This window comes from Uranotaenia lowii, chromosome 3 (assembly GCF_029784155.1).
Source record: "Uranotaenia lowii strain MFRU-FL chromosome 3, ASM2978415v1, whole genome shotgun sequence".
Classification (NCBI taxonomy): domain Eukaryota; kingdom Metazoa; phylum Arthropoda; class Insecta; order Diptera; family Culicidae; genus Uranotaenia; species Uranotaenia lowii.
The window spans coordinates 8086367-8158455 of NC_073693.1; the positions used below are offsets into that span (position 1 = coordinate 8086367).

General features: G+C 34.8%; 3 protein-coding genes across 4 annotated transcripts; 2 read left to right on the forward strand and 1 right to left on the reverse strand.

The window, feature by feature from the left end:
* The first annotated feature begins 13389 nt into the window (after window positions 1–13389).
* LOC129755975 (uncharacterized) lies at window positions 13390–18476 on the forward strand. 2 transcript variants are annotated; one of them, XM_055752711.1, is made up of 3 exons: window positions 13390–13632; window positions 13710–13952; window positions 17502–18476. In XM_055752711.1, exons 1-3 carry the CDS (start codon window positions 13437–13439, stop codon window positions 17651–17653), a joined length of 591 nt encoding a protein of 196 aa, XP_055608686.1. In that variant the 5' UTR covers window positions 13390–13436; the 3' UTR covers window positions 17654–18476. The 2 variants fall into 2 exon arrangements, with proteins under 2 accessions (XP_055608686.1, XP_055608687.1); XM_055752712.1 differs by lacking the exons at window positions 13390–13632; window positions 13710–13952 and adding exons at window positions 14956–15466; window positions 15532–15777 and having other exon boundaries at window positions 17502–18455.
* Window positions 18477–28174: 9698 nt separating this feature from the next.
* Window positions 28175–36850, reverse strand: LOC129757333 (pupal cuticle protein-like). Its single transcript, XM_055754521.1, has 2 exons — window positions 36764–36850; window positions 28175–28837 (listed from the first exon to the last, which is right to left on the reverse strand). The coding sequence occupies exons 1-2, from the start codon at window positions 36776–36778 to the stop codon at window positions 28394–28396; spliced, it is 459 nt and encodes a 152-aa protein (XP_055610496.1). The 5' UTR covers window positions 36779–36850; the 3' UTR covers window positions 28175–28393.
* Window positions 29065–29855, forward strand: LOC129757332 (uncharacterized). The gene is made up of 3 exons (XM_055754520.1): window positions 29065–29271; window positions 29336–29581; window positions 29659–29855. The coding sequence occupies exons 1-3, from the start codon at window positions 29130–29132 to the stop codon at window positions 29781–29783; spliced, it is 513 nt and encodes a 170-aa protein (XP_055610495.1). The 5' UTR covers window positions 29065–29129; the 3' UTR covers window positions 29784–29855.
* Window positions 36851–72089: the final 35239 nt, after the last annotated feature.

Below are 72089 nucleotides of genomic sequence, written 5' to 3' on the forward strand. Positions count from 1 at the left end.
TGCAAATGAGGATTGTTTCTAGAGTTTCGGCTAGGCAGTTTCCTAGAGAAGATTTTCGTTTTCTTGGTCAACCCCAAAGCGATGGCCGAATAATCGGTTAGGTTACTCCTATGTGTGTATAAATAAATGATCGTTTGGGCGTCGCAGGGTCACTTTGGAGTACCAGTTTGAGTTCGATTCCGCACTGTAGGAAGCGATCTGTCATGCTGACGAAGCAAAAACAGTAATGACCAGCCTCTTTGAAAAGTAGAATTACTAAAAACTACCTCAATTAGATCAAAACGTAAGATTTCCAATAAAAAAAAATGAAAGTTAAGGAAGCCATTGAAGCTGAACTTGTCGAAATGAGCCTAGACCAGTGGTCGGCAACCTTTTGAGTCAGAAGAGCCAAAAACTTAAAATTATAAAATTTTCAGAGTTTGAAAGAGCCACATTAATGATCTATTGTTTTTCTTTTTAACACAAAAAAATTGCTGCCCACTTATTTTTCTCTTTTTTTTCTCTAATCGTCATGGTGTTGACCTTTTTTCGGATTACAGTTTGATTTTGATTTGTATTTGAAATTCAGGCATCTATTCACTATTAAACTATTTATTTATAGAGTAAGCTTTCAAGATTTTTTCTGTACGTATCCAGGCCGGGCAAATCCGGGCATAAGGTTTCTAAATTTTAAACTTAAAACCGTGTAATATCCGGACAAATCCAGCCAATATTTACGTATTTTCCATTAAAAGGCAAGAGCAAAGCTGAAAAATAAGCACATGAAAAATGTTTTTTACCAAGGCACATCATTGGCGTGAAAAACTTATCTCACAATTAAAAAATAAATGAATGCGAATTTATTTCGCTAAAACAAGTTGAAAATTTGTAATTTCATAAAAATTGTGAATAATCCTGGAAAACCTCGGGCCATATTCCTCGATATCTGGGCAACCGGACGGGATCGGGCATTTGCTTTTTTTTTTTAAATCTGAGCAAGCTCGATTAAAACCGGGCAATCTGGAATGCGAATAAGGCAGCTATATTCAAATACATAAAGATTATCATTTTCAATTCAATCAATATGATAGGATTGGGGAGAATGCGTTTGTTATTCGGCAGTTCAGTCAAAAAATTTCGAAAACGATTTTTCGATTATTCCGACGTTTCGATGCTGTTTAGCATCATCTTCAGGGAATTAATCGGGTCGTATCACGTAAAAATTGATTGCTTATGTGAAGCTCTTTGTCCACTTTTTTGCCCCATTTCCCTATTGTTTTTTGTGTTGCACTGTGAATGATGTTTAAATTTTTAAAATTCTTACGATCAACAAGGTCAAGAATTTTAAAAATGTAAACTTCATTCACAGTGCAACACAAAAAAACAATAGGGAAATAGGGCAAAAAAAGTGGGCAGAAAGCTTCACATAAGCAATCAATTTTTATGTGATACGATCCGATTAATTCCCTGAAGATGATGCTAAACAGCATCGAAACGTCGGAATAATCGAAAAATCGTTTTCGAAATTTTTTGACTGAACTGCCGAATAACAAACGCATCAAATTATCCAGTCGACCTCTCCTTAGTTCCATTGAGGAGATTTTTTCTATATTTTTATGTTGTTACGCGTCTTAGTTGTAAATATTTTTCGAGATGGATAATTAATTCTTCTACGATTTTGGAACTGATAAATTTTCATAGAGGAAAAAAAGTGATAGCGAGTGCTGAAGAAATAAAATTTTATGTGAGTTACGTTGTTTGATAACAATACAGAGGCTGTCCAAGAACTACCTTTTTGTAAATGATAAATTTTAATTTCCTGTTAGCCACAGCTTAACGTTTGTGTATAATTGATTCAAAAATATACACACGTGTTGGAAAAAAAATTGTTCTTGTTGCTTTAAACAACAGTTATTCTTTGCATTTACGTTTAATGATAAAAAATAAATTTTGATTAGTATGCTGATGCTACAAAAACAGTGAAAAGCGAAAAATTTGGCTTCAAAAATGCTATTTTGCCATTTAGTCCTTACCGCGGATGCCATTTTAAAATTTTATCCTGGACTTTCGTAAATCCTTGAGCCAGGTTACAAGGCGCGCAGTTATCACTTTAGCACAATTTGATTAATATTTTATTATAAAGTATTAATACTAGCGCAGTGAGCTAAAGAGCCGCAGCTTTGTATCCAAAGAGCCGCATGCGGCTCGCGAGCCGCAGGTTGCCGACCTATGGCCTAGACAAGATGGCCGATTGCCTACTCCGGCTGATGGTTCGGATCTGGGACACCTAACGGCTACCTGAGGAGTGGAAGAAGGGAGTAATGTGCCCCAATTGGGCTCTGAGAACTACCAAGCGATCACTTTCCTCAATGCCGCCTACAAAGTGCTATTCCGAATGCTACTCCGCCACCTAAAGCCTCAAGCAAACTTACAATAGGTATATTTGATTACTTCTTCATCCCTGTTTGAAGACCATCCCCGAATCTTCGTACTAGTCACCGTATTTCTCAGATGAATTAGAATCTGAACTGCGACAACCTAGATGCTTTTTTCGAACCTCGAGCTTAGGAGTTTAGTTATCAAGTCGTAAACTCATTGTCCGAACGGTCGAATCCTTCTCCAACCAGTTTCTTGCCACCTCTGCACAGTGGTTTAAAACTCGAAATACGTGATCATGGGTTTTTTGAAGTCTTAAATATCAAAATAGCTTTATGGTATGTTCTACAATGTTTCATCATATTGAAATGCGCGTATTTTGTTGTAATTTTTTTCCCGATCAATTCATCTAAAAGTGAGATAATTTTTATATTTTTTGTATTTATCATTTTATCACTATGATGTCTTCAAAAAAGTTGTAGATCATCAAATGTTGAAAAACTTTGTTGAAAACGTCAAAGCTCTATCTTTTTAAACAACATGTTGATCGGTATGTACTGTACCGGTCAGGAAATTGCATCTATGTTTTGTTTGTTATGTGTCTAGTTTTATGTTCACTTGACACTGTAATTCATTTGATCGAAAACACCACTATCTGTATACGTACCTTAGGATAAGCATAACTCTCTCGCAACATGAATACTTTCTTCGAGAAAGTCAGAAATAATAGTGTAGTTAGCCATTTTAGAATTAAGTAGAATAGAATATAACGTTGAATTAGAAGCACGGAATTTCACTTCATTCCTAATAAATTCAATAAGTCCTAATAAGCGACATTTATCAAGTGAATCCGAAATCGGGCTAAGTTAAGTGGTGGCAAAATAGTTGCATCAAGTTGCACCGTGATATCCATACAAAGTACACCGAAGAGCAAACAAAATTTCTCTTACAACGGGTGTTATCAACTGTGTGGAAGAATAGGCGACTTACCTTGACATTCTTGCTGCTGGTGGATGCCGTCGACGAGAGACGGGAAGAAATACCCCGAAATCTGAACCCCCCCATCGACCGAGCCCGAACAATGTTTAAAGACATTTTTTCAAAAACTAACCTCAAAAAACGAAAAATTCGTTTAACTTTTTTCGAAGCGTGTTTTGAGACTAACTAAATTGTAAAACTACACAACTTCATTGAAAATGTCAAGTCACTATTTTGAAGTTTAATGGTACTTTTTGGGTGATTTATTCAAAAATTACATGTTTTCATTGTTCAATATCTCTGAAAGTTGCAAACATACCAAAACAAAAATATATAAATTAGAAAGGGCAATCTTTCATCTTTAATGAACATATAGTTTCATTTGTATGCATGAGGTTTTACTACCAAAGTACCTTAACTGAAAGATGCCAGTTTTAAAGTTTTAGTATAGCCAATTCCTCGATCAGCCAACTATGCCACTCTCGCGTTAAAGCGAGAACTTATGCAAGCGAGAACTAATGCTTACAAATGAAACTATATGTTCATTAAAGTTGAAAGATTACCCTTTCTAATGTATATATTTTTGTTTTGGTATGTTTGCAACTTTCAGATATATTGAACAATAAAAACATGTAATTTTTTGAAGAAATCACCCAAAAAGTACCATAAAACTTCAAAATAGTGACTTGACATTTTCAATGAAGTTGTGTAGTTTTGCAATTGTCACAACTCTTTCATACAAAGTTAGTCTCAAAACTCGCTTCGATAAAAGTTAAACGAATTTTTCGTTTTTTGAGGTTAGTTTTTGAAAAAATGTCTTTAAACATGTTGTTTCAAAAGATGGAGCTTTGACGTCTTCAACAAAGTTTTTCAAAATTTGCTGATCTACAAGACATCATAGTGATAAAATGACAAATACAAAAAATAGAAAAAATTTCTCACTTTTAGGTGAATTGATCGGGAAAAAAATTACAACAAAATACGCGCATTTCAAAATGATGAAACATTGTAGAACATACCATAAAGATATTTTGACATTTAAGCCGTCAAAAAGCCCAAGATCACGTTTTTCGAGTTTTAAACCACTGTGCTCTGGTGTGCCTCAAGGGAGCCAACGAGGACCAATACTATTTTTGTTTTACTTCAACGACGTGCTGTTGCTTCTCGATGGACCAAGTTCCGTCGATAGATTTGCGGTGAACCCCTAATAGCCCCTACGGTCGGCAAACTTGCGCAAAAACAATTTTCAGCGAAATTTGGGAGAACTAAAGAAAACTCATCGGATAAAGTTCGGTACCATTTCATAAGTACAGTTTTGTTCACCAATCACTTACTGGTTCCACCTTTGAGTAACAACGATAGCGGTAGGTTGAGGTTTATAACGGATGGTTAATTATGGTCATCGCCACAAAATAAATTATTGATAAAATTATGTCAATTTTCTATACTGGCATCATTCTAATTTTTCCACCCAGTTTCCCGACTATTACAGTCATGTTTCTTTGAGTGTATATGGTTCCAAAGTTCACGTAGAGCACCTGTATCCGTGGTCCAAACAGCCGGTTTAGACCCAAATTCCGACCCGAGCAACCGCACTGGTGATCCATTATACCAGTTTCAACTCAACTTTTTTCAGAGCTGGTATAAGGATTGATCCAAAACTGATGAGATTTGGATCCAAATTGACGCAGTTTTAAACCGTTTGACAGTTAATGGAACACGAGTGCAGTTGCCAGTTTTTTTCATTGGATCGGATCTAATTTCTTTGGTTCAATTCTTGTATAAATTAGACCCAAGAATAGATCACGAAAACAGATGAGTGGTTCCATTCAGGGGGATGGCATCATTATTATTTGTCATTTAATTTGACAGCCATCAAAGTAACGGGCCCACGGTTTTGTAGGCCCATAACAAACCTGACATTTGGCTGCCAAGGAACCGGACTAAATGTCAAATCCTAGAGAAAATGAATGATTGCACACTAACACAACAATCATTCTTGTTAATCTTTGGTTGAAAATTTGACTTTTTCACTCATAAAAATCTTGGTGTTTGAACCAAAAAAAATAATTTGATTCAAAAAAATATTGTTTTGAATCAAACTTTTTTTTATTTGATACAAAGTATTATGAGCAAGGCTGGTAAATGTTAAATCTTGTAGATTTGATAACCACGCGAGCTGAGAAGACAACTTGAGATAAGATTGCTATTAAAACGATTCGAGGAGACAGAGGGTCGAGCTTAAATATCTTATCAAAGTGAAAATCAAGGGGACTGAGAGAGCAATTTGAGATATGATGCGAATTGAGAGAACAGCTTGAGATTAGGGAATTTTGTTGAGAGGACAGCTTTAATATCTGATCAAATAAATGGTCAACCGGGTTGAGACACCTTGAGGTAATAGAGAACAATGAGACGAGTCTAGGGGACAACCTGAACAAATTGTTTTAATTTAAAAAAAAAAAAGGGTTTTCGAGTCGATAAAAAGGAAGAAAAATAGAATATTTATTATATTTATAATTATTAAAAAAAATTATAAAAATTAAATCGCAAATCAAACGAGTTGCTAGGACAGTTTGAGATGAGAGTAACAGGGATGAAAGTACAGAAACTGCTAGGATCAATTTCGAATTAGGGTAAATGATCTTGAGCGGAACCAATTGGCTCAATTCGACGCAACTCGGAACAGTTGACCAAGCGGTATGGATAGGGTTTATATCCGAACGATTTTTTTTTTAGTCCAGCGGATAGATCTTGGTTTCTGCTTTCTAATGATGATTTGTAGAATATTTTAGAGTAAATCCTGATTACTCTAGAGCTGTTTTACTGAAGAAAGAATTCTGATCTTGAGCGGAACTAAAATATGATCTTGAGCGGAACCAATTTGTACTGTCAACATCTTTGACAGCAATCATTCCAAATCTTTGTGTAACTGTGAAAACTTCAATTAAATTTCATCTTTAAAGATTTTAAAGTTCAAAAATTGATGTTTTTACGTAAATAACAAAAACTTAGCCTTCCAAAGTTGTTCTCAAAATATCCGTTCAAATTTATTTCTTACTTCGAAAAAGATTCACTTTGATTCAGTTGAATCAGATTCACTGTATCTTATTTTGAAAGAATCGATTCTCTAGACTCAAATTTTAGTTATTTTATCTCAAAAAATAGGTTTGTTAGTGTATTTAAGAGATTATTTGAATGTGCGTGTTTAGGGTCATATTGCCCCGAACAACTTTTGAAGGTTACGACAAAGTCAGTAATACAAAAGAAGATGCCTTAAATTACAGATTTTGCAAATAAATCGGTACATCGCTCTAAATCAAAGTGTTTTGAGAAAAAATCTGATTTTTTGTACTTTTATCTCAAAACTCCTTGGTGGATTTCGGTGATGCTAATTCCTTTAATTGCATTGAAAATTTTGGATAAATTGCCTCTTTTTTATATTTTAGTTGGGAAAACTCAGTTAACATTGAAATTTTTATCAAACTTTTCTTATTCAATGTTAGAAATCTTAATAATTTTGAAAATCTATTTAAAATTCAAAAATCCTCTAAAATCTGTGAATATTTCAAATTTCTGTGTTCAGTGACACAGATTCTGTGATAAAAATTTGCTCAAAATTCTGTGAAATTTTAGATTTTTTTTTATTTCAGCATTCTTGCTCGAAACAACTTATTCATAGAACAAAGTTTGTAATAAATTCCAGTTTATTATGAATCACGATAAAATTAATTCATATTTAAAAAATATGGAAAGCATTTAGCTCAATAGATAAAACACTTAATTCCCAAATCGATTTCCATGAGTTCCAGCTCAAGTCTTAACATCAAACAGTAGGGAATCGGATAGGTTTTCAATACTAGGCCACCAATTGAATCGTTAAGTATTATAAAATAGCTAACCAGATGTGCTTTGCAACACATTTTAGAACTGAAGGAATTTGTGTTTAAAATAATTTGAATTTTTGTTTATTGGTATATCGTTTTCAATTGGAATTTCAACATCAAGAACAAACTCTTTAACCGAAAGCTGCTTCTTGGAGATCGAATAGTAATGGCAATGAAGTTTGATTCTTATTCTGGAATAATGATTTTACTTTATAAGCTTCATTGGTTCTCGAATTATGCCAAAAAATATGTATGAAAGCCTTCCTCCACCTTACCGTCGTCCTTCTAAAAAAAGAATCGAAAAACATTTCTCATGCCTGGTTTGGTACGCTGTGACACCAATTAAATAAATGTTTAGTTTTATTCGAACTAAATTTTATATTTTTTCTGTCCCTAAAGCTGATATAATTAGAGAAATAAAAGGGTGTTGCTTACATTCAGGGGTAAAACCAGCGTGTGAGACATAAGGCATAAGGCAGCGCACCTAGCGGTTTTTTTCGGAAGCTAGTAGTTCCGCTCAAGATCAAAGATGGTTCCGCTCAAGATCATATTTTACTTTTAAAAACTAAGCGATTTATTGATATTTGGATGGAAAACTTGATACAAAAACCCGAATAATGCTTTTTTAAGAATATTTCTACCATTTTGATCATTGAGAATCAGTTTATAGCGGCCAAGGGTTACATAAATTGACGTTAAAAGTCAGCGTAGATTGATGAAAATTGCAGCAGAAATGCGTATGTTTTTAAATCCTCTAATAACATTATTTTAGTTAATAAATTTTAGCAAAAATGTCAAGGCTTAAATGAAAAGATCTTGAAAAAGTGTTTTTTCCACATTTCGATAAAATTCATAAACAATCATTGCCTATATCTTAGGAAAAGTAAATGGTTCCGCTCAAGATCAGATTTCGACTAGTTCCGCTCAAGATCATTTACCCTAAGAATATCTTGAAAATGAGAAAAGGCACATCGAGAGAATAGCCCAGCATTTCACCGATTTGAGCCAAACAGGCTATGTGAAAAAATTGAAATTAAAAATGAATTTCAAGGTAAGTTGAGGATACAGCTTCAAATTTTTACGTGAATAAGATGAAAAATAGATATCAGAGAACGGTAATATCTTTGGTAGCGATCAGGATAACTGACCAAATGATGTTTTCTGTTCATGAGTTCGACTTTATACAAAAGTGAAACAAACCAGAGAGAAAAAGGTCTGTACCCAATACATATCGTTAACATTATGGTTGTCCATTTCTCCCCGAGCGGCTTGAAAAATGCAACTCAGTGAACTTTTCATTCTAAAACACTTGCCCTGCTTTGTTAAGATGCCGAGCGTACACCCAATCAAATAGTAGAGAACGCTTCGACAGGGTGAGAGCAAGAGAAAAAAATCATCTCATTAAGTGTAGGGGAGCAGCGCTAAAGCAACTCAGTAGGCCTGGTTTTCCCAACAAGAAAAGGAAGAAGAAGAAGAAGAAGAAGCAATATCTTTTTTTTTTTTTGTTTTGATTATAGTCATTTTAACATCTTCATGTCATTCGCGACTTATATCAACGATGAAGTTTACGGACAAGTCATTGAAAAACTTATCCGGTACAACTTTGATCGATGTTTACTCTTGGGCTCGAACTCACGGACATCGGCTCAGGAGACAACAGACTTGCCAACTGAGCTATATCACAAGCCCATCTTAATATGTCAAAACCATTGATTGTTTGTTTTGATACTGAGCGATAGCCTTTCTTATAACTTTTCTATTTCTTTCTGAGATTTTCGAATATCGTTTCGTGCTGTTTGTTTGCCTACTGTGGTAGGAAGAGAAGGAAAAAAAATGCACTTCAGTTGTGTGTTTCGGGATTTCTCCTGCTCACACAGTAGTGTTGCTATTGGGGCACCGGTTATGCTCGGCACTTGGCTTTAACTGTACTCGGAAACGAGTGTAGAGCATTTCGGAATGAAGTGTGGTGCTCTACAAATCGTAGAAGATAACGGTGCGATTTACACAGCACACTGTCGGATTTGAGAAGTGCGGATCAACCATGGTTAACATTATGTAAGATGATAAAATTTGCCGCCGACCGTGGCCTAGAGAATAGCGTTCAAGTCTTCCAAGCCAGAGGTCATGAGATCGAATCCCGGTCACGGCATACATAGTGCATTTTCTGTGGGTCGGTGGTTTTAGCATTTGTAAGATGCTAGCCATCTCATCCTTGAAAGATGTACGCCTTAGAGTTAAGTAAATTAGATCTCTTCAAAGAAACATGAAATTTCACTGAGATCCTATATGTGTGTGATCGTTCTAAAAAAAAAATTGGTGCGAAGTGTACAATCTGTGAGGGAAAAATTAACCCAAACATGATGATATGTTTATGGGGATGATTTCTGTTAACGACGATTCTGTCAATATCATGAATAATGTTTCAAATTAAACAGCAATTTAAGGTTTCCTGATGATTTACACAATTTTATACTACGTTTTATACAATTTGAGTTTCAAGATAGTTTGCATTTTTGAAGTAGTTGTCGCTGTAATTTCTTATATTCTAATTGCCGAATACAACTATTATTTAATTTTATTCTTAATTAAATTGATTTATTTTCTGTATATCCTTCTTCTCATCCCTACATTCCTTCTCACCTCTATTCTCAATTAAACTTTTCACTCGTCGACTTTTGGTTTTTTTTTTGTTTAGAGCAAAATGTTATTTACCAAATATCCTCAAGTTTTATTCTATATTCCACATCTTTATTCTCCAGCCTACAATTTTTATTTAATTTCTGCTTATCCTTCATCTCATCTCTACATTCCTTCTCAACTCTATTCTCAATAGAATCTTTAATTTACAGACTTTTGTTTTTTATATCCCAAATATCCCTCAACTAAATTCTACATTCCTGAAAATTTGCGCTTCCAAACCCATTCCACCTTTTTCCACCGGAAAGCCATATCATAACAAACATAATAGAACAATTCCGTCTTATTCAACCGGAAGCCAAATCAAAACAATCAGCAGCAGCAGCCTTAAATATTTGCGCTTTCAATTCCAATTCCGTCTTATTCCACCGGAAGGCGAATTCAAGACTATCAGCAGCAGCAGCCTTAAATATCTGCGCTTCTTACGGCAATTCCGTCTTTATTCACCGGAAGGCCAAATCAAAACAATCAGCAGCAGCAACCTTGAATATCTGCGCTTTCCACGTCAATTCCCTCTTATTCCACCGGAAGGCCAAACCAAAACAATCAGCAGCAGCAGCCTTAAATATCTGCGCTTCTTACGGCAATTCCGTCTTATCCCGACGGAAGGCCAAATCAAAACAATCAGCAGCAGCAGCCTTAAATATCTGCGCTTCTAACGGCAATTCCGTCTTTATCAACCGGAAAGCCAAATTAAAACAATCAGCAGCAGCCTTAAATATCTGCGCTTCTAAAGGGCAATTTCGTCTTTATCAACCGGAAGGCCAAATCAAAACAATCAGCAGCAGCCTTAAATATCTGCGCTTTCAATGCCAATTCCGTCTTATTCCACCCGAAGGCCAAATCAAAACAATCAGCAGCAGCAGCCTTAAATATTTGCGCTTTCAATTCCAATTCCGTCTTATTCCACCAGAAGGCGACATCAAGACAATCAGCAGCAGCAACCTCAAATATCTGCGCTTCTAACGGCAATTCCGTCTTTATCCACCGGAAGGCCAAATCAAAACAATCAGCAGCAGCAGCCTTGAATATCTGCGCTTCTTACGGCAATTTCGTCTTATTCCGACGGAAGGCCAAACCAAAACAATCAGCAGCAGCAGCCTTAAATATCTGCGCTTCTTACGGCAATTCCGTCTTATTCCACCGGAAGGCCAAATCAAAACAATCAGCAGCAGCAGCCTTAAATATCTGCGCTTCTTACGGCAATTCCATTTTATCCTGAGAGAAGGCCAAATCAAAACAATCAGCAGCAGCGGCCTTAAATATCTGCGCTTCTAACGGCAATTCCGTCTTTATCAATCGGAAGGCCAAATCAAAACAATCAGCAGCAGCAGCCTTAAATATCGGCGCTTCTATAGGCAGTTCCGTCTTATTCTACCGGAAGGCCAAATCAAAACAAACACCAGCAGCAGCCTTAAATATCTGCGCTTCTTACGGCAATTCCGTCTTATTCCACCGGAAGGCCAAATCAAAACAATCAGCAGCAGCAGCCTTAAATATCTGCGCTTCTTACGGCAATTCCGTCTTATCCCGACGGAAGACCAAATCAAAACAATCAGCAGCAGCAGCCTTAAATATCTGCGCATCTTACGGCAATTTCGTCTTATCCCGATGGTAGGCCAAATCAAAACAATCAGCAGCAGCAGCCTCAAATATCTGCGCTTCTAACGGCAATTCCGTCTTTATCAACCGGAAGGCCAAATCAAAACAATCAGCAGCAGCTGCCTTAAATATCTGCGCTTCTATAGGCAGTTCCGTCTCATTCTACCGGAAGGCCAAATTAAAACAAACACCAGCAGCAGCCTTAAATATTTGCGCTTCTTACGGCAATTCCCTCTTATTCCACCGGAAGGCCCAATCAAAACAATCAGCAGGAGCGGCCTTAAATATTGGCGCTTTTATAGGCAGTTCCGTCTTATTCTACCGGAAGGCCAAATCAAAACAAACACCAGCAGCAGCCTTAAATATCTGCGCAATTTGTACCTATTCTACCAACCACGCCATTGTCGTGATTTTTCGAATCTCAATTCAGAGATTCATTTAAACACGTCTGTCGCTCACAAGAATAGATCAATGATTCACTTTGTTTTGTTTGTTTGTCAAGTGTTACCAAAATAGCAATCGTTGTCATAGAAGTTTATTTATTTTATTTATTTTCAGTGTTGCCGAATACTACTATTATTTTATTTTATTCTTAATTAAAATGATTTATTTTCTGTATATCCTTCATCTCATCCCTACAGTGATCAAACTGGCAAGTGGAAATTGGAATGTTACGTTGGGTTAGATTCTGAGTTGGGTGTTCTAGAACAAAAAAGAACTAGTTTAAAATGAAATCGATATTCCACATTCCACATAATCAGTGTTGCCAATCACCATATTTCTCTGTGGAAATCGAACATTTTGTGTGCTATGACAACTTCATGTGTTCATTATTCACAATTTTTCAAAAATTTGATAAAAGAAAACGATATAATAACAGGTTTTTCACAGTTTTTTTTTGTTACAGCTTCAAGCTTTTCAAAGATTTGGAGGCCGGAATTGGATATCGTCGTTATGGCTTCGATTCAGAGGAGGGATGAAAAAGAGATTGAAGTTTTGGTAAGTTTATTTTGCATTTCCGTACAAACGATTGAAGGAAACTGAAAATTTTTGTTTTCAGAACAGGTGCGGTGCCCAGCAGTGATGCGACAAATAAAGTCCAAGATGTGCTAGAGAAAACCTTGTCAAGGTCAAACATCGCTGATTATTTTAAACCTAAGATTTAAGATTTTAGGATTCGTCAATCAATGAAGTTATTAAGTCTGTTTGGTCTCATGAGAGACAACAGATGAATGGCAGAAAATCCCTGATACTGGGTACTCACTGAAGAAAACTTTCAAACACATCTTCGCAATCTGAACTGATGTTGAAGTTTAGCTCATTAATTTTTTTTTTTTGTAATTTTTCTTTCTTAACAAAATAATCAGTAATCAATATACCTACAAGGGTTATTCCAGGGAAAATCTATCACGTATCTGGAAATAAGTTGGCGATGTCTATGTTGTAACAAGAAATGATTCAAATTTTACTCACCTCACTCAAGAAATCATTTTGACCGGGTAAGTGTTCACTTTCTGTGGGTAGATGATTTTAGCATTTGTAAGATGCTAAATAAGCATTTGTAAGTTACAGAATGTTATTTTATGTTTTTCAACATCTGTCTATTGAAGAGGATCTTTTTATGATAAGAAACCTTATCACCAATTCAACACTAAATAAGCGTACATCTTTCGAGGATATAATGGCTGATTTTGATCCTCGAAAGATGTACGCTTAGTGTTGAATCGGTGATAAGGTCTCTTATTATAAAAAGATCCTTTTCTATAGACAGATGTTGAAAAACATAAAATAATATTCTGTAACTCATCACCATTCATCAAATGTAGAATAAGTATAAGCAATATTTATTCCAAGCAATACCTCCCTAAGTTTTTATTATGAGCTGATCTGGTTACTCGGAATCGCACATCGATAAGCATGATGATCCAAATCATCATTTTCCTTTGGCATTCGTTTACTATCATCGGTGCCGTAAGGATGGAGAAAGCTTTCGAACGTTACGTCAAAGTAGAAATAATCGCACTAGGAGTTTTACTTTTCGTGCGTGCAATCTTGGCCATAGATTACATCTTTACTGAGCCCGAAGAAAGTGCCATAAACGACTGGGAATTTTGTGAGATTAGCATTTTTTTAAGATTTTTTCGAACGTTGCTAAAAACTTTAACTCGTTTTTCATTCACATTCGGCTAGATGGTGACTTCCGGTTCCTGAAGGCAGTTTATATACCCATCGAGGTACTGTACATTCTGGGGGTTCCGATACTTTTCTTCGGAATGCACCGTAGGGATGAACGCTTTTTTTACGTTCTGATAGCGGCTGGTTCGGTCGATTTCGGTGCGATGGTTCTACGAGAAATTACTATGTATTGGAGAAATTCAACCAGTTACGGGCAAGTCACGTGGCTCCTCTCCCACGCGGTGCTAGCTATTTCATGTAAGTTTCCTGTTCAATTTTAAATTGGAGGTAGTCCATTCACCAATGGATGATATGATTTTTCCATTGAAGAAACTTTATCAGGTTAAAATCAATCTAAAGTTTTAAAAGTATCTTCTTAATAACAATATTTATTAAACAGCTTTTGCTACGAAGCTGCGATATGTGAAATTATTCATTGGTATTAAACAGCATTATCCAAACATACTTTTTAAAGTTGTAAGGTTTTTATCCAAAGATATGGCACGTTCATTACTCTAGGTTCAAGGGTTCAATAGATGATTTCATGGGGTATACCAATTTGTTGAAACCCCCAAATTGGCTGGAGAATGCACCTGGGGCCTCCGACAATGATACATTCGTAAACACGATATAACTTCGAACGGCTGGTCACTTTAGGCATGTGCTCCTGTGAAGCAGAACTTTCCCCGGTTTTTAAGATGCTGAATGTATCTTTTCATCCACATTCTTAATCAGGCTTAATCATCCGCACTTTTCTGGTGTCTACTACCTCAAATTTTCCTTAAGAAGAGTTATTTCCTGATTATGATACTTAACATTTACGGCAACTCTACCGACCATTGATCCTCCCTAGTTGAAAATTTTTTAAATTTTTTGTTTGTTCAGAAGCATGAAATTCCTTCCCAGTTGATGGTTATCGTAAAATGCCTTAACGATCATCGGTTCGATCATAATCGACAGTCTTCATGGTGTAACAAAGTTGGCAAAAAGAAGACGAGGGTTGGAGAGGGCGAAACGAAGCCGAAATTTTGACAGCTGGCTACTGGCTGGCCAAAAAACGTTTAATCGAGGCAGTTGGATGGCAACATTGTCTTATTAGTGGTCTGATATGTGACGCCAGCTGTCATTTTTTTTACAATAATAGCAGAACGTGTGATTTGACTGTTTAAAAGACCTTCTTAGATACAAAGTTTCACGAAAACATGCACCAAGTTCAACTTGTTGTCATTTTTTTTATTTTTTTCATTTATTACATTTTTATAAATTTTGTCATTTTTGTCATTTTTGTCATTAAATAGATTAAAATAAAGTTTCAAAACAAATTAAACGCTTAATATGCTCTCAAAATCTAGCGTCGTCCAATAACATCCAGAGATCAAGTAAAAAGGAAATCAAATCTTTTGATTTGCAAGCATGCATTGTTATCAACTCCGGTACATTTTGGCTTTAATGTATTTCCACAGATGAAGTATGTAGTAAACAAATCTTCGTCATCATTCAACCTCCTTCCTTTCAAATGCACCAAGTATGATTTCGAACTGATTCATCATAGCTCAACCCTTATCAGTATGCAAAACAAACAGCTACTATTCCTAGTTATTGATTCACTAGCATCTGTCCAGTTAAGATGGAGAAAGCATTCCGTCGTTACGTTCACTTCGAAATTGCGGCCGTGGGAGTTTTACTCCTGTTTCGATCCCTTCTGATACTGTACCTCAACCTGGAGGATCCAGCAGCATCCGAAGCAGAAGCCGTTGATCTTTGGAACTACAGTGAGCCAATTCGTATAAAATTCGACTTTTTTCCAAGTTATAACCTGCTTAAATCTATCTATTAGTTGGTGACTTTCGGGGTTTTTGGTTCGTGGCGATCCCCGGTGAGTTGCTGTACGTCCTGGCAGTGCTGTCACTGTTCTATGGGATGTATCGCAAGGATGAACGATTTTGCTATCCTCTCCTGGTGGCCGGATTTGTCGACTTCAGCTTGCTAGTTTTTGGGGAAATATGCATCATTTTCTACGACGAATATATACACTGGAAGACAATTTGGTTTCTGGAGCCGAATATGCTGATGCCTATTATGTGTAAGTTAGGAGCTTGATTAAATATTTAAGAAAATAAAAGTCGCCAGAAAAGACAAAAATGACAAAAATGACAAAAATAACAAAAATAACAAAAATGACAAAAATGACAAAAATGACAAAAATGACAAAAATGACAAAAATGACAAAAATGACAAAAATGACAAAAATGACAAAAATGACAAAAATTACAAAAATGACAAAAATGACAAAAATGACAAAAATGACAAAAATGACAAAAATGACAAAAATGACAAAAATGACAAAAATGACAAAAATGACAAAAATGACAAAAATGACAAAAATGACAAAAATGACAAAAATGACAAAAATGACAAAAATGACAGAAATGACAAAAATGACAAAAATGACAAAAATGACAAAAATGACAAAAATGACAAAAATGACAAAAATGACAAAAAAGACAAAAATGACAAAAATGACAAAAATGACAAAAATGACAAAAATGACAAAAATGACAAAAATGACAAAAATGACAAAAATGACAAAAATGACAAAAATGACAAAAATGACAAAAATGACAAAAATGACAAAAATGACAGAAATGACAAAAATGACAAAAATGACAAAAATGACAAAAATGACAAAAATGACAAAAATGACAAAAATGACAAAAATGACAAAAATGACAAAAATGACAAAAATGACAAAAATGACAAAAATGACAAAAATGACAAAAATGACAATAATGACAATAATGACAAAAATGACAAAAATGACAAAAATGACAAAAATGACAAAAATGACAAAAATGACAAAAATGACAAAAATGACAAAAATGACAAAAATGACAAAAATGACAAAAATGACAAAAAATGACAAAGTCAAAAATGACAATAATTACAAAACTAAACAGTGTCAAAAATATAAATAAGAGTGTATAAAATCTGATAACCAATGTTTTATACTGAAGGGTTGAACTTTTTTGTAAGGACTCTACATGTTTAGAAAATTGAAAAAAAAAAAGAAATCAACACTTTCGTTTCTCGTCTACCCGGAGAGCTCACGTTACTTCGGTGTAAAGAAATTCGGCAGTTAGTTAAAGAATTATAGCTCACATGTCAAATTCCTTAATGCTAGAGGAAAATGTCTTAAAAATCCCTTTGGAAAACCTTTGGATACACCTTAAAATGCAGTTATCAATTTAAATAGGTCATAGAAGCATTATTATTCACTTTTACAAAGAACATTTTAAGAAATAATATTGGCTTTGGTAGAAAATAATAATAGGTAATATTCTTAATTCGCAAAACCCAATTTTCATATTTTTGGTCTTACATGCCAATTGCTTCAGTCAGAAGAAATTAAAAACAAATTGTAGAAGACAATTTTGACGATTTTCAATCATTCATATTTTTAAAAAGCAAAACTCATAGTGGCACTATTTTTGTTTCACCCACTGTAGCTCATGAGTATTGCTGCTCGCACGACCATTTATTCTGATGAAAAAAAAATACCAACGATCCAGATATGGATTATTTGGCCAAAATCTGGAAGGAGTAGTCAGTAAGTCAAATAATCAACTTGACAAGGTGATTTTCGCTTTCTTCTAAGAGTTATAGTGCTAGCGGAAATTATGAATGGAACGACGAACAATATCGTAAACGGGAATAGCTGAAATTTTTTTATGACTTCTCTTTGAATATTTTACCGACTTCTATTGCGCTCGTTATAATCAATTTATGTAATCTTAATTTTAATTCCAGACGAGCTGATTCACTGCATCATGACGATCATCGCACTGAGCCGGTTGTACACCAAAGAACGTCACGCCCGGAAACAGTTTGTACGCTTCAGGGTGAAGGACGAAGACGAAGCCGGTGGATTGATAATCAACAGTGATGATCGTAGAGATTGATACCTACCTGCATAGAACTTGAAACTTAAAATTTCTATCGTTTGAAAAAATAAAATTTAACATAAAAACCGATGAATCTGAAAATGTTAAATCAATTATTGAATCTGCTGAAACAACGGAAAAGAAGTTTTGATACTGAGCGAGAGCCTTTCTTATAGCTTTTTTATTTCTTTCTTAGATTTTCGATTGTGAAATAAAATTCTAATGGAAAATACTGCAAAAAAAAACCTGAACCTATAATCTTCAGCAGCCCAAGCCAACTTCTTCTTCTTCTTCTTCTTCTTTTTTCACTAACTAAGCCAAAATATATTAACAACCTGGGAAATAAAAGACTTGCATCCTTCATTTTCTGGAATAGTTAGACTAAGTATTCGGTAGAATAGGCCGAACAGGCCTAATATTCATTATAAAATATTAAATATACAACAACATAATTGTGAAATTTTTCAAATAATTTATAAAATGTTCAAAAGTAATGTTGAAAAAGCTATACAATCATCAAAAACTTATGGTTTCAGTAAAACATCTCAATTGTGTCCGTGTATCTATAGCTGTATATAGCTTTGTACTTTGATTATCGTTTATTATGGTAGATCCAGGATTCCAATCCAATAAAGAATTCGATAAATCAAATTGAAATAAAGAATTCGAGATAAGTCAAATCTGGTCAGGTTGCCCAGATATTGTTGAAAACTTTGCAGATTTCACCCGGGCTTATTCAAATTAATTGTTAAATAAAAAAACTCAGATTTCTTTCCGAAATTTTTTGAATTTTGTGTTTGAAAATTTCAAAATGAACATAAATTTTTAGTTAAATACTTAGATACGATCTCAACACAGCTGCTGTCATCAAGGATGGTGATTGGCGAATAAATCGACGAACATAAAATGATTCACTCACCCTCTGAGGTAACCCATTCCCCGAACGCATTCGAAAAAAATTACACACGATGGCACTCAGTGAGCGAACCAATCGGACTTTCCGGCACACCTCTTTAGTTCATTCAGGAGGCGATTGGGTTGCCTGTCTGCCATCCTATGATCCAATCATCAAGCGATTGCTTTGGAAGATGATTCTGCACAGAAGAATCGCAGACGAATATCATCAGCGAGCGATTGATGATTGCAATTCTTTCGACCGCATCCGATCATTCGTTCTGCTCGTAAAGTTGGTTTGGCTACAGTTTGGTTGCCTGCGTTCGGGCGCTTCTGAAAGTAGCTCGAGCGTCAGCGTTAGGTGGATCCTTTTTTATGATGAGTAGTATCATTAATACATTTGATTTGTTGTTTAAATTATGAAATTGATGATTCAGAAACTACTTTTATCAAAAACCGTTTTTAAAGCAAAATATTACCCATTTTCGATTTTAAGAAATGTGTATACATCAGCTTAAGAAATGATGGGTATAAATGTAATGAAAAAAGAAATGTATCCATTTTCATTATCGGTGAAAAGAGATTATAAATCTTGTTCATCTTATTATTAAAATAATATCTCCAATTATTAAGTATTTATCATTACTTTTTTATGTATGCTTCCGTTTTTCGACTGTTTTTGTTAACATGTATTGAAAAATCCATGAAAAATTATAAAAAAATGTTTCAATTCTTTAAGAAAGTTCAAAGCTCCATCTAGAATGATTTAAGACAAGAAACAATTGATTATTCAAGCCCAAGGTTTCCAAAAAAATAACTATGTTTTTCCTAATAAAAATTCTCGAATTCTGTGATTTGAACCAAAACTTCTGTGATGGTTTTCTGTGGCGCAGTTTAAATAGAATTTTCAGTATTTTTGTTATTTTTTTTTTTTGTAAATTTTTTGTCTAAACTTTGCGATGGTTTAATCACAAGTTTGTTATGTTTTCATCATACATTCATTTTTCATATATTTACCACATTTGCCAATTTTTTTTCATAGTGTTGTTATTTTTTCATCAAAATTTAGCCTTTTGTGATGAAAAAAAAACTCATGATTAGTTTCAAATTTGAACAAATTTTAATCCAAACTAATCTTCATTTTTATATCAATAAATAACACAGGGAAACAGCATTTTTGGTACCTTTGTTTCAAAAACGGATTTTGGAAAAAATTTGCGTCTTAAAATTCAAAACATTTGTCAAATTTAGTCTTTCACCTCTAGTTTTGGTGAAATGGCGTGTGTAAATTTTAAAATTGGTCAGTTTTGGGTATAATTGTAACACATGGAAAGATTTTTTTTTATCAATTAATTATATCTCATTGAATGTTCTTGTTTCAGAGATACAACACTTGAAATAAAAACTGAATTATGCAAAAGACCCAAAAGATTTGTTTACAACTATTCCTCACATCACTCAAGGAAGTCATTAAATATTTGACGATGAATATTTCAGCTCATTCAACAACTTTAAACACCCGTTTTTGCAAATTTGGACAAAATTTTCAAAAAGAAAACATCAATAACTTTTCTCTCAAAAGTCAAAATTTCTAGCGGTCTTTGCGAAAGTTGATTATTGACTTAAAACCTTAATTTAAAAAAAAAAATTGATAGTGTTCTCTATTACTACCACAAAAGTTCCCAAATTTGATAAATGTATTTTAACATGATTTCAAATTTTATCTCGAAACAAATACAGACCCCGTTCGTTTTTGGGAACATGCCCGAAAATTTTGTGTTGCCAAAATCGAATGTTGCCAAAATCGAACGGTTTTTTTCTGAAATTTTTTCTCCTATTTTTACAAAATTACTCTTTTTATTATCAATAACGTTATTTGAAGTCAATTTCCGGCCATTTTTAGAATTTTTACAGTTTTTTTTCTTATGTTTTTGATGCATTTTGCACTATTTTTGTTTTGTTTATAATCTTTGTTTTTTTTTGTGATATTTGCTGTTTTTGTCATTTTTTATCATTTTTAAGTTGATATTGTCGTTTTTAATATATTGTATGTATTTGTTTTTGGTTTTTTTTAAATTTTTCATCTTTTTGAAATTTTTGAGTACTTTATAATTGTTTTAAAAACTTTTGTTTATGTTGTTGTATTCTATCACCATTTCTGAACGTAAAAACGTATTTTTGGTGTTCGTCCAAGTTACATTGGTCCTGTTATAGAGAAAACTAAAAGGTAATGTCGCTTCTAAAAACCGTTCGATTTTGGCACATGTGCCAAAATCGGATGTTGCCAAAATCGAATGTTGCCAAAATCGAATGTTGCCAAAAACGAACGGGGTCTGTATACTCAAAAGATGGACAATGTTGCTGCATACATTTAGGGGCAAAAATATAAACAATTCTCAATATTTTTTTACCTTAAAAACAAATGAAATTTTATCTTCATGCTATTCCCTAAATCCTCGCTCTGTTCCCATGTTCATTTTTTTCTTCAAACTTAACCATTTGATAGGATTTTAGCCATTTTTTCTTCTCGGGCTTTTTCATGGAAAATGACCGATTTTTTTTTAATATTCAAAAACTATCATCAAATGACCATAAAAATAACACTTAAACTAAACTTACAACAAGAAAAAAGTTGAACTTTCGCATTAACTAACCCATTTGCTCCTAAATGCTTAAATTTTATTAGAAGAGATGTTTGTTTGTGAGCCTTCAAAAAACGAGATATTTTGAGATTTTGAAATTATAGTTTGTAATCTGGGGGAGGAAGACTGAATAAAAAAAGGAAAACATCTTTCAAACGTCAAATTTCTCTCATCATTCTACCGACCAGTGCGAAGTTTCAAATTTTTACTTTCTTATTAGTGATTTTCAATAACATTTTTTTTATGCTGAAAAGCACTTATTTTGCATAAAACAATGATTTAATTAGGTTTTGTTTTGCTCTGGCACATTCTTGCATGATCAGGAGTATTGAGTCGCTCAAATTTCGTTGAAGTTTTTGAAGCTGATAAATAAAATTGTTTGATTAATGGTTGTTCTAAAATAGCTTAACAATAGCTAATAATAGATTTAGATTTTGGGAAGATCCCATGAATCGAACAACATTTTTATATAGTTCAAAGTTTATATTTACGACAGAGTTGACAGACTGGTATTGGATAATCTAGCTGGTGTTTTCAATTTCGATGTTTATACTTTTGAATAGCAATTAACTCAGAAGACTTGAATTTAGTACCAAAACAACTGAGTTACATGACTCGCTACACGAAACTCATCATCTATGTAAAGTTAAAACTTGAACGATTACAAATATATTCAACAATTGCTGGCTTTTTGCCGAAAAGTAAAAAAACGATACAGCAAATTTCAGTCTTCCTCCCCCAGTTTGTTATATAAAAAATCTTCCAATAAAAACAAAATTTAGCTTATTTGTAGCTCAATTCATAGGCTTTCAAACGTAGTGAACAGTTTGCAGATATTTTATCTTTATACTAAGTTAATGATGATAATCTGCAAAAATTTCATGTTAATCAAAGTTACCCCGCTGATCAAAGTTTCCCCAGTTTACGGTACATCAAAGTTTTATATTATTTTTCATATCCCTTGGCAATAAAATCAGTTTTTTCTTTGAAAATAAGAAAGATCATAAAAAAATATGAACATGTTGCGAAGAATTCAAATGTCTACCGTGTACCGTTTGGCCGCAATGATTTTTTTGTTAAATACTGTGTGCGGCGATTCAAAGATATCTGAACGAACGGCGGGCCAATCATTTGCCGATTCGGTTCCTTCTTTCAGTTGAACCAGTTGAATCGGATCAGCGAACGAATATCTGGAGCCAGGAAAGTCGATGATTGCATCATTGCATGATTCAAACCTGCCCGTATGCAAGCGCCCAGCGTTCAAAACCAGCAGCACTCACAATCAGATTCGATCAACGTTATTCTTTTTCCCCCAGCGTTCGGTTCAGACGAAGATTCGCGAGATCCGAAAGAGCGCTTGAGTGAATCGTTGAAGAGTGTATCGCGATTGAGTGAACGAGTGGATTCAGACCATCCTTGGCTGTCATTCAATGAAAACTTTAAATTTCACGCTAGTTTCTTTTACTTTCCTCTTGCATATTTTTGCCAAAAATTTGTTAAGATTTGCCCAATTTTTTAAATTTTTCAGAATATCATACTGAATTGCTCTACTGTGTGGTAAAACGTATGGTATGATTTTGGTTAAAATCATCATTCTTCATAACAATTTTTCTGAAGATATCTTGCTCGAATTCGTGTTTCTTCGTATTTTCCCAGATTCGTCCCAATTCGACTGATATCCTACCTGGTTATTGGTTATTGGTATATTCGTTTTGAAAATCAGAGAGTCCCCTTCTTAAAAAATTTCTTATGATCATCATCAAGTACTATCATCTTGTTGGAAATAATCGACTCCAATACACGAGGGGCATCAAAATGGAAGAAATAGGAGGGAATCGAAATAATCGCTTTTGTATTTTCATTAGAAACTTTAAAATAGAATATTCGTTTGGCCGTATAGTTGGAAAGGTCAACATTCGGTATTGGGCCGTTGGCCAGAAGTAACAAAATAAAATAAAATAATAGTTGTGTTCAGCAACACTGAAGATAAATAAACAAACAAAACAAACAAGTTAAAAAAAGATTCGGCTACGGCTACGTTTGTAATTTCGTCAACACAAGGCAAAACTAACTAAACAAAGGCAGTTATTGGCCTGCCGCTACAAAAAAAATGATTCTGATTTGGTCTCCGGTAGAAAGACGGATTGACACAGGAAGCAAAGATTTTTAAGGCAGCTGATACAAAAAAATGTATCTAATTTGGCCTCCGGTAGAAAGGCGGATTGAAACAGAGAGCGCAGATTTTCAAGGCTACTGCTACAAAAATTTAATTCTGACTCGCCCTCCGGTAGACAAACGGATTGACACAGGGAGCGCATATTTTTATGGATGTTGCTGCTGATTGTTTATTTCGATTTGACCTTCCGGTGGAAAAAGACGAATTGGCTTAGGAAGCACAGGTTTTTAAGGCTGTGCAACTAGATGTTTTCTTTGAAATGGCCTTCTGGTTGGGATGGTTGTTGTTAAGAATACTTTCGGATTTTTCCGGCTCTGGTGAACAAAGACAGAGCGACAGAAAAAATGAAGACTAGGAAGCCTATATTGAGAATGGAATGTAAATTTAAAGATGAAGGTTGTTTGAATAATAAAATTCAAAGATCAGTAAGTAAAAGTTTCTAATGACAATAGAGGTGAGAGGGAACGTAGGAATGAGACGAACTTTAATCAAATTAAAAAAAATATATAATCAACCAGTCGTTTTATAAGGCAGCACTGAATAAATAAAATAAAATAAATTTCTATGGCAACATTTGTTATTTTGGCAACACTAGGCAAAACTATCGAATCAAATTCAGTCACTGATCTATCATTGTGAGCGACAGACGTATCTGAGCGAATATCTGAATTGAGATTCAAAAGAATCGTGATATCATGACTGGTGATGTAAGCGTTGCTAGTCTCTCGAAAGAGGTCTCAGCGATTTTGTTCGTAGTTTGTAATTTTATATGCAGTGAGTATTTTGGGGGTTGAACTATTCCTCTGGAAAGCGAAAACTTCCACGAACAGCACGCAGTCATGACCACTACTGGTCCACCACTCACCACCAGAGACCGCAAGCTATCCAGCGGAGCGAAGAGGCGAATGGGAATAGAAGAGGCGAATGGGATTTAGACGAGACAAAAAAGGCGCGAGGCGAGAGCAACGATTGCCTGCTGTCCAAAGCCCGTGATATGAACGGCCATGGCCAATTGAAATTTGAACGTTGGCGAAAGAACTCCGGAAGAAATTTGGAATATTGTGATAAGTTTGAAGTCACATATTCGGACAGCAGGTAAAGTTCGCCATTTTGCTCTCGCCATCGACATCATCTGATATTTGGACCCTATATTTAGGACCCCGCTGTTTTGGGATGAAATAACAACCCATCGCCGAGCCGTCACCGTTCAATCGGATTCTAATACGAACCTACAAATTGAATCCGCCGTAAAACCGATGTCGCCTTGGAGGTTACGTCTGCCCCATCGCCTCCGTATTTAAATCCACCGTTAGACGGATTTAAATCAGCCGTTGGTTTCGCGCATCGCACCGCCGCTAGTTCGGGTGAATTTCTCGCTGGCGAATTTGATCCGACCAACAACACTTCCGTGCCTGGTTCAACACCCAAGGTGGGACCAGGTACGCTTCAACTTACCCTGCGACAGCCTCGCTTTTCGACAATTCCGTGCCTGGTTCAGCACCCAAGGTGGGGCCAGGTACACTTTAACTTACCCGTCAACTGCTTCGCACCTGCCGCTGGTCGCTATCTTAGTGCGCCGCCAGCTACATCGCCGCGTCGACGCCATTGGACCGAGTTTGACCTCACCGAACCCAAGGTCGGACCAACCCGAGGACCAGTACCAGGTGGTAGCAGGGGAAAAGTCGGGTAAAACGGACACAGCGGGTAAAACGGACACTTTCAATATTTCGAAAAGTACAATGTTTCGCACAAATCTAATGAAGGGAATATGTTCGTCTAGGTGTATCAACACTTTCGAGACCCTTTGTTTATTTATAGCAAGCAAGGTCCCACAATAGTAAACAAAACAAACAAAAACTTTGAGGATCCATTATCTGATGTAATTTTCTCTCCTCATAAAATAGTTCATAACTCGCAAAATTTTCGAAAATTTCAACCGCTTTCAAAGGTAGAGTGTTTATTAGGCTTCTTTTTAACCATTCGGAGGAAAATATGAAATTCGCCTTTAAAATATGAAATTCCGAAACCACACGGTTTCGCTTCTGGACTCGGACCAGTTGGTTCCATTTTGGTTGAAAAACGTTTTCAAATGCTTAACTCACAAAAATATCTAATTTGTCAGCAATTTTTGCGGCAAAATGTACCTTTTCTGAGCAGTGTCCATTTTACCCGACCATTTTTGAAAAGTGTAATTTGCAAGCATGTTTTGAATAGCTATAAAAACAGTTTTGATGAAGGAAATTTACTAATTCCAACGGTTAATGCGTTAGCAAGGAACCTAAACTGCCCATCTGCACGAAAACTGCGATGAAAAGAGCAATATCTGATTTTCTATTGCGATTCTACCTTAGGGTGTCCGTTTTACCCGACTTTCCCCTAATAAGGTCAGATAACCTTTATTGTCATTCATGTTTGTTTCAAAGTGGTGGAATTAAAGCTTGGATTGTGCTCCCCAATAAATGTAAGTTTAAGCTAGAAGGTGGAGTTTTTCTTCCTCCGAATATTCCCTACATTTTGCTTGATCAGTAAGCTTGTCGACCCTAGGGATTGTTTAGGGAATCTCTGGGACGCCTGCCGACTGACTAGTGACTGACTAGTCTTACAGTGACTACGAGAGAAAAGTAAGAACCCACGAAGCTCTTCCGAAGTGACGTTTCTCGGTTAAAGTGGCAACTGAAATCGAGAGAGTCGGGCGACTCGACTATCGTCATCTCACGCGCGGCGTAGAAAATGGGCCTTCATCTGTTAGGGCTAGTCCACACTAGGAGACAGCTTGTCTTGAGACGGTCTCCCTTTTCATTCGAGATACACTGAGACTGTCTCAGTTTTCTAACAACAACAACAGACATCAAAGTTCGTCTCATAACATAAATCGCATTTCAGTTTTCCTATAGTGTGGACTACACGTTCGGCCATATTGAACCATTAATGCTTGAAAAATAACCATAATCGAAGGTTTGTGGATCAAGTCATTTTATGAGTTTTCAGTGAAAACTCATAAAATGAGATTTGGAGGCGAACTTGGATTATGGTTATTTTTAAAACATGGTCGAAAAAGTGAAAATCAGCAGAAAATCGAGGATTTTTATATTTCATTCGCTTAAACGTAAAATAAATCAAAAGGAAGAGACCATGTAAATGGCACAATTAAATCCGTGTTATTTTCAAAAAAGCTTTCATTGGAAAATGGAATTACTAAAGGGGTGTGTGGTAATATCACGTCGATCACGACAGGGAGCAAATAATATTTTAAGTCGGCCACTTCCGGATGATCCGCTGGTTTTCACTCCCCGATGACTGCACCCGATGCTGATCCCGTTTTGCCCTTTTCCAGTGCTGTTCTTCTACCAGCAGCTTAGGACGGGAAAGACTTGCCAAATTAGATGAGGCTCCTCATCATTCTTATCATTTGCAATAAAAAGATAAAAAAAAATGATTCTTTGAAATGTTCCATGGAACAATGTAAACAAAATAGCAATATAAAAAAATGTAGCTAGCTTACCTTTTGGAAGATTCCAAAGCTGAGTAGTTCAAGCAGCTTTTCAAATAAACCGGGAGTTTCGCCCCCGGTGCGCAGATGAAAAGCCACAGTTTCTAGGGGGAGGAGCATTCGTCTTTTTTGCACCACTTTCTAGTTGGTGTTGCTGCTGGAAGTTCCTGATACGAATTCTCTTGAAGCTTCAGATTCACCACCCGAACGGGACTGTATTCCTTAGAAACTGCTAGCCATTTAGAGCGGCTGTGGTCCACCACGATGGTATTAAATTTTCGGAACCGCTCGTTCTGTTTGAGTAAAAAAAAATTTGGAGGTTATTGACGAGGGGGATTTGGAGGATGTGAAATATAATTTCAAATTGCCATCACTATATTGTTCAATTCTTCAATTCAGTAGATACTTACCCGATATATGATCAAATAATCCTCCGGCAGCTGCATAATAACTAAAAACTCTGTAAAACCCGACCCACAGCCGTAGAAAACTAACAACCGAACTGCGCGTCCAGTAATGGCAACTTTTTTTCAAACAAATTGCGTTTAAAATTTAACCATTTTCTAAGTTTACCACCAGAACTTAAGAAATGCTTGAAATTCAACCGAACACAATAATTGAATAATAACTATAATGGCAGTTCTGTCGGAAAAACCATAAAATGGTTCAAAAAAAAGTCATTTATGGTTGAAAAAAAATGGGCGTGTAGGCATTACTCAGGGTGGGTCAGTAGGGTGGGTGCATATTGAGGAAAAGTAGGCAAGGGGTACCAAAAGTTTCTCATTGGTGGGGGGTGGAGACGGAGCGTTTTTTGACAGCGAATTGTTCGTCTACCATGTCTACGATTACGATTGCCTGTCACAAGATGGACGACACCTGAAGCTTTACCCGCCTTGGCATTACTATTCTCTGGACAGAAATATCTTCAGGTTTTGTTCAAGTGAAAATGTCCGAAAAATGGATTAAATGCATAAGATTTTCTCTTTTGTACATTCTAAATTAAGAAATTGCTTTTCAAATAAAAATTATTGAACAGATTGAAGACGTTACGTTTAAATCTTCATAAATACTATTTTATCTTAAATTTGAACGTAGCTCACCACTAAAAATGCTCTGGAATTTTAAATCAAAACATCCAAACGCAGTTATCTTTCGTTTCTGGATACGTCTTCGTGAGAAAAATTCCATGTATTTTAAAAACTGTTTTAAAAAAGTACAGTATGCAATAAATCCTTAAACAATATTTCAATACTATTTTGAGAGCTTGAGCACGGCTAGGTTAATCAGCTCGCTAACTGTAAAAAAAATATTCAAACAAATTATCAAAAGATTCTGGCTCATCGAACAGGGATATCATTTATTTAAAAAAAAAAAACAATACAAAAGCAGGACTTCGGACCAATACTTAGCAAGTGGTCGAGGTGTTTCCGATTCCTTATCTACGATTAGTAAATTAAATAGTCTTATCTTGGTTATTTCTACAACGATTTCTATTATAGATCACAACGCCTTTTTTAATGCTATTAACCGGTAGAGAATTTGTTAAGCGTACATTTCTAACCCAGGGTAGCCCTCAACCTGCTGATGGTAGCGTCCAGGGTCGCAATGTCCAGTCCCGAATCGGGAGTAGCCGCAGCACGGATTTCTTCCAGTGACTTTAGCACATGATCCGGTACCGGTGGCTCTCTCGGCAGATGAGCTCCCTGAGGCTGGAATCCAAACTCATCGGCCAGATATGTCACCTCAATCCTGTTGCCGTCTTCATCCAGATATGAGTAGTATCCGTTGGCGTAGAGGCCTTGTTCACTTCCCGTTTGAGACGCGCTGATTCCGTTGCTCGTTTCATATTTGTAAACGTAGGATCCTTGTGGTTGAAGGTCGAAATCGTTCACCAAGACGATGGCCGATTGATCGGCACTGCTGCGTCCTCCTCCGAATCGTGCCGATCCACGCTGAGGTGCTGCCAAGACTGCCGAAGCCAGAAGGATGGCAAGCGTTATCTGGGGAAATAAAGTGGATTTAATCAATTTGTTTTGATTATTAATTGCGTACATTGATTTGGTCTATAGTATTCGACAAATATGAGAAAAATTCTATAATATTTTGTCGGGTAATTGACGACGACACTTTCATAGGAATTTTACAACAACGTAAATAAACTGTTATTACTTCCAAGTTCCAAAGTATTTGTTTCTAATAGGGCTGATTATGAGTCACAACAAAACCTTTTACAAATGAAAATTTTACGTGCGTTCCTCTCCTCATTCGATCAGTATTGTTCGTCCGGTTACGATGCAGAAACTGTTCACACGTTACATACACTTCGAGGTCACTGCCTTCGCAGTTCTACTTCTCATGAGATCGTTCATCATGGTGCATAGTGTTTTAACGGATCCAGAACTGGATGAAATGATGAACTATTTGTGGGAGTTCAGTAAGCACTTTATTAAAAGTTCAATCTAGTTCCAAAAGCCTCATTCTCAACATCTCCTCAACAGCTAGTGACTTCCGGTTTCTTCGAGAGGTCGTAATTCCCTGTGAGATTTTATACGTTACGGCAGTGCTGTTGCTTTTCTATGGAATGCGACGTAAGGATGAACGATTCTTCTTCGCACTTATGATGGCCGTATTTGTCGATTGTGGAGTGATGGTGTTCGGGGAAATAAATGCTATGTGGAACGAATCCGACATGGGCTGGACATGGTCAATGTTCTTAAACCCAATGCGGCTGGTGTCTCAAGTGTGTAGGTATCATTTTCGAATTAAATCGTTATTGTTCAATTGTTTAGAACTACTAACTTTAATTCGTCTTCAATTATAGATGAGCTTATTCACTGCGTCGTGACGATAATTTTACTCAGCCAAATATACTCCACGGATAGGAACGCTCGAAACCAGTGTGCGCGATTCCGAGTAAAAGAAGATGAGATGAAGCTTATAGATTGATTGTTGACTAATATACTCAGCGTGATAACAGTTCAATTCCAGGTAGTAAAGTATTCTATAAAATAACAAAAACTATTTTTTGTTTGTAAACATCCACGCTCGAGGTGGACTTCAAAGTAGTGCATAACTCTTGTGCTAAAGACAATTCGAGTGAAATTCCTCACTTTTTATATGATAGATATACGTGAAAATTAAGATTCGTAATCTTCCTTAATCAATCTATGATATATTTTGAAATTTATGGTCAAATACAAGCTTTTGAACTGGAATATTGATTGAATGCCTTTTTTTATAATCATCGCTTGGAAAATTCATCATTCTCCTGTTAGCGCAATTGAAATAAAGGAAAAATTGTATCCGCAAGCTCTTTAAAAAATAAGCGAGAATATCAGGCAATGCGTTCTTGTGCCAGACACTGTGAATTGAAAAAGATTAATGATTAAGGTTTTTGTAGAGATAAGGTGAACGATATGCAGGAAATAAATAAAATCAAACTAAAATAAAATAATGATTATATTCGACAACCCTGATGATAGGTTAATTAAAAGAATTTCTATGGCAACGTTTGTTATTTTGACAACACTAAGCAGAACAAAACAAAGTCACTCATTCTTCTTGTGAGTGACAGACGTGGCTGAGTGAAATTACGACAAAGGAGTAGCTGGTAGAATAAGCACTGAGAGCACAGATTGTCAAGGCTTCTGCTACAAAAAATTGGTTCCTGATTGAGCCACCCAGTGCACTGCAGTGGTTCGAAAGTGGAAAAAGTGGAACTTTTTTACTAACGTCTTTGTATTTCATTTTAGCTCAAAAACATCTTCAAACTTAACTTGAAATCATCAAAAATTGATCAAGTTGACTATAAAAAAAAAACTCTTAACTTTTTCTTTCAAAAGATAGAGAATATTTTGTTCTACAAAGTTGTACAATAAGAAAATATATGAAACTTTGTTGAAAACACCAAACACCGTTTATTGCAAAAACGTGCAAGTCAATTTTCAAAAGTAATAGATCACATTGAAGCTTGAACAAAGTGCAACAAATTGGGTTTGACGCCATTTGTTTCCACGCGATCATATTTAAATACAACTAGCATATATTTGATGTGTTTTGTGTGTTTCCATACAAAAAATTATTTTCGACTGCCTTAAGCCAGAATTCTGCGTAGCACGGAAATCATTTAGCTAGGAAACGTCGTAAAATGTTATAATCTTGTGCAAAACGTGTGATTTAATTATTTCAATAAATGTTTAGAACATTTAATTCATGTAAATCCTCAACGAATAATAGTTAAGTTAAAAAAAAATATTTCAAAGAAACTTTCTAATAACTTTCAAAATAAAACCCCGAAAACTCTGCTTTGAATAGAGATAGATTTTTGGTATTTTCAACAAAGTTTCATATTTTTGCGTATTCGGCAACTTTGTAGATCAAAATCATGCTCTGTCTTTTGAATAGAAAAAAGTTCATAGTTCAAAGTTCATTCATTTTTTCATAGAACACTTTTGATATTTTTTATGCTATCAAGTTATTAAACATGTTTTAAGGAGCAAATGTTCTGAAGACACTTTTGAGCTAAAATAAAAGACAACTTTTTGCCCTTTCGAACCACTGTGCACCGATAGAAAGACAGATTGGCCCAGGAAGCGCAGGCTTCTAAGGCTGCTGATACAAAAAAAAAGATTCTGATTCGGCTTCCGGTAGAAAGGAAACGTCGAATTGACACAGGAAGCGCCGATTTTTATGGCTGCTGCTACGAAAAAAAAGTTTCTGATTCGGCCTCCGGTAGAAAAAGACGGATTAACTCGAAAAGCGCAGATTTTTAAGGCTGTTGCTGCTGATTGTTTGTGTTTGTTTTCATTTGGCCCTCCGGTAAAAATGATGGATTAACTTAGAAAGCGCGGAATTTCAAGGCTGCTGCTGCTAATGGTTATTATTGATTCGGCATTCTGGTGGAAAAGGCGGTATGTTGCTAAAAATATTTTCGGATGCATCCGGCTTTGGTAAAAAAAAAGCGGAAGGAAAGGCACAGACCCGGAAGGTTGTTGCTAATGTTTTCAGATTGGATGAAGGATTTGCAGATAATAAATAAAATTTTAAGATTCGAAAAGCCTTAGCTAGGAATGGAATGTTAAATTGAGAAGGATACTTGAAAAATATCATTTTTTTAAAGAGTACAACAATAGTAAAAGTTTTAACTTTATGAAGAGATCAATCTCCATAATTTATGTTTGTTACTTAATTAATCGGCATTATCAGTGAAAAGTGATGTCTTTTTTAGTAAGAACAACTCAAGTTTATGAAATTTTACAGACGGAACTTATCTGAGTGATCACATACCATCTTTTGGTTCGTTGCAACTCTATCTGTATCTACCACTTCATACTAGTTAACCCGTGCCGAACAAAAAATTTGGTATGCGAAGATAAAGCTTATAATAAATCCTACCCACTCATTTTCACCATCTTTCATTTCTTCTAACTTCTATTCGTCTATAAAATTTCATAATCCTAAGATGTTCTTACTTAAAAGGACTTAATTTTTCACCAATAATTCCGATAAATTGAGTAAATAAGTTAAGTAAAAGATACTCACTATTGGGAATAGAGGTGAGAAGGAATGTAGAGATGTGATGAGGGATGTACAGGAAACAAATCGAATTAAATTTTTACCTCAACCTTTACGTCAACCAAACACACAAAAAAAAGTCTGTCAGTTTGGGGGGGAGGTGGTAATCCCAAAATTTGTTAAATGGTAAACAAGATTCGTATAAGGAACATTTTAGTAACAAATTACCCAAGTAACATTTCAAGTTTGATTGCACGCTACTAGATCAAGTTTAAGTTTTATAAGAGGTTTAAAGCGTCTTACAAATCAATCCGTAATACTTGGGTAGAGAACTTATTTTTATCGATGGTTCAAATCCTTGAATTTATTCCTAAATCTGGTCAATTTAGCTTAGGCCGGAAAAAATTTCAAATCCTTCTTCTGTCACTCGGAGTTGGAACATCGCGAGGGGGGAAGATAAAAAATTAATGTGAAAAACAAATACATTTTAAAAAATTGCACGAAACCTATAAACCTATAAATCAAGTAATTTTTGAACGAAAAATTCAATTTAATCAAGAAAACAAAAGGTGAAAAAACTCCAATCTTCCACAATCTGTTTTTTGCTCTTGTAATCTTTCGAATGTTTGATAAATTTTTCAAAATTGATGGGGGTGACAAAAGATGAAAATGAATATTTGTTCCAGCCTTATTTGATTTGAACAAAGAATAAGTTTTCATAAGAAAACCTTCGATTTGTTAAAAAAAAACTTTTTGGATGCTCAAATCATATAAGCTTTGTTTATCAAACTTTCGAGAAAATTCAAAGATTTTAACCATTAACGAAAATAAATTAAATTTTCAATAGTAAAATAGATTGATTAAAAACAATTCGGTTCAAACCTCATACTTTCAATCTCGATACAATTTCTTGAATAAAATCCTGTGGATGTTTTTTTAAAATAAAAACTAACTGACTTTGGTTTCAAATAACAATCAAAATTATGAGTCTGCGATGCATTGCAATTTTTAATCTGAATTTTGAATATTAAATCTGAGCCTGAATTCTTAACCAGAATATAAATGCTCATTATGAGTTGAAATTATCAAGTTTAGTAATCATGGAATTTGGATCATGAAAAACGATTTCTGAATTTAGATTCCTGATAAATATTTCGATATCAGCCAAGAATTGAAATATGTTTCAGAGCCCTCAATCCTCAATCAAGTATTTTATTTTTGATTGCTTGGGTTTCACTCTAAATTCATTATTTCATTATTTTATTCTTAATCTGAATTTAAAATGATGAATCTTATTTTGAGTTTTCAATTCTGGATTGCCATGCTCACGATTTTCGATCAAACGAATAGTTTTTTAAGTACACGCATTTGAAACTGCCCAGGTTTTAAATGGTCATATCCTTAATAGTTTTTTTTTTTTTCATATGAGTTATGTTCCATACGAGTTTCGAAAACGATGGATATAATATGGAATGAAATGCAGAACCAAATTTGAATAACAATTCCAAAACACCTTTCAAATTGTATTTTCTAATGATGATGCGTACTGAAAATCAAGAATTCTAAACTAGATGCAAAATGTGAATTATAAAAACAGAAGTACAATTTAGATTTAGATAATTGTGATCCAGAACCCTAAAATGTGTTTAATCTATTAAAATTTTGTGTTCAGAAATGAGTTTCTATCATCATGAGAGAAAATTTTGGAAATCTGAAGCATAATTCTGGTTTTAGTTTTCGAAGTTTTGCCATTAGTTCTGAGTAAAGATTGTGATCTTGAATCTCGAATAACCTTACTCAATCATCTTACTCAATACAAGATTATTAATCTTGAATAACCTTACTCAATCATCAAAATTTGGTAAAGAATTAAAAAATTTGAATATATAGTAGAACAGTTTGCTTGCTTTTCCTAGACCTTCATGAAGTTGGGAAGGGGTTTAACCCCCTAAGCCCCTCCCCCCCCCCCCTCGTTCGAGAGGCGTTTTTGTCTAACTCGTGATTTAAATTTTTGGACATTTTTAATTTAAATGTTTTTTTAAACAGATATACCAAATCTTCCTAAAACATCCCCTATTTTTAAGCCCATAATGGTCTCAGATAGCGCAAAAAGCATATTATTTTGTATGTCATGTATAGGGAGTTTGATTTTAGAGATCTATTCGATCAGGCAAAATGGAAGTTTCGAACACCCGAGTAGATTATGATGGCAAAACGATACAGGGTAGGATGATTCACTAATTTTAAATGATATTTGCTCACGTAAGAACTTTTACTAGGGTGGTTCTTTTTATTTCTCTCAGTTTCTATGTCGGGTTTCTTACGGTTCATACGGTTTCTCATTGCTCTCGGATGCTTTCTTGATCAATTGCCCCGCATCGTAATGAACTGGAGTATTCGAGGGAGGGATCGGACTTCCTTGGGTAATGTTATTTTCCAAGAAAGTCTGATGATGTTGTCGATCCAAAACTGGTTCCTGTTGTTTGAGGACACCGCCTTAAGTACACTCTGACGAAACTTACGCCGAGGCAGACTTCAGACAGCTTCCTTGAAAAGAGTAAAGCTTAGTTCATTTAGAAATGAGACACTTTCTTTTTCTGATAGCTATCGGATTTTAACAGCATTTTGTAAGTAGAACCTATTTTTTTTTTTAATTTTAAAAGTAATGCGTTTATGATATACATATATATATATAGGATGCAAGAGATGCCTTCTTTGTATATTCATCCATTCATCGTGTCAATCGTTATGTCACATTGACTGAATTGGAGCTTCCACAGATCGGCAGCTTCCTCGAGTACTAGAAATATTTTTTTTTTTCAATTTTTTTCTCCTCGTTCAACCCCAAAAATACAGGAAACCTGCTAGGTGCGTGCTAAAAATATCTCCCCACTAATGATTCAAATATTTTGCGCACGGTTTGACCACCGTATGTTTTTTCGGTGGGTAGCTTTTCTACCTTCTAGAAATTCATTTAGAAATGAAACACTTTCTTTTGCTGATAGCTAATTTCCTAGTTATGGGATGTACGAAATTTTGACAGCATTTTGTTGCCAGTAAGTATTTAGTACTATCCGACCTATTTTTTCAAATTTTAAAATTAATGCGTGTTTGAGATATTTACAATGCGAGAGATGAAGAAAAGAAATATTTTGCACAGTTTCCACAAATATTTTGCAAATGTTCACAAAGTGCAAATCATGCGTTGAAGTGAAGCAAGGATCATCAGGGCAGTCAGGGCTCATACCAGCATTTTTAATTTTTACAAACAACCAGCTGGTGCTGGGTAAAGAATCACACGAGTAGTTTTAAGCTGTCGATAACACAAAGCCCTTAGCTCACATTTTCATCTATTCGTTTCTTCTACCCAAAGCGCTCTAGCTTTGAGCTTTCTTCCATAAAATGTCATTTCTGTCTTAATTACTCTCCAGTGAGAATAAAAAATTTCCGATATGCAATAAACTTAAATGAGAGTATATCCCAGCGGCGATCAAAATTAGATACAAATTTTTAATAAGCGAAAAACTAAGTGTAGATCGCTGAAATGTTCTGCAAACTTTTCTCCGATGAGCTAAAAGTGTTGTCTAGCTATGAGTCATTAAAACTTACCTCAAACAAAAAATTTTCTTAAGTTCCAGATTTCATAAGCAGTATAGCCGGTACCGAGGCAATGAGTCAGATGACTTCTGATGGACGACAAAACTTGTTGAAAAACCCTATTTCAAACAAATTCCAGCGGTTGAATGCTATAACATTTCTGCTCGTGGCAAGGTCCCTAGCAGATTAAAGTATGATTTGCCGGTTGTTTTGTAAAAAAAAAATATAATGATTCGCCAAGACTCTGTGGACACATCAAAACAACAATTTTCAAAACTTAAACTTTTGTTTACACTGTATTTGTTGATTGATCTAAAATCACTCAATTTTTTTAAATGTAGATTTTTTGCAAGTTTGTTGCATGCAAGATTTTGTTCACATTTGTTCAAATTTGTTGAAAATTTGGATTATTTTTAATTAAACCCCTGCGTCACTTAAAGCGTTTGATTGTTTTTTTTTTGTGAAATATCTCTTACATTGAATTCATGGCAAACATTCATTCGCTATCTCGCAAAGCCCAGCAAGGGAATTTACAATAAACAAGCATCACCCTAATGTGAGTCGTTTTGGAACACTAGTCCAAAAATCTCAGGGAGTATCAACTGTTCACTGATCACTTATCTACCATCGATAATGTATAAAACCTTTATGAAATTGTTTTAAGATTACAAAAAACATCTGATGCACATTTTTATTCACTCGTATTAAAAACCTTAAACTCAAGACGTTCAATCACTTAAAGAAGTAGTCCATTTCAATCACTTCTCGTTGACATCGTCTCCACTTTGTATCCAAAAAACCACTCTCAAACTCACCGTTCTGAATGCCATGCTGCGAGATGAAAGGAATTAGTTATTTTCCCGAAAAGAAAATCACCGATTTAACTACAATCCTGATCGGCAATAAACTGACCAGAACAAATCAGGTTCTGGTAGCTTTTATACGACGCGCCACCAGTTCAAAAGTGAAAATGGATCATCTCTTCGATATTCTCCACCAAAAAGCTAGAACTACCTACCAACCATCTCTTCGAACTGTACCAGGAAGATATAAACAAACGATCGCAAAACCTTAAGACAGCAACAAAAAAAAAAAACGAGCAGCCATCCCCCTTCTACCAAATTTTCCACGATTCTTCGAAAGCTTGCAGGTGATAAAAAACTCGAACTTCTAGATCGAAAACGGCTCCACCACTTGAGGAAGCAACACACAGAAATCGTGCCCCCCTTTGAAGATCGAAAAAAAGTTGTCCCTGGTGTGACGAAAATTAATGTCTCTTCTTATGCACTTTGCCCATTTTAAGTTGACACCAGAATTTGCTCCGACCGATGATCAAGAGCGTGAGCTTGAGGCGTTGAGTAATTAATCCGGATAGTCATCGGCGCATCGGTCACTTTCGATTGCATTAGCGAAAATGAAAGTATTTGTGCGTCTAGGGTACGAGAAATGTCATCATCGTGAGCCAGGTCTTTTCGATCTTCAACAGTTTTGTGTTAATTCCATATTGAACTACATTCCGAACTGTCTTTCAACTTTGAAGAGGATGAAGTGAGTGACCTGTCAATTGAGAAATATGGCAAACTCAACATGTTTTATGTTAAAAGGTTGAGGTTACGAGGATCATACATCAAACATGAACTTATCAAACTCCAAATAATAGAATCAAGTCAAAAATACATTCTAGAAAATGCATAAAAAAAGTTTAGGTTGGCTAATCTCGATCACTTATTTTTTTTTATTAGATACATAAAATTATACAAATTGGATTTTCTTTTATCAAATGCACTCTAGTTTTGCTCTATTCTTTTTATTATAAATTTCATATCTCAATTCATATAAAATTAATATGGATTTGTTACCCTGGTCGATCAAAATGGTATTGGACACCCTGATGTTGCTAGAATGCGCCTTAAAGTATAGTGTGCGTTTGAACTCTATTTTAATGAATTGTCTCTCAAATAAGACGTGTGAATTTCCTCAGAAAATGGTCACCTTCATGGCGACCGTGAAATATAGTTATACCGGCTTCTAAATAAGGTAAGTTTTGGTTTTATGAGACCGTAAATGAGACCAAAAATGGCTGACACGAAGCAAAGCTGCAGTAACCTCTATGAAAAAATATATTCATTGTCTACCGAAGCTACTAACCAATATCTGGTCAATTTGATTACCTGTCAAACTCAACAAAACTAGAGCAAATGTTTCTCTAACTTTGATTTGCATGCATAATGTAGTAGAAATTGGGAAAATGAAGAAAAAAACAGAAAAAGGTACTGCAAATTATTCTCTTTGAATATTTTTCGATACTATATAAACTCAGATCAGAAAAGTTATTAAGGGTAAATGAAACATGTTAGTGATTTTTTTCTATAAAGACAACACTTGAAATGAATGTTTGATCACCGAAGTTATATAATAGCATGGACAGGGCCGTAGGAAGACTTGCCTCATAAGGGGGGTTTTGGTGACAAATTTTTTCCTATCACACCACATCACATTTCAAATCATTTCTTTCGAAAAAAGGTCCTAAAAGTGTTAAGTTTTTTTGAAACCTCAAAAAATGAATGAGCTTTATATGAAAGAAAAACTTGTTTGGGCTCAAAGCAGATTTATTTTTAACTCTTGTAAACTCCATACATTCAGATTTAAGTTTTTTTAAGTATCTGCGATATAAACAATGTTAAACAACAAACCAATAAAATGTATTTACTGAACCCGAAGATGAAGTACAGTTTATTTTATCAACAATAAACTGTTATTAATAATTTATTTTATTATTGAAATCCTGTGAAAAAAATTAACTTAGATTTTTCAAGGAATGCAATATTGAAAATGAGTTCAGATCTTATAACAGTGGTTTTAACCTTTGATTTAGAACGCCTTTTAAACACACATTCTTTTCAAAAGGCTGTTGAATTCAAAAACACCAAAAAATGGGTTCATTTATGCTTCCATAATTTTAAATGCAAATCAGTAAAAAATTTTACATTTTTTCAATCGCCAGGGATTAGCTTTTTCAACACCTACACATATATTTGAATAAATGTTAAAAATAGAGCCTAACTTCAGGGGCAAAAACAGTCAAAGACATTTTAAAAAAATTCTTGATTTTCAACGAAAATAGAAAGCCCTTTTCTTTTTATCCAAACACATCAGCAGCGTTCAAATCGGCCTTCAAATTTTCAAAAAACAATTAGGAAAAGATAGCTTTCTAATCTTTTCCTAATTGTTTTTTGGAAGTTTGAAGGCCGATTTGAACGCTGCTGATGTGTTTGGATAAAAAGAAAAGTGTTTCTTTTGAGCCAGACAAAAGTTTGCTTTACTTGTCCACTTTACTTTGAAAACCAGGGTATGTCCGAATAAACCCGAGGAATCTGGAAATACATCAATTTCTCGTATTTATTGAACAGAGAATATATTTCGGCAGTTCTAAATAACTAGTTAAAACATTGAATTTATTAAAAAAAAGTTTTTGTTCGAAAACTTGGTGTAAAAGTGACAACGACAAAGAATCTATAAAACCGAATAGCTCCAATAAAGAAACGCGACGAAAAGAATCTGAATGTTCATGAATGTTTTGCAACACACATCACACATCATTTAGAAAAAAAAATATGTTTCGCAAACTGTTGACAGTAGCAAAATCATCGACAAAAAATGACATATTTATTTTGGAAGCAAAGGATAGTTATCTGAAAGTTTACGAGATGTGAAGAATAATCTGAAGTCCAGCTAACCAACGCCTATCGAAAGTGAAAATCTTTCTTAATTATTTTTAATTTTTGCAGCAAGAATCTCTCAAGTGTGTCGATTAAAGTACTTAGTTTTTGGGTCTTTGATTTTACAACTGCTGATTCAAAATATTCTACCTTAAAAATTAAAAAATATCATAAAGGAAAGGGTCCCTATGCAATAGAGTGTTAAATTCTTCATTTACAATTTTCCCGGGATCTGGAGAATAATCGAGAAAAGGATCGTCAGATTTCCCGGTTCCCCGGAACGATAAATTGGCCGGGAAAAGAGCACTCTAGTTCAGATATAGGTTAATTGAATGTATTAGCCAAACAAAAATAGTAGGAGAAACATATTCCCTGATCATCTCGCATGTACGCAGGAGGGTTTAACAAAGTTTTACACTGCTATACAACTTTTTATGATAAATGTTAATTTTCAAGTCCAAAAGAATAATTTAGATATTTGGATTCCCATTAGTTGGAGTCGTGATGTACCATACGGGCGTGGTGCAAAAAATTGCTGCCTTCACTTTCTTCGCACAGCATTTAGACAGATCATAAGGAGCAACGAGTGGCAAAATCATGGTCCAAGAGTCCAGATCGCACAGCTGGGTTGTAGGATAGTTTAACGAGAGAAGGAAGGAGGGAGGGGCTCCCCCATACTACATAGTAGCTGGGAGGGGTCAACGGTCATACTGCGGTGCAAAATTCCGCAACCTGCACACAGCATGTCGTATTGCGAGCAAAACGGCTCGGAGTGTTTATATTAAACCTTGTCGATGAAAAGATTTTTTTTTCTTTTGGGTAACGGAATTAAATTTTTTTTTAAGTTTTTAGAAATAAAAATGGTTTAAAATTTCTAATCAAATTTTATGAACTACCTACCTACTTCCTAAAATTTAGATCGACAGTAAAATATATTTAACAATCGAAAATTAAAATTGACAAAGTCTTATGAAGCAACTCTAGCCTTGGCCCATCGGATGATCGCGATTGTATGTCGTAGAGGTCCAGGTGAAAGTGGTCATAAATCAGCCGAACCAGGTTCCTCCGGGGGTCTCCCGGTCTGTTAAAGACCGACCTGAGCGGAACCGGCGGGCAAGTTCGTCTCAAATATACATAACTCACAACAAGAAAACCCCCATCCACCCACAATACCGAATCGAAGAAATTTGTCCCTTTCCCCGTTCGTGTGGAGTCACGCTTGTTGGGAAGTTGGGACCCAAAGACATCGACGGCAAGTCTTGCTCAAATAGAGACACGCACGCACAGCTGGAAGAAAAGTCTGCGGCCTGGGGGCAAATCATTAATTCGTTTTGCCGTTTTTTGCTGTTTGTTGTTGTTGTTGTCTGCACAGTAATGAGATTACACCGAATTGTGATGGTATGAGCGCTAATTGAATGGCACTTAGCACGGACTCGGGACATCTATCTTGGCTTTTTCAGATGGAAATTGTCGGCATTCCTTTAACCGAATGCGCAGATTGCCTGCATACGATCGCACTTCGATCCGCCCGCAAGGGCTTCGGTATGATTTATTTGAGTTTTCTCTCTGTGTTGTTTGACCGCCCCTCAGGTGGGAATCTCGGTGGACATCTGCTTGCCCCGGTGGATAAGCTAAGGGCCAACGGATTTTAAATGTTTATAGGCAGAAGATCCTATCAGATCAGATTGAAGAAAAAAATCCCAAAGAAAGACAGTCGTCCATCAAATGTTGCAACCCTTAATGGAATGGCTAGCTGATGATTGTTGATGGATTATGGATGGCAATTTGCATAAAACTAACGAGTGAATCTCAAATGATTTACCTCACCTCTCCTTAGGCTAGTCTAGAAACCATAAAAGTCTTTTGAACTCTATGGACGACAATCAATCAAAATTTACCTTACCAAATCATCCGGAAACTTATTTCGAATTAATTTATTCGAAATTATTACAAGCTTCTGGTAAGTGGTTCAGCATCACAAATTTACCAGAAGAAGTAGTCAGAAATTTTAAGCTTCAATTTTTTTCATTAATTATCATTTGTCTGTGTATATAAAACAGTGCCTGCCACGAGAGTGCCCTGGGCAGGCCGAGAAAAAAGACCTCCTTAGGCTTAGGAATTAGATTTCCGCAGAACCGGAGGAAGATGATGCCGGTCTTTTACGTTTAGGCGCGAGATCACTAAGGGTCTCGGGTGAAATCCTTGGATGTTCACGAACACTGTAAGTGAACCGACCTAACTCACGGACGTGGTCTGATAAAGAAGAGAACGACTTCTCCGGAAATAAGCTTCCTCTTCGCCTTCCATTTTCTCTTTTTCTTTTCTAATTTTTATCCTCTGTTAATTGACAGCAGCCAGTAGTAAAAATGTAGCCTACTGTGCTGCCATGATATGACGAAGTGACGATCATCCATTTTTGTCGATTTTGAATTTTCGACGTCATTTTATTCAGGGTTTTAAAAGCATTTAAATGCTTTAAAAATTTTTCTGAAACACCAAATAGTTTCGAGTAAATTTGGAAAAACGAAGTGACTTATGAGCCATTTTGACATCGATCTGACTAAAAGGTATCAATCCATTCATGTTAGTGGTACGGAAAATCTCCAGCAGCTCTTATAATTTCGAAGTGATATTTATTTCTTGAAATTTGAAACATATGTATGCCTTTCTCGATACGATTTTTTTTTTAATGAAATGAGACCCTTCCTACCTCAGGAAAAATGGGGGGAGGTTACATTCCAATTAGCTGTTAAATTTATCACATTAATAATTTTTTATTTTAGAAATTTTGATAAATAAATATGCAACGTTCTTCAAAACACAAATGAAGGAATTTTGCTTCCTTGACAGCTTACCTTCTAAAGTACGTAAATGCGGCGACGTTTTGCAACGTATTGCTGTATGTTAAAAGGTATAATCACTATTTCATACCTTGACTATGGTTCCCAACAACTCTTTTCATTTCCCCGGTATCCTTAAAAAGATCTGTACGGACGCAGGATTCCGTTATTGTTGTCCCAGGAATTGGGTCCCAAACGGCTGACGAAAACGAAGGAAGCAGGAAGCAACAATGGTCATCAATCGACCAGCGATGGCGGAGCAGAACAAAGACCGAGAACTGATGAACTTTCGGGATGCAGAAAACACGTCCGTTGCGCGCGATTAGGTTTTCAAAGTGATCTTTATTGAAGCATAAATATATACATGTCACTTACGAGCTATGGTTTGAATTCACGTATCACTTTTTCGTCTCACTCTTAAAACTATGGTGTGAGTGTGCAGTGTTGGCAATTCAATGTTTTGTGTTGTGTATTGTGAAATTGTGTTTGGTGAAATTCATGTTTTATGTGTATTATTTACAAAGAATTTCTTCCCTTATGTCTAGTTCACTTAACATTTTTTCGTAATTTTCGTATTTCTTCGTATTTTGTTTGTAATTCATTGATGTCTTCGTATTTTATTGTAATTAATTGTTGTGGACCGCTGTTCGTTGTGACTGCGCCGGAACAAGATCTTTCCCCTCGCTCAAATATACTTGAATGAATTTCCACGCACTGACCATTTTAATGGAACAATAACAAATGTTTTATTCCTTTGATTCGAATATTTACACAAGCCTACTAACTGCCATAATTGGTAGGACATTAGTCATTTCGTCGTAGAATCGTTAAAAAAAATTCACGTTTTTTACGCCGAAGTGCCTAATGTGTGTTTGAAGCTAATGTAGGCAAAGTAAGAAGTTTTATATCAAAAGGCAAAATTTTAGGTACATTTTTGAATAGATTGTACAGATTTTATTTCATTTCAAGTCGCGAAGATTTGAAAAGTAAGAAAAAAGAGAAAAACCCTTTTACTGTCGAAAACCAAAAATGATACGTCACTGCTATCTGGTTAAGAGACCCTCCAAAAAACATTTTTTGCTAAAAAAAACGCTGAAAAATATCGTGGTTGAATTTTTAATCAGTAATCTGGCTGAAAAAAGGCCACCAAAATTCTCTAAGAAGCATGTTTCCAGGCCTTTATTATCTTGATTTGGAGAAATAATTCAGCAATTCTGTCATAAGACGTCAATAAAGTATTTCCTGAGACAGATTGTGATAGGGTAACTTTTTTTGTTTTGGAAAATGTAAACACCAACTGGTCGCCATTTTGATGTTTGAAGATAAGCGCTGTTCAATGCTTTTTTTAACACTTTTTTAATTAAAAGCATTAACATACCTTTATATCTTTACTTGTTATGAATTTTCAACAATTAAATAAAGAATTTATCAATCGAAAACGCTCACTGAAGGAGATAGTAAGTTGCTACCGAAATACCGGTATCTAAACTTTTCATTTGTCGTGGTTGAATTAAAAGGATTCTTTCTATTACTTTGATTCAAAGAATTTATATTCTCCTAACCAAGGTGCGCTTGCAAAACCACTACAATTGCATTGCCCATGGTTGGTCCGCACTTCTCAAATCCGACAGTGCGCTGTGTAAATCGCACCGTTATCTTCTACGATTTGTAGAGCACCACACCTTATTCCGAAATGCTCTACACTCGTTTCCGAGTACAGCCGAAGCCAAGTGCCGAGCAAAACCAGTGCCCCAATAGCAACACTACTGTGTGAGTAGGATAAATCCCGAAACACACAACTGAAGTGCATTTTTTTTCCTTCTCTTCCTACCACAGTAGGCAAACAAACAGCACGAAACGATATTGTTTCTTCTTTTTCCTTTTCTTGTTTGGAAAGGACCCAACCTACAGGCTACTGAGTTGCTTTAGCGCTGCTCCCCTACACTTAATGTGATGAATTTTTTCTCTTGCTCTCACCTTGGCGAAGCCTTCTCTGCTCTTCGATTGGGTGTACGCCCGGCGTCTTAACAGAGCAGGGCAAGTGTTTCAGAACGAAAAGTTCACTGAGTTGCATTTTTTAAGCCCCTCGGGGAGAAATGGACAACCATGGGCATTGCCAATTTTATTTCGCTACTATCTAGTCATTGATCATGCGTAATGTTGTTGCTATGTTTACCCTATCACGATATGCCGAGAAAATGTAAACATGAGAAATCAGCTGTTCGTCTGACAAGTTGAGAAATGCCTTATTGCCGATATAAAATTCTATCACGGCGTGTAAATTTAGATCGAAAGCGATGCACGAAAATGGAACGGCTTATTGTCGTGTAAAAATACATAGTGATGTAAAATGTGAAAATTCATTCTGGATTTTGGCAGTTTTTTGTAAATATTCAGTTTTCAAATATTTAAAAATGAAAAAAAATACGATGATTATTATTATTGAACATTTATTTTAAAATATAGCATTAAAAATAAAAACCTTCACCCACTACCACTGGTGCGCCCAGTTGTATCAGAAGTTGACCACGACCCTGATCCACCCTGGTCAGCGTCTCATCAGTCGAATTGTTGAGAGGAATTCCTTTTCGGTCATCCGGATCCACGTCACTGTAATAAAATAAAGAAAAACTGTTAGATTTAAACACCTTTAGCTCTTTTTGTATTTCACATAATTTACCGTCATCCGTCCGGAATTTTGTGGCTTTCTCGGGCTTTCATGATTTTGGATTCGAACAACCGCCGCTATCAGCTAACAGCACATTCAGAACATCTTGCTCGTACGGTGTCTGTGCAGAGCCTCGCCCTCAAAGTTAGCTGCCGAATGCTGACGGTACGATCTTCTGCGATCTTAGGACAGCGGCTGGGGCTGTGACTCCCATTTCCGAAACACTTTTCACATCTTTTGGATGATGCTACAAAAAAAAAACCATCATCTTGAGTGAAAATTTACTTACTTTAGCCGCGAAAGAAACAAAACCAATGGATCTGTCAAATTTTACATCGTTTATGGTGTAAAATTATATCCCAACGTTCCTTTCTAGACCATGCTGTGTAAATTTATTGTAAAGGATTTAATTTTACACTTTTTATTTTGAACTGATGAAAAATAGACCAAAAATAGTTTGAAATTTCATCGTTTTTTAATTACACTGGGGAAAAAATAGATGCCACACATTTTAGATTGCGTATACTTTTAGAAATTTTTTGCTGTGTAGAACACTGAAGATTTTGTCAGTGTTGTGGATGGGAGTGTGAACGAGATATGTTCATTTTTGTATGGTAGAGTTCCAAACTGAGCGGATGGAGAATATGAATATGGTATAAGAATTATATTTTCAATGTTATATTACCGATAATGGGAATGATTTTTTCAGCCTGGTCATTTACTAAGATCAACGATTATTTTCACAGCATTACTGCCACTTTCTCATACGTTTTAAATAATGTGTGAGGATTTTGGTGTGTATGACCCAAAGGACTGAAGCAACTGTCAAATCACATACAAACGGACCGTACTGACTTTTTGGAACCAGAACGTCAGTTCCCCTTTGATTTCAATGGCATTTTTGTACCAAAACGTCAGTGCGGTACTGAAATGTCAGTTCGGAAATTTGCTTCTCTTTCAGCCCTTTGGTATGACCAGGCTGTAAAGCAATATTCCCATTAGAAAAACAGTATGATATTTAAATTATTGGTTGTAACTTGAAGTCAGTTTTTCTGCAAACATTCTACGAAGCACGAAGAAAAAGTGATTTTTACCTGCTTTGATAAGTACTCTTGTTCCCATTTTGTTAGAAAGGCGCAATACCTGCAAACGCGAGTGCAGTTGTTCGACCATTGCACACTGGTACAGAACATCAATCTAGCGGAACTAAATTAATAGCGCCCAGGGATGAAAAGATAGACTTTTGGTGTCTTCGACAACATTGCATAGTTTTACAAGGCGCATATTTTGAAATAAAATACAGAGTCAAGGGGTCCACCAATAGCAAGATAAAAATGCTAACTTTTGACGTAGAATTACGTCTTACGGCAACACTATAGGGGTGCAAATTGAAAATCGTGAACGATTCAAGCGTCACGAAAAAATCCTCTTTAACAGACATCTCTTCCGAAGAACATTTCGGATTGGCTGTGTGTTTGTACACCAATACCCACAAACCACAAGCGCACATTTGTACTTGGGAAGTTATAAATATAACTGCCAAAAACTTCACATTGGCAGGTATGTTGAAAATTTCCAGAGTTGCACAACTCCCCAGTCGAGGAAACGAAAAAGGCATCTACGCATTTCCCGGTCTACAGCACGTATCGTCTTTGATTGGAGCTGTCACGGCGAGAAACCGCTGCTGATTCTAAGCAACAAAAAACAGTCATTCTCAGTACTACAACCAGTCCTGTGAAAGAGTAAACAATGAAAACTGCCCTGAAATATTCCCCAATGCAAATTTTCGTCTAGATGCGACAAATAATGTCGATAGATATACCTAACTAGAACAGTGTTTGATTTGTATGACTTCGAAGGAGTTGTCTTCAAGTCAAAGTTTTAGAAAGGAATTTGCTATCTCAAGAAATTGCAATTGAGATCCAATTTGATTTGGTTTCATGCCGGAGTATCGAGAAGAGAACCGTTTGTGCATTCCCCCTTGTTTCTTTTCAAGTCCAAAGAATTTATATGTAGAAGACTCTTTTAAAGAATAACAATGGTCCCGAGAGAGCCCACTTGATTTCAGGAAGCTTAAATGTTAAAATGCTGATTTCCACATAAGAAGTTGTCAAAAACCATAAACTCTATTTCGCTCCACGAACGAACATAAACCATCGCTTACTTTGACCACACGAGACAACGCCTAACGAACAAATGGAACTCTCGCGTCGCAGCTACTGGCTTTTTATAACTTTCCGACTTGTCGAACACGATGGGTTTTTTACCAATCGAGTTGGGCAAGTTGAAAAGTTATAAAAAGCGAGCAGCTGCGGCGCGAGAGTTTCATTTGTTCGTTAGGCGTTGTCTCGTGCGGTCGCAGTAGCTACAATCGAGTTTTTATGTTGTAAACACAGATTTCTTAGATATGTAGGTTAGTTTCTTTCATTTTACCCTATCCTACCGTCTCATGTTTAACTTTCGGATTTGACCAAGTCAAACTAAAATGCGAAAACATGCCAGAACAATTTGAACTATGAGAAGATGACACGGCATGCCAGAATGACAACATGTCAAATGTAAGAACAAAAGGTTTTTATTTAGGAATAAAAAATGACGACGGGAAAGATAACGAAAAAAAATCATAGAAAGGTTATTACGGAATCAAAATGTTTGGGTGGTCAGTTAAATGATAAATGACACAAATAGGAAAGAAATTCGTAATTCTACGATCACGGTAGTGTACTATACAACCTCTTAATTTTTTGTTAAGCATTTTAGAGCTTTGGTTTGTTCTACAAAGTTGTTTATCTTAACAAAATACATAACTTTGCTGAACAAGTCAAAATTCTACAATTTCATTCTAAGGAGTTACAATGAAATTAAGAAAAATACCTTGAAAAAACAGTTTTTTAATTCTGAAACGTTGTAGGTAAGACAAAACAATTTTCAGTCTTCGAAACAAAGTTGTAAAATGTTTAGTTCTACAATCGCTTAGTACATTATGATGTGTTTTCAAATTGCTGGAGCGCTGCAGAAAGCATTTAGTGTAATATATTAACGATTTTCAAAGCAAAGTGGTTCGAATTGCGCAAATTTTCGCACCATCAGCCAATGTGGATTTTATTTTTGGTATTAAGAGGAATCATTTCCATATAAAACTAGCGTGGAACTCAGTGGAACTCGAAGCAATTTTAAGATTGAAAATCTAGTATTTTGTTCACAAATATCACTTTTTCAGACACTTATTTTTACAACATTTGCTTCGGTCAGGAATAAATGGTGTATATCAACGTGTTGTCAGCTCTGGTTTCAAAATGGTCATAAATCCTTTGCTCAAATTGAGTTTGTAATCCAACGAAAACTTATTATCTCAAAAGTGTTTTTATCGTTAAATAGAGCCAAAATTGGCCTGCCACCAGCTACTGAAAGCTGAAAGCTAGTTTACTTTTGGAATTTAATCACTTTCACGTGTTGGTACAGATATCATTTATATAATGATGTACTAGAACAGATTCTATTGATAAATTTGAAACGGAAAACCAGTTAAATCATCTAATTATTTCTTTTTCTCAAATTCTGCAAGTAAATTGCATCAAAGAAACTAAGAAATTAATAAAGTGTCTAAAACAAGTGATATTTGTAAACAAAATACTAGATTTTCAATCTTAAAATTGCTTCAAGTTCCACCGAGTTCCACGCTAGTTTTATATAGTAACGATTCCTCTTAACACCAAAAATAAAATCCACATTGGCTGGTGGTGCGAAAATTTGCGCAATTCGATAAACTTTTCTTTGAAAATCGTTAATATATTACACTAAATGCTTTCTGCAGCGCTCCAGCAATTTGAAAACACATCATAATGTACTAAGCGATTGTAGAACTTAACATTTTTCAACTTTGTTTCGAAGACTGGAAATTGTTTTGTCTTACCTACAACGTTTCAGAATTAAAAAACTGTTTTTTCAAGGTATTTTTCTTAATTTCATTGTAACTCCTTAGAATGAAATTGTAGAATTTTGACTTGTTCAGCAAAGTTATGTATTTTGTTAAGATAAACAACTTTGTAGAACAAACCAAAGCTCTAAAATGCTTAACAAAAAAGTTAGCATTTTTATCTTGCTATTGGTGGACCCCTTGACTCTGTATTTTATTTCAAAATATGCGCCTTGTAAAACTATGCAATGTTGTCGAAGACACCAAAAGTCTATCTTTTCATCCCTGGGCGCTATTAATTTAGTTCCGCTAGATTGATGTTCTGTACCAGTGTGCATTGTTTGTTTTATCGTCATTGTTTCTTCCATAACTCTTGAAGGAGGCGTTGGCCCACTTAGTGTCTTCAGTTGAAAGTTGCATCATAAATTGGGTTAAACAATGGTATTATTTAGGGGAACTTGGGGTAAGACGCCCACGTTAAGAAAAAATTTTCATTACTCGTAAATGGAGAATGCAATCCAGGAAATTTGACAAGGGATTTGAAAAGGGGACTGTTCTTCACCAGAAATATACTAACAGGAACACTTATACCAATTATATACGTCTTAATAGTTAAATTCTGAAAGCTTTTCTAAAGTATGATTTCCATTTCGTTTGGGGAGAAGTGCGCATATGTGTGTACCCAAACGCGCCGTTTCACGATTAATAAGTGTTTATTAATTCAAGGGCCTCCGAAAGTGTTTGCCATAAAAACAATTCTTTTCTACTTCACAGATGGAAAAATGTATTGCTACGCGCAGTGCTGCCAGATATACTGACGTTCTTGTGAATAGTTAATTAAACTATATTAAATTTAGGAATTTTTGATATGTATATTCGTTCACATTCAAGTTATGTTTTCCAATTCAATATATAAATATCCTTAAAATTGGTGTGATGAAAACTGCATATATATATTTAAACAAATATGAAACATGCTTATAGATAAACGGACATGGCGCGTTTTGCCCTGCCTAGACATGTTTATTAAAATCGTTTGAAAAAACCGGAAAAAAATTAAATAAGGAAATTTTTTGTTGTGTGATGATTTTCAAGACCAATGTTCATCATTGGAACAGATGCCAGATAAATGTTTTGCTGATAGATGCCGTAATTCCTTACGAGAAAAGTTGAAAAATTGCAAGAAAAGCTCCCAAAAATTTTTGTTTTCGTTTTTCGTAAAATTTTCACAATAAAGAAAACCTCGAAGGTCCACAAATATTAATAAACGCTTAAAAATGAAAATAGAACCAACTGGCATTTTCAGAAATGATGAACAATGTTTGTTAAGTGAAATACTGATGGTGGCGCATCTTGTCCCGACTGCGCATTTTATACCCAGTTCCCCTACAGACTATTTAGTGATGCAGAGGGTACTTTTAGGCATCATTTAAAGCTTATTTACAATTTTTCGTGTTAAAGGTCATCCCTTAATTTTTTTTAAATACTTTACTCGAAAAGCTGGTAAAATTTCAATGCGATTTGATGTGCTATTTAATTATTTCCGTTGAAAAATAACAGTGTTATGTAGCTTTGAAATATGGTTTTATTTTATTCACAAAAAACTCAAACAGAATCTTATCGAAAAATAAAAATGTTAGAAATCTGAAAAAATACATTGGTTAAAAACCAATGTATTTTTTCAGATTTCTAACATTCGTTAAAATAAATCCAATTTTGAATTTTGGGGAAGATCTGAAGAACCCCGGCGCAAATTGTCAGATAATAAAAAAAATCGCCATATGTCAATGAAAATTTGCCATTTTTAAGCATTTTGCTATTCTATAGAAGTTGAATTTTGCATATAAGAAATGGATGGTTTTTTTTAGATTTTTTTAATCAAAAATGCAATCCAAGAGAGGCCATTCTTCCTATCCAGATTAAGCTTATCAAGAAATTCCAAAAAATATCTGATACAGGAAAGCAAAAAAAAAATCACATATCAAAATATACGCCATCATGCATTGCAATTTTACCACAGTTCAATCTGTCAAACTTTTATGGTAGCATGAATGGTTGAACAAAGGCTGAAACATTTTAATAGAAACAACTCATCAACTTCTCCTATTGGTTGCACTAAAATTTGTTTACATGCTGAAACAGCGCTCCAGTTTTCCTTTATTCAGCCATCAAGCTGAAAGAGCAATTTGGCTATAACTCAGCTTTCGTTCAGCGAGTTGTCGTTTGTAATCAGCTAAATTGTTTGTTGGGTGTACAACGAACATGCATTTTCTAGAGCTAAACATACAGAACTACAAAATTACAAAACTTGAAAATTATAAATACTACTTAAAAAATATTTTTTAGAACAACGAGATATCAATTAGCAGATTTAAAATAGGAGTCTGATCAAGAGATAAACGGCTCAAAATTGAAAAACACACGAAAAAAAAATTATAGAACAAAATTATAATTTAATTATGATTCGAGATCAGTTTCAGAACAAAATAATTTTATTTCAACTTTCGAACTTAAATAAAAACCTCTAGCTCAAAATCCACTCCATTTAGTCAAATAAGGACTTAAAACGAACACAAATCTATAATCAAATTTTTTGAAAATCAGACATCACATAGAAATTGGAATAAAGAAACAAATGATGAAATTTCTGGATTAAAATGCTAAAATAAGTGTATAATGTGGGAATCTGAATATATCTTTATTTAAATTTTGGATAAAAACAGAATAGGAAAACTTATTTCTTTGTTTTTCAAATCATTCCATTATTTTCATCGAACTTGTCGAAATATTGGTGTTTGTAATTAATAAAAATAATCAGCAGAGTTCGCTTAAAAATTGAACATTTAATCCGCTTTCTACACTAGTGATTTTCAACAAAGTTGGTTTGATTATCTCAAAATCATCTTTAAAAATTTTTGTCCCTTAACCCTCATCCGTCCCAGAAATTTTTACCCGTTACAGTTCCTGGAGCACAGTGTCAATTTGACACACTTAACTTGAACCAATATATCTCTCTTGTATTCCAACCGATTTTTACAAAAAATTATAGCTTTAGAAACCTCTTAATGCAACTCAAATATATTTCTAAGACATTATTTACCAACAACAATTCAGTTTTCCGTTATTCAAAGTATAAGAAAAAAAAACTTAATAAACATGTTTTGGAAACCTCTATTAACAAAGATTCATAAGTGATCCATTCGGCAAAATTAAACTTAATATGTAAAATGCCTTAATAAACAAACATATGATTGAAAAAATGCTTCGGAAAAATACTGTAGATCAGCTACGGGATGTTCAAAAAAAATTCAATTAATGAGAATTGTACTATACAGAACTATTGACACCGAATTCCTTGTCTCAAAAATGAAATTCAGTTGAATTGGTTTAAAATATCTAATTAATGTTTCTATTATTTATATTTAACCTCATATAAAGTTATGCTCTTTCAATCGCACGGTCTCGATAATTTGATCCAATTTCAAACCAATCTCTTTTTTATTAAAACGAACAATGTTGCTAACGACGCACTCTCATCAGTTGAAATGCTACGGCCGATTCACAACGATTAGCAAGGGTGAAATCTAACAATCTCCAATCTCGCATAAACGATATTAAAAGATAAAAATACAACATAACTATCGATTAGCCATGTTATGACTAATCTCCAAAGTCCCTGATCGCCGAACGATTCAAACCATTCCCAGAAACGATCTCCGATCGAATCTGTTGGCTGCTACCTTGACCATCGATCGATGATAGACTGGATCATACCGTATTTTATTACTTAAAAATATTGTTAGGAGAAACGCTCCATTTATTGATAGGTTTTAAAAATTTATGTATACAGACTAATAAAATTTTACCATAATCAATACTAAACATCTTAATTGGTTACGCCCTTTAGTACACTCTAACAAATTGGAAGTGAAAACTTGAGGTGATACCCTAAGGTACCTTCAAGTGATTGCGTGTGGAATTCTGACCCAACTTAAATTGCAAAGGAGCCCTATTTAGTCGGTTGATGGTCATCTAGGAGAGTTCGAACCTAGCCCAAACGAAAGAGAAAGTACATGTGGGTCAATGTTAAAACCGGAGAGGGATCGGAATGTTGATATCGCACCGATCTGCTCCAGGTCCAGTCCAGTCTTTCGTGTTTATCTCGCCGAGACCTGCCCATTGGCCATCATCGCATCTGACGGTAATCTGGCGAAATCGTGTGCAATTCCCAGAAAAAGGGATTGACTGAACCGGTGGAACGATACTTGACGAAGAGATTGCTTTCTGCTCTTTGCTGATTAATTAGGCTTGGCCCTCTGCTGCTGGCTTAAGATATCAATAAGGTTTTATGAATTATGGAAGGAAGGGTTCAACGAACTGTTCACAAAATAGTTTGAGTAATCCGATTCCAATCGAGTCAGTAGTCAGAAGTCAACAGAAGCTAACATGAAAATGACACCTAATGCCAAAAACATTACAAACCGAACAAAAATGTAACAAGAAGATTCAAGAATGACACAAATGTTGCAAAAAAATAAATGCAATAATACAAAACAATAACACAAAAATTCTAAAAACAGACAATTTTTCTAACAAAAAAAATTTCTCAAAAATGGCATAAAAAATGCAAGAAAAGGGAAAAAAATTAAACAAAAAAAAAAGGCAAAAAATGCTAGTAATGACAAAAATGACAAAAATGACAAAAATGACAAAAATGACAAAAATGACAAAAATGACAAAAATGACAAAAATGACAAAAATGACAAAAATGACAAAAATGACAAAAATGACAAAAATGACAAAAATGACAAAAATGACAAAAATGACAAAAATGACAAAAATGACAAAAATGACAAAAATGACAAAAATGACAAAAATGACAAAAATGACAAAAATGACAAAAATGACAAAAATGACAAAAATGACAAAAATGACAAAAATGACAAAAATGACAAAAATGACAAAAATGACAAAAATGACAAAAATGACAAAAATGACAAAAATGACAAAAATAACAAAAATGACAAAAATGACAAAAATGACAAAAATGACAAAAATGACAAAAATGACAAAAATGACAAAAATGACAAAAATGACAAAAATGACAAAAATGACAAAAATGACAAAAATGACAAAAATGACAAAAATGACAAAAATGACAAAAATGACAAAAATGACAAAAATGACAAAAATGACAAAAATGACAAAAATGACAAAAATGACAAAAATGACAAAAATGACAAAAATGACAAAAATGACAAAAATGACAAAAATGACAAAAATGACAAAAATGACAAAAATGACAAAAATGACAAAAATGACAAAAATGACAAAAATGACAAAAATGACAAAAATGACAAAAATGACAAAAATGACAAAAATGACAAAAATGACAAAAATGACAAAAATGACAAAAATGACAAAAATGACAAAAATGACAAAAATGACAAAAATGACAAAAATGACAAAAATGACAAAAATGACAAAAATGACAAAAATGACAAAAATGACAAAAATGACAAAAATGACAAAAATGACAAAAATGACAAAAATGACAAAAATGACAAAAATGACAAAAATAAAAATGACAAAAATGACAAAAATGACAAAAATGACAAAAATGACAAAAATGACAAAAATGACAAAAATAACAAAAATGACAAAAATGACAAAAATGACAAAAATGACAAAAATGACAAAAATGACAAAAATGACAAAAATGACAAAAATGACAAAAATGACAAAAATGACAAAAATGACAAAAATGACAAAAATGACAAAAATGACAAAAATGACAAAAATGATAAAAATGACAAAAATGACAAAAATGACAAAAATGACAAAAATGACAAAAATGACAAAAATGACAAAAATGACAAAAATGACAAAAATGACAAAAATGACAAAAATGACAAAAATGACAAAAATGACAAAAATGACAAAAATGACAAAAATGACAAAAATGACAAATTGATATTTTTTAATCATTAACAATTTTTCTCTTAAATTTTCATATGGATCATTTTTTTCTCAAATGAAACATTTTTATCAAGCATACAATTTTAACTTTGCGTTCACTTTTCTGAAGTTTATTATGTTTTTATAATGGATTAAAAAACGTGACTTTTTATGTCAGATTGAAATGTTATTTAAATTATAAAATCCAGATCTTCAAATAGATTAATTTCTATTTTGCTTTCAGATTGAATACAAACAGCCTATTTTTAAAAACTATCTCTTAAGCTGCATTTATTCCATCAAATTTGAAATCCGGTTCCACTTTGGAGGTTGTTACAGCTGGAGCGTGTCAATATTTACATAATTAACATAATTCCAAACTAATGCTAGTTTACGTTGCTCGAATGGCCCCATTCTCGGTCCAAAATCGATGCACTTTTCTAAGGCTTAACTCCTACCTTGGCCGATCTGAAGATTGCTCCAAACTACGCACTCAAAGGTGACATTTCAAAGTTCATCCTTTCCTATTTTGTGATGATAAAAGGCAACTCGGTATCATAAAACGATTTGATTAATGGTATCATCAAACTAGTTTTGAACGAGAGAAAAAAACAAGACTCCGGCTAGAACTCCAACCGTTTTTAGAGAGCCCCTTAAACTGGTCTTCCTATTTTATCAGCTGTTGTTTTTTTTTTCCTAACTACCAAATAAAAGAATGGACGTCCTTGCTCGATTCAAATAAATCACCCTGGTTGGGCTTGGTTTTTTTCTACTGGAAATCTCAAAATATCTCCAGAAACTAAAAAGCGCGCAAAAATTGCCCCGATAACGCCACAGCAGGCAAAAGGTGAAGATTTCGATCTGATTTCTTCTGGGGTTCGTCGCTGTTCTTACGATCAAGTTCAAGCGCTCCGAATCACGATCAAGGATATCCACTCGCATTTTTTAGATATCCGGGAGGAGAAGCGGGTCGCGGAGATTGGAAGAGGTTCTAAGTCTCCCCACCACCTAACTTTTTCTGCTTTTTAGTTTAGAATGTTGGATCATATCTTCTTTGCGCCAAGCTGTTTCCGATGAACGTATCTTTTTTTGTCGTTTTCCAATTCGGCATTTTTCAGAAATGGATTGTATAGACAAAGTGATATCGGTTAATTAGTGGTGAAGACTGTGTCGTGAATTTCCGGCGTTTTGAATCCTTTAACTCACTGAATTGGAATGATAAAAAAATTCGGTGTAGCGAAAAAAAAATGAAGAAATGATTGTTTTTTCGATAGAGGATTTGGACGTCTATCGGGTATTTTAGGCCATCAGAGCTGCCCATATTTGATAAACGGTCTAATATGCCATTTTTTTCAAAATGGAGAAAATTGTGCGATTTGACAGCTTATACTCTATATAATATCCCTACTTCATTCATTTTTCAAAAAATCCATTAGTGGAGGCATACAACCCTGAAGAAAATTTGTCTAATGTACAATATATTTGATAAATTGTCTAATGTGCATGATGTGTTGAATCATCCTGCGCAGCAACCGGTGTCTTTGTATAGCAAGTTTTTCCAATCCCTTTTTGTTGTGATCTTGTGGCTTGATGGTATGGGCGTGAGCAAGCTCAGCAATATTTGAAAACGTATGCACATCAGGCAAATTCAGAGATATTTGTCAACTTTTGTTCACATTATATTTGATAAAGCGGCTACTGAGATTGAAATTATTTTTTTTTCATAAATTCTTGATCTAAATTTGCAATTTAACTCAACCGCATATGTCCTACACCTACAATGATTGTTATGCACATTAATCTACGTTATTTTGAGTATTAGGATGCAAAAAAATTGTTAAAACATTTATTTTGCGATTTTCTCGCATTGGTGTTCATGGCAAATTAGACCGTTTATCAAATATGGGCAGAGAGGCGTTGGTGGATTTTCAGGGTTTTTGTTTCAATGAAAAAATATTTAAAGGCACGTGAGGCATTTAGAAGCATCTATACGTATATTACCATAATGCAATATTAAACACGAAAAAAAGCGTTCTCAAGTATTGCTGTTTGTAATCTTTAGAGAGATATAAATGTATTTAGGGTGTTGTGAAAAGTTCAGAAATTTTCAAACATTTTAAGGTATGAAAAAAACGATCTATTACTGAATTGACCAGTCGACCACGAAAATCAACGAAATAACACATACTGACTGGACACTCGATTTAGTTTTTTGAATAATTTTTTCTGCAGTAAACAATGTCGATTTCAGAGTGCACAGCGATTATTTTGATGAGATGCCGTGATTTTTTGCAGAATTTTTAGTAACGTTTACAAGAGTAAATAAACTTAATGTTTGATTCTTTTCTGGAACCGAGACTGGTAATGAATTCGATACCAATTTATAAATTTCTTGAAGGAAATTTTCCGCTGAACAACTTTGTTCGAAATCGATATTCGTATCTCATAATGCAAAAAAGCTATTAGCTGTTGCATAGGGGTATATCTGTTGGCATAGAAAATCAATCAATACCATTTGACTGTTAATGCCAAGCAAGGTAATTCATGACTACTGTTCAAGAAATTCTTCGATAGGCACTAGCAGTGATGTCAGTTGAATTTATTGTTTATCAACGCCAAAAGACATACCCCAATGCAACAGCTAATAACTGTTTTGCCTAATGAGACACAAAATTACGGTTCTCGACGAAGTTGTTCTGCAGAAAATTTTCTTTCAATATTTACACAAAACCCATTACCAGGCTCAGTTACTCAGAAGAATCAAAAATGAAGTTGATTTTTAGAACAATATATATCTAACTTTCCCATACAAACATAAAAGTTCAAATTTAGTCATACTTAAAAATTCAGCAAAACAAATCTTGGATTAGTTTTAAACGCAAATGGAGCTTTTTAGACCCCAGGGTTTGAGAAATTCAAAAATGATCCCAAAAAGACTCAGTCTCATACACAACTGAAAACGAATTTTGAATTTTGTCGATAACATGCTGAAAGCGACGATTCCAATCATCAGTTTTTTTTCATATTTTTCTGAAAATTTGCTAAACAACGTTTAGCTTGGGAAATTAATAAATGATTGGTATTCATATCAATAAATTTGTTTGAAATACCGTAGAACATTTCAAACTTTTCTAAATTTAATAAGCAATTGTAAAACCCAAGACCCAAAAACTAAATAAAACTTCAATCGACATACTTGAGAGATTCTTGTTGCAAAAATTAAAAATAATTAAGGAAGATTTTTCACTACCGATAGACGTTGGTTAACCAGACTTCAGATTTTTCATCACATCTCGTAAATTTTCATATTGCTATTCTTTTTCTTCCTAAATATGTCATTTTTGTTGATGATTTTGCTACTGTCAACAGTTTGCGAAACGGAAGTTTTTCTAAATGATGGGTGTTGCGAAATAGAACATTCAGGTTCTTTTAGTAGCGTTTCTTTATTGAAGTTATTAGGTTTTATAGATTCTTTGTCGTTGTCACTTTTACACAAAGTTTTCGAACAAAAAACATGTTTTATTAAATTTTAAAACATTGAAATTGGTTTATAGAAGAACAAAATGGTTAAACCCAAACCATAAATCAAGGTAGAGCTATCATTTTCCTTGCTCAATCTGATCCATTTCTTCAATTTAGATCGTGTTAGTTTCCGTCACATTCATTGGAAAATTCAATCCGGTGATCGATACTTCGATATTTTTTTAAAACTTCGGTAAGTTGAAATTTAAAAAAAACTTAGCTAAATCTAATTTTCCAGTTGAAGTTCATATTAAAGTATATGTTTTAAGTTCTCTATATTCATTTTATTTTCATCAGAATATGTATAACCAGGGCCGTAGGAAGAACTGACTCATAGGGGAGGGGGGGGGGGGGTTTGATGACTGCTTTTTATCTATGATTTTTTGCCTAACAATGCACAAATAGAAAAACCTATGTTTCAAAGTACTTTTACATTAATAGATTTCGTTTTTAATCGTAACTTTAGAAAATTGGTCCTGAACCTAAAAAGTGAGCTCAATGTTTTATAATAAAATAAGGGTTCAAAACACGTAATTCGCTTTCATCGATGGTTGAAATTTTTGAATTTGTTTGAAAGTGTGGTGGATCAAACTTATTTCATTTAAGCCTGAAATAATTTTTTTTGGGAGTGCCTTAAATTTCATAAAACAAAACTTTTTCTATGCTCAAAACCAATGAGGTCAATCTTCCCAACTCTTTTGCAAATTCAAAGATTCAAACCATCGATGAAAATAAATCAAATTCTCAAAAATAAAAGTAAGAGGGTCTCTTTGTCGCATCTACAGAAACTCCAGACCCTGCAAAATAGATGTTTGAAAAATATTTCCAGACTACCCTTGCTTTTTCCCACGCAACAGCTGTACTCAATGAGAACGCATAATATTTTTCCAATAAAGGAACTTTGTGATTTGAAAACTATTATATATGTTCATGATAATATACACTCAACTACCAATAACCAAAACCTTCATTTTACCACGGGTATGCGAACTCATAATACTCGTCAGTCTGATTACCTGCAACGAAGCCGATCCATGACGTAATTAGGGCAAAAAAGAATTTCATTTATTGGTCCAATTAAATACTACACCCTACCTATTGAAATAAAGACTATCAACAACCGTTCCATGTTCAAAGTCAAAGTAGTACAACTATTTAAAGAAAAATTAAATCATTAAAAAAGTCGATCAATTGCCTGTTTTTTTTATTTAGTGTATTTTGTAGCCTAGTAGTTTCGTCTAATTTTTTTTTGTAATTTAGTAAATCTAGAAATATATGAACTTAGTGTACCTCATTAATAATAAGTATTAAATCTCTTCACAGGAAATCCTTTTCCATTGAGATTCTAATCGTAATCTAATTCAATGAAATCATAGGTACATTTCCTCGCACTACGTTATAAATTTTTGTGTTCTCAGCATGATTAAAGTTTGTTCGCGTTTAAGTTTCCTTTGTTTTGCTGCCAGACGTGCCGAGGACAGTAGCGTCCATTACCAGGAGGCTCAAATGAGTTTTTTGGTGTGGGGGAGTGTGGTGGGCAGCTACAAAAAAAATCGCATCAAATTTTCTGACCCAAAATAATGATTTTAGTTTGAAATGTGGCTTTTAAATAAACTGCGATATCAATAATGTTAAGCAATACACCGAAAATGTAAGAAATTTTGTGTACTGTGGATTTTTTTTATTAAAATTTATTTTTTTTTATCATAAAACAAAACTTAGAAAATTAACTCAAATTCTACTAAATATGAAAGATTTTCAGCTGAATTGTGTGTACTGACTAATTTTGAATAAAAAAATTTAACCTAAAAATTGAATTGACAAGCCAAGTTTTTAGCTCATGATCGCTTGCATACCACAACAATTTTATGTTGATTGTAAAACCCATTTACAAGCTAAAGTTTCTCTGAATTTTGAATCTGCATTCTGAAATCTTAATTCTGAACCAGAATTCAAAAATTTAACCTTGAATCGGTTTTAGAATTTCTATACGATGTTCTGAAATGTACGAAAAAATCAATTTCGGAATCTTAATCCCAGATCACAATTTTAAATATGAATTCAAAACAATTAATCTTCTTTTAATTTAATTAATCTGAGTTTTCAATTTTTTATCGCCATTTTGAAGCTTCAAATGTTGGAATTTTGTATCATCCGAGGTTTCACTTATCTGACTACCTCGGATAAGTGGGGTTTTTGCTGCATTTATCACGAATCAAGAACACAGAACTCGGAACTGTTTTTCTTGCTTTTCCATTTAATTAGAATCAATAAAAATGAAAAAGCAATTTTTTAACCTCTGCACAACCATTTCTCTATAGGGCAGCTCCATAAAATTTGTTCAAGAACTTCATATTTGAAAATTTAACAAAATTTTTCTGTTTTTTTTATATTCCAAAACTAGTATGAAAATGTTGAAAATGCATATGACTTTAGACAAGTTTGATTCAGATTTGATATGAAATTCAAAACCAAATCTTTTCGTTCATCAATCCTATCTGCCAAGTACGATTTCCTATACACATAAATAATCTTCCCTTACCTATCTGAAACAGCATCTGTAGGGTCGTATGAGCAGCAGTCTTCAGATGAAATATTTGTTATAATTTAGGCTTTAAGAAAAATCGTATTCAAAAGAAATCGGCCAAAGGTAACCGAAGTTGTTTTATGAAAAACTAGATTTTCATGTTACTCCCAAAAAAAATGTCTCAAAATCTCATTCAAACTTCAGGCTCATTGACGTCCCCTTCCCGTGATCCGATCAGGCCCAAATTTGGCATGAGATCTTGTACTAGGCCTAGGATCAGTTTGAGCCTGCAGTGCATAACTTTTTCAAAAGAAGGGTCATTTGGGGCACTCTTATATGTATGTATGAATGATCCAACCAACGACCCCCTGGGCTGGCAGGCATGTTACGCAAAAGAGACAATATTAATCCATTGCTTGCTTATGCTTGTAGAGTCTGAATGAAATGTTACGCGAGACTTGTGGTTTGTCCCTCGTTGCAATGTCAGACGAATCAGCAGGAGATACGTCAAATCGAAAGAGAGGGAAATACAACGGCAGTTGATTGCGAGTCGTGAACGTGATCGGTCCATGCAAGGCATCGTTCCTATTGAGGAGAAGTTAATTGATCGGAATAGAGAAAATGAATAGTTTTTGGTACGTCCGAAGATTCTACAATTGGCGCAGCCGGTACGATGGTAGGTGTATTTAAACTTTGAAATGCACTTGCAGTGTATTAGAAATTCAAAATATAGTTTTTTTGAGATCGTGCATTTTTTCCTGCTTGTTATTGTTGTTTTACGATTCGATGTTAATACGAGGCTTCGGGGAAAAGTTTTAAAGTTGATGGAAAGGTTCTCGAGAAAAAACACGAAAAATATTGATTTCGAAATTCAAAAGATCCGAGTCCGGTTGAAGACCGAAGCGGCAAATGTTAAAAAAAAAGATCCGAGTCCGGCTGAAGACCGAAGCGGCAGTTTTAAAAAAGATCCGAGTCCGGTTGAAGACCGAAGCGGCAAATGTAAAAAAAGGACCGAGTCCGGTTGAAGACCGAAGCGGCTGATGTGAAAAAAAAAGAGATGAAAGATGATGCATGAAGTAAAAAAAAAAGATCCGAGTCCGGTTGATGACCGAAGCGGAATAAGAAAAAAAGAGAGGCGCAAGAGGAAAACTATTTGTTTGAGGTTGAATATCCTGGTCCGGTTGAGGCCGGAAAGGAAAACGAAAAGTTCAAGATGAAATGGAAGATTCGAGCCCAGTTGACGACCGAAGAGGCAAAAACCACTAGCAGCGAAATGATAGGTCTGTTCTATGAAGTCTGGTCGAGGTAGGCCGAGCAAGTGGAAATGGATTGATAGTTGATCACCTGTCTCTTTGCAGTTGACGTCGATCGATAGGTCGAAGCGAATCCTGCTGCCGAGCTGGACTTTGACTAGCTTCGATCGGTTTCAGCTTGCATCATTGAGCAACGATTTGACTAGTGTCAACTACAAGTTCGACAGAAACCAATTTCTACTTACGATTGAACGAAACTGCTGTGTGGAACAAGAAAGTTTAGTGTGCATGTTTGGTAAGATGGCTGAAGAGACTCAAAAGTGAGATGATGGAAGAATGATGAAATAGTTGGACTTACAAAGAGTTAGAGGGTCAGGATGAAATTGATAGGCACATTATGATATTTTTCTTGACTGGCGATGCTCTGAGTTTGGGTCAAGAAAAGTACCTAGAAGACAGTATTGGAGTATTGTAAGGATAGTTTTGACACTTCTGGTTATCAAGACATATCTTCCCGAGTGTGAGCCAGGATTTGCTAATTGTTGATGAGATTTCTGTAGGTGTATTCGAGTGATACAGATACAAATATTATTTGGCCGTCTGGGTGTCGGAGTTGTTGAAATTCAACCAGTCTCAACTATAAACCTTTCTTGAAGTATAAACATATAACTGCACGACGGAAAGACGAAAAAGCTTAATTTGTTGGTAAGCTTAAAGAGATCGAGTGGTTTGCATTCGAAGTCTTGGTTAAATAAGATTTTATGCATAATAAGCTGTAATAGTAGTACTAGTTGATGACGAATTTACTTACATTAGTTAACTGTTTTTGAGGTTAAAGAATTTGATTGAAGAATGCAAATTGGAGTGGAAAAGCATGGACGAGAAGCAAGGGTACGAAGAACGGTTATTTCCGTTATTGCTGAAACGTCGATATTTAGAAGATTACTTATTTTATATGTTGTTATTATATAAAGAGTCTTGGTAAATGATAATTTATTTGTATAGATGCACAGTTACAATGTTTTTTAGTTTAAATGTTGTAGGATTTTGGTAGGGAAAGTTGGGTGGCGATGTCTATCGTTAAAGAGAAGGTGGTTGCAAAGAAGTTATTTGTGTGTATCGTGGAAGGATAATTGAACGTTGCAATGATAATTGAATGGAACATTCCAAAGATGTTGAAGGATTAAAAGTAAACTTTAAGCAGGCGCTATCGGCTTCCACGGAATTCTGGCGACAAAACACTAGCGCCAAATGAAGGTTGGCGGGTTGAGATCCAAGCTCGAGTTTGAACTTATTTCACGCACACACATGCACCAGTGCAAATTGCATTGTTGTAAACAATATAAACATAAACATTGTGTGAGTGAAGTTACGCTTGATTTTCAAAGTATTAACACTGACCACACTGACTTGACTCTTAGAACAAAAATTCAACCATTTTCTGTCTAATTTTTTGTTGTCAGATTTTGCAGGTTCGCAATACCGACGGCAGGTGGCGATCCTTAAAAATTTGACAAAAAATGCCCTGTAGGAAAAATGGTCCTGTTTAGTCCGATTTTATCGTAGAAATTGCGTGTTTTATTTTTAAAGTTGGGTGGCATTTCCTAACTGGGATAGCATTTCTTCAAACCGATCGATGCGCACTCTGGAATCGACATTGCGTACTGTCGGAAAAAAATGTTTTTTTTTTGTTTTGTTTCTGGAAAAATTATCCAGAAAACGAATTCGAGTGTCCAGTCAGTATGGTCAGTGGTATTAGTGTGATGATGTGCTTCCACTCAAAGCTTGAATGCAAAGCTGCAAATGCTTGTGTGGAAAGTTGCAAAGCTTGGATCCCATCTCGCAGGGCGGCAGCACCATAAACACTGTGTAGGTGACGCCAACGATTTTCTCGAAAAAACAACAGCCCGAGTATCTTGATACTTGGAGATCTTTGCTTTAAGACTCGATGATATAAATCAATTAAATAATTCACAGTCAGAAATAGTCGGAAATCGAGAGCCGATATGTAAGGGTAACAACATTGAAATATGATGTACAAAATTGAATATTTTGTACACATTTTAGAAATTATTTTTTTCCAAATGAGGTTGTCATCATGGCTAACAATAAAAGAAGTCTTGTAGAGTGGAATGGTCCAACAACTATTGAATATTAACTGGAGGCAATAAACTTAATTTTGTCACTTTGAGTAAGCGCATAATTTACGACTACAAACGTTTGAAATTCAGTGTCAAGTATTCTTACAAGAAATGAAGAAACACGTTTAGATTGTGAAACATATTATCAATCCATACGTAGGGGAATTGAAAGTCATCTGTTCTTGGTTAATTTGTTTGCTTTGAATTGAAGTTCGACATTTCTGTTGGGAATCATACATTTTAAACTTACTCCTGGCATTTTTTTCTCAAATTAGATAAGCAAGAATTTGTGAAGTGTTGGCAACATCCTACTTGTATCCATTTAAAGTGAGTGAAATATTTTTATCCCAATATAATATTTCGAATAGAACTTTTTTTTTGGAGAAGAGATGAGATGTAGAGTCTGAATGAAATGTTACGCGAGACTTGTGGTTTGTCCTTCGTTGCAATGTCAGACGAATCAGCAGGAGATACGTCAAATCGAAAGAGAGGGAAATACAACGGCAGTTGATTGCGAGTCGTGAACGTGATCGGTCCATGCAAGGCATCGTTCCTATTGAGGAGAAGTTAATTGATCGGAATAGAGAAAATGAATAGTTTTTGGTACATCCGAAGATTCTACAATGCTTACGCTTAGCCAGATTTTGCCAGTATCCCGGTGAGTAGTAGAAGTATATTTACAATTCATTTTTACATGGCCGAGCCCACTGTGCAGTATTGGACGCAAAGACAACTGGAACACAAGGTAGGAAGAAACGTGGACAACAGTATCATACATAGTGTTAGCTCTATTGAAATTCCAGAAACCCATTTCAGAATAGCAGCTGCACATTTCGAGGTTACTTTCATTGTCAATAAGCCCCGCCAAATCATAGCCACATGGCCAGAAGGGTCATATGATTATGAATAGACTTTCAATCTTTTACATCTTTGATTGGTTAAGGTTGATAATATTGATATATGCGTCTAACTATACACACTTATTCAATCTTGCTAATGCCTGCTTACTGATTGATTACAAGAAAATCAAAATCAAATCTATTGATATTGAAAACGAGCATAAACAGTTTTAATCCTGTACCAATATATTCTTGGGTTGAACAAGATCTCATAGATCTAATACGTGATTGATTGAAGTTTCAGCTCAATAAATGGTATTGATTTTATAGAATCTACTAAACTGCCCTCCAAATGAAGGCTAATTATTTTCTTAAAAAAAAAACTAACAGAAGGAAAAAAGGAAATAGTACTGTAATTAGCCATTGATCATACTGACACGCAAAATCTAATTGCAAAATTGGACAAAAATTCCCTGTAGGAAAAATGTCCCTGTTTAGCCCGATTGTATCGTCAAAATTGCCTATTTTTCCTTAAAAGTTGGATGGCACTATCCAACTGGGAAAGCATTTCATCAAAAGCGATCGATGCGCACTCTGGAAACGATATCGCGTACTGCTGGAAAAATAATCCAAAAAACGAAATCGAGTGTCCAGTCAGTGTAGTATTATAGTATAATCATGAAATGCTAAGATTTTTTTTCTTCTCGATGAGATGGCAACTCTGGCTTTCTTAGAGATCTTAAGCTCTAAGAGAGCCAAGATAAGATCTCTCTCTTTCTCAACGAAACTGTCGATCGAATCAAATGCTCTCTTCTCTAACGTAAGCCGGAGCCAGAGAAGAGTTCAAGTATACAAACCTGCATGCAAGCAGCATTGGCTGGCGTCATTGATAATGATGATGATGGGCAATGATAAAAAGAAACGATGACTGCGCACATGGATTACCTCCAAATTCACGCTGCTGCTGACAGTAGTGGAATCCAAAACAGCCATCTCACCACGGTGCGGTGCAAATTTTTTGTTGTTGTCGTTTCTACCTGTTGTTGACTTTTGAGACAGCAAGTTTTCTAGCCAGGCCAGGTAGGTAACAAAGTATCGACGTCAGCAGCCTAAAGTGGCCAATTCGCGTGAGGTGCTTCTACTCTCTGACGACCATGCATTTGGTTGGAACTCGTCCGTGACTACCCGAATTGATTGACTGCTCGCCGGACATTAGCTGAATGGCAATCATGGAAGTGATCGGCGATGATTATGCAGGTACACAAACTTGATTGAGCCGTTTTGGGAAGGTTGTTTCAATGTGAAGAATGTTCACGTTTTATTCGAGTTTGATTCAAGCGTCTATTTAAGGGGTAGGTTGGTATATTACAAAATCATCACAAATGCACCGAGTCATCCGGTTTTGATTGGTCCTCACATTTGGTCCAGTGACAAATCAACAGCTTAAACCTAAACACAGACTATATTAAACATATTACAAAACAGTCACCGAGACTCTCAAAAGAGAGAAAGATATGTATACATAACATAAACCATACTTAATCTATGTCGATGTCATTCGGGAAGAAATCCATTGGAAAGCCTCAAGAGGTATCTAGGGTGGTCTCAATGTTCCTTGGTTGTTCGTTTCCGGGTTCGAGGTGAGCCTTGAGCGAGTCGTTCTTGTCTTTCCTGTTCCTCACGTTCTGCAGCTTCCTGTTCTTCCTGAGCATCAACCTCTCCCAAAGCCGGAAGCATACAAACGTTCATCTGGGCCCAGAACGATGACAAACTTTTGTAAACGTGGATGATGAAGAAAAACACCGTTTTAACCAGCTGCCACAGCTTGCAGACCAGCGATCGTCGTTGATGTTCTGATCTACTTCCGGATCCACCGCTTGAAGCTACTGCAGCACCACCTTTCGTCATCTTTGAAGCTTTCAAACTGAAGACTCTGAATCTTATCAAGCCAGGAATCAACTGGATACTGATCGAGGTCACCCGTTACAGTTATGTGACCGAAAACACAGGTGTCTTAAATGGTTGCACCCGAAACTTTGCTGCGATCGCGACTCAGTTTTGTGTTACTTTTTGACTTTCCCAAAACCAACAGCCCTCTCACACACCAACAAGCCAACAAACAGCTCCTCAATGGAGTGGCTAAAGACAATTGACTCTCGTTCAAACTTCTCAGACAGTTCAGCTGTAAACCGATTTCGATGACTGACAAAACAAAACTAAAGATCCGTAGCTGCTTGCTCTCTCTCGGCGATTTCTTGGAAGATGGTGTTTTGCTCATTTGAGACGCAGCAGCGTTGCCAGCGATGTTCCAGTTCATTTCTTTTGTAGAACGAGCGAACGTTATTCAACCGATCGAATGCACTTTTAATGCCTTTTTCTTTGGACTAATTGTATATCTTAATCTACTTCAACAAAATATCATGTTTTTTATCAATCATACGCTATTGATGTGCAAGTTTTTTCAAACTTGATTTCTCAAAGGCAATAAAATGATTCCGTGATAATAGAAGTTTTTTTTTTTTAAATATGACTGGTCAACTTAGCGTCAATCAAATCGTCATCATATGCGTCAATCATAATTTAATATTTTTCGTTGACGCAATTCCAAATCGGCTCAATATATACATATTCAAAGCAATCTAAATTTTACAAACATTCTGATGTTGCCATTGTTGATGACAGGATTTCCTACTTTTTCAATCGTTGTGTCATTAAAATTTATCTGTGAGTTTCTGAAATTTTTAGACAAGAAAAGAAATAAAAATTTGTTTGCTGTTTGAATACAAATTTAAGGGGAGAATTCACCGTAAATTTGTTTTCGGAAAATTTGAATGGTTTTATCGGTGAGTATTATAGATTTGAAGTGATAGACGAATAGACCACAGGAAGAAAGTTACTAAGGTGTTGAAAAGAGCGAGAAGCATTTTGAATATAAGCTTGATCACATACCTACTGAATTTTTCGTCCCTCACTTATCAACTAAAGAATACATGTTGAAAAAATATCAAACACCGAACAAGGCACACTGTTTTTAAAGATCATTCTATAACAACTAATTTAACAAGTTCATTACAAGGTTCGTTTGACATTTTAATCTTCAATTTGAAAGCTATTTCGTCTGGTAAACCCCTATTTTTTTATTTCGGTTTTTTTCCCTGGTTTTATTCTTATTCATAAAATAAAGCAAAATCACAGTGCATTTCAAATGTTTTTAGCTTAATCGCGAAATTAAAATTATTTGAATTGAGAATTATAGAGAAAGGACATTTCTTTTCATAACACGCACTGTCAATTACACTAGTTTACAGCATTTTTGAACTAAGTGAACTGAAGGTCATTTTTAATGTGAAATCGGGTGCTGAATCCGAAAATGAAATCTCAGTAGAACCGTTTTTATGAAATATGAAATTTCGGAAAAAATAAAAAAAGTTCTTGTACTTAGATTAAAATATCTCGGACGACATAACAGAAATTTGAAATCCCTCTTCTGCATATTGAAGGTGGATAAAATTTCTATCAATCATCTCAACACTGTTTTTGCGTATGATCAACAGTATTGTTGATATTAGTGATTTGATTTCAGAAAAATTAAAAAAAAACGTATTTTTTTAGAGAAAATTTTGTTTTAGCGAAAGTTTTATACTCAATGGAAACATTTAAAAAATCTGATTTTCTTTTGCGCTTAAATTTAAATTTCAAACAAAGATTTCAAGTGGTTATTTATTAAAATCGGTTGAAAATGAAGAAGTTATAGCTACTTTACCATAACATTATTGTTTGTAGTTTTTAATAATTTAACGAACCGCAGTACACTTATCATGAAGCTTAGTTCTTTTAGAAATGGGACACTTTCTTTTGCTAATAGCTCATTTACTAGTAATCAGAAATTCAAATTTTTGACAGCATTTTACTGCCTGTTAAAAGTACTTTTAATTCTATTTTTTCCAAAATTTAGAAATCACGAGTTTTTGAGATATTTACGATGTAAGAGAAAGAGAAAAAAATAGTTTTGCACAGTTTCCTTCAAAATCCGTCATTATTAACCCTCCAAAGCCGTTCGGGTCAATATGACCCGAAGCGCACATTTCAAACATCTTTATCATCATTCCAATATACTGATGAACTGGTAGTTTTGACAGACCAAGTATGTTCTATGAAAATAATGATCAAACTTACGTCAAAAAACTAAAATTTGAGTTTTTAAAATCGGTTCATTGAGAAATGAAATACAGCTAAGCAAAGCAAAAACTGGATGTCGTTTTTTTTAAGTAAGACTTTTTTCTACCGGAAAATCTGTCATAGTGGTGAAAATGAAATAATTAAATACAGAAAAGCTGTCAGAAGTTATGAGTATTTTAAAAATAAAATTGATTTTTTGGACTTTTAACTTTCTGAACCAGTTTCTGAAATCCTGGTAATACATATCGACTTTATTTTGAAATGATGAGTAATTAGAATAAATTACCTACACAATGAACATAATATCATCAAAATCGGTTAACATTTACAGCCAGGAGAACGAAATTAAATTACAACGCATCCGAAACGGATATTTAGCGAACGGCTTTGGAAGGTTAAATCGATAGCTGACAAAACCGTTGATTATTTAAAGAATTACTGTAGGTGAGTGTTGGAAAAGTACGCAAACACTATCGAAAATGTCTACAAAGTTCAAATCAAGCATTGGAGTGAAGCACATGGTCGGCAACTACGGTTTAGGGTCATCAGGGTAGTCAAGTCTCATACCAGCATTTTTAATATTGAATAAGCGAAAAACTAAGTGTAGATCGTTGAAATGTCCAAAAAAATTTCTCCGATAAGCTGAAAGTGTTGCTTCGTTATGAGTCATTCAAATTTAACTTCCAACAACAAATTTTTGCTTGTTCCGGAGCTCGTAAGCTGTATAGCCAGTACCGAGGCTATGAGACAGATGATTTCTGATGAACGACAAAACTTATAAAAAAATTTATTTAAAAAATTTCCAGCGTTTGAATCCTATACCATGTTTGCTCGTGGCAAGGTCCCTAGCATATTAAAGTATTTATTTCTGATCGTTTTATATAAAATATAATGATCTGCCAAGATTTCACATCTGTGGAAAAAAAAACAAAAAAAATTCAAACCGAAAACTTTGGTTTTCTCTGTTTTTAAGGCCCTAAGAGTAATCTTGTATGTATCCATCGCAACCTATGATCTATACTAACCTATTATAGTTTAAGTTCAATCACGTGGTGGTTTTACTTCGTTATTGTCAAATTTTGCCGAAAGAAATTTCATTAAAAACGCCGGAGGGGGGGTATCTTTTAAAAGTAAAAAAGTAGTTGAAATCAAAGGAGGAGGATGCAGACACCTAAAATTCAGATTATACAAAGTATAAGTTTGGAAAACTTATCAAAATGATGACTGAAAAAAGTGTGCGCAGACCGATAGGAGGTATATAGAATAAAGTAAAGAAATTTATTACAAAAAAACGATAAATATTTTTTTCAAATTTGTTCATTAATTATCAAAAAATTACCTTTATTTCCTTCATAGAAAGTATTCCAATCAAACGAATGGTTTTTGAGATACACGCATTCGTAACTGTCCCATTTCTAAAAGAACTAAGCTTTAGTATACGAAGAATGAAACATGATAAATTTCACTCGCTCCTATTCAAAATTATCTATCAGGTTACCAGAAGGTCACATCCCAAGTAACACAGATAAAGCCAACTAGCATTAGGAAGTTTTATAATGGTTTAATTATGGCATTTTTTTGTGCAGCTCGTTTTATGACGGTTTTATTATGGTCATGCAGAATGCTTACATTTTTTTTCGACCATATGGTTTCAGATGGTTCTGAAATCGCTAATAAAACTTTTATTAAACATACTGTTTTAGTTATTTTGAAAGAGTTATGAATGCTCTTTTTAAACTATAATAAAACACAAACTTAGAAGTTTGCTCCAAGCTTTCTTTTGCATGTTCTATAATAGCACTCAGTGCATGATTATTAAAACGCCATAAAACTTAGTGACAGTTCTCGATCAAGATGTCAAAACAGGACACGCTCAGGTTAGATAGCACATATTTGAATTGGAACTCCCATTTTTACACATTTTTTGTAAGTTATGCGTGTTGGTTTTGAGTTAAAATTAAAAAAAATACATCTTTGAAAACTTGAAATCACCGAAAGTCGTATAAAATATGAAGTCTTTACAATATGAGTATTGAGTGAAAGGGCCCAAATAGTAGGAAAAAAATTGTTGCTTGATGCCATCATTAATTCAAGATGGCGGCTTCCGTTTTTATTTTCAAAGCTGTAAATTATTGAAAATATCGTGAAACCTTTACAATATGGTTATTAGGTGAAAGTGATTAACGAGTAGAAGTCAAGTTTCGTTGCCCGTCGCCATCTTAAATCCAAGATGGCGGCTACCATTCAACTTAAAAATACTGTAAATGACTGAAAATCGCATAAAACCCATATTATAGGGGTGTAAGTTGAAAGAGATCAACCGGTAGAAGTTGAATTTCGCTAACTGACGCCATCTTGAAATATAAGATGGCGGCTTCCGCTAAAGTTTAAAATGTAGTAAATGACTTAAAATAACATGAAACCCAAATTTGTATTGGGTGAAAGGGCTTAAGTAGAAGTCGAATATTGCTATCTTACGCAATATTGAAATCCTCGTTGATCGCTTTGAAGTAATACCCATATTGTGGGGGTTTTATGCGATTATCAGTCATTTATAGTATTTTAAAGTTGAGCGGCAG

What these genes read in the sequence shown, in the direction of transcription:
- LOC129755975 (XM_055752711.1), top strand. Translation starts at nt 13,437, where the DNA reads ATGATGATCCAAATCATCATTTTCCTTTGGCATTCGTTTACTATCATC. An exon ending in CATAAACGACTGGGAATTTT is followed by an intron (nt 13,633 to 13,709) that starts GTGAGATTAGCA and finishes ACATTCGGCTAG; the next exon opens with ATGGTGACTTCCGGTTCCTG. An exon ending in CGCGGTGCTAGCTATTTCAT is followed by an intron (nt 13,953 to 17,501) that starts GTAAGTTTCCTG and finishes TTTTAATTCCAG; the next exon opens with ACGAGCTGATTCACTGCATC.
- LOC129757332 (XM_055754520.1), top strand. Translation starts at nt 29,130, where the DNA reads ATGCAGAAACTGTTCACACGTTACATACACTTCGAGGTCACTGCCTTC. An exon ending in GAACTATTTGTGGGAGTTCA is followed by an intron (nt 29,272 to 29,335) that starts GTAAGCACTTTA and finishes TCTCCTCAACAG; the next exon opens with CTAGTGACTTCCGGTTTCTT. An exon ending in GCGGCTGGTGTCTCAAGTGT is followed by an intron (nt 29,582 to 29,658) that starts GTAGGTATCATT and finishes CTTCAATTATAG; the next exon opens with ATGAGCTTATTCACTGCGTC.